Genomic DNA, 72,089 nt, shown 5'->3' on the forward strand with positions numbered 1-72,089 from the left:
ATCAGGGTCTTCATAAACAACAATGCTACACAACATATCAGACTACAACCACTATAATGGCGTCCAGCCGAAGGTTCAGCGCCATCAGTGGGTCTAGTTATTTTTTTACAAGGTCTTTGTGTGAAGCCGAGGGTAGCCATCTCTGATCTCAGTCCGACCAAAACATGGCTGCTGTAAGGTTGTGTGCATAGGCTTGTCGCTCGCTTTTGGAAGGATTTTGCGCTATTATGGTGACTTGGGTGGTGTTCGGATGTACGAATCGCTCTGATTGTGATGCGAAATCGAAGGGAATAACATTTCATGTGTAAGTTGTCTCGTTAAGTGTGATTTTACAACTTCATTGTGAAGGAACGTGTGCTACATCTGTACCTATACTATAGCGTATTTTTCGCCTGTATGATTTTAGATTTCCTAAAAATGAAAGTAGGAAAGCTCTGTGGGAGAAAGCCGTGAGGAGGAAGAATTGGTGTGCGTCTAAATGGAGCACTATATGTTCTGAGCTTTTTCGAGAAGAGGACATAGACCGAACTTCCCTTTCAACACTAATGCTGCGTGAAAATGCTGTACCATCAGTTTTCCCTACACACCTAAAACATTTGCAAAAGGTATGTTAATTCAAAGAATTAAATTCTTAGTTTTCAAGTTCACGTTTCAGTATAAGGGGGTCTAGTGCAGTAGGGGATACAACCCGTCGGCTTTGAACAATGACGTCATTCCTTAGTCATAGATCGTAATGTCTACACTTCGAGGCATAGATAATAAAGCAGTTCTGTGTTCTAATAAGCACTATCATTAAAATAATTGAACGTTAATCTAAAGGCGATTTCACGTTAACGATATCGCGTGTTGGAAATACAGAAGCGTCCGATCTTACCCGTCGGCTTTGACCCATGACGTCACAAATACCGCGGAAACGACTATAAACAATTCCAATATGGCGGATATAAAAACATCGCATACGTATTGTAAACACTGAAATACACAAGTTTCACAAAAAGCCTAATGACTGTAACGGGACAAGCGTGGGAAATTAGGGGTTTTTGGGTGCGGAGAAACTAAATATACAGAAATGTAGCCACCGACCGCCATTCAAAACCACGCAAAACAACGAAATAAATCAACATCACAAAACTGACCAAATACCAAAAAACACATTCCTATCCATAATCGGACACTTCCCTTAACCTATATAGCTCAACAGAACCTACCGATCACATCCCCCAATAGAAAACTAAGAAACGAAAGCTTCCCTTACACCTACATACATCGGCACTTATGCAGTTTAGCAGGTACGGAAAAAATTTTTCATTTTTTTTTCAAAATTTGATCATCATGTGTCGTTATGCGGTGGGGGGAGTCTGCAGTGCCCCCCCATCCCCCCACAGGCTTCATTAGTGTCAAATCAATATTTTCGAATCATAGGCGGCCGCTGCCGCGGCCGCATTCCAAAAAAAAACTCCCAACCTAACCTCAAGTGGGCTACGCTACAGATCAATATGTTCATCAAATTGCTTCATATTACGTATACATGTTCATTAGTGTCAAATCAATATTTTCGAATCATAGGCGGCCGCTGCCGCGGCCGCATTCCAACAAGAAACTCCCAACCTAACCTCGTATTCAGGGCTACGCTACAGATCAACCGAACCACAACCAAATACACTCAATAACAAACTCACCCGACGTACAGCAATGAGCATTAAATTAACCATTAACTCACTAATAGAAATTCCGCTTCAAATCCAACACCTGAGCAACAGAAAACTGACCCCACCACACGAAACAAACGAAACAAACGAAAACCATGAACACACCGCCAGAGAGCACGACAAACAAAAACAAGACATCTACAAACACGCCACAATCGCAAATCAAACTCCGCGCCGTAATGACGTCACACACCACAACACGCTTACGTCACGGGTCAAAGCCGACGGGTAAGATCGGACGCTTCTGTTGACCCCGCGTGTTTGTGTCTTAGTATTTCTCCGCAAAATACAATGGAAAGAAATGAATGAAATTACTAGCAAAGAATACATCACGTTACATGTACGTCACTTGTATCTCGTAAGTCTTTCCAACTGTATTGCTTAAGTGAAGTACGGGATACAAGTTCAGCGTAGTCGATTTCTTACTTTCAACTAGCATTGTTGTCCTGTTGTTCACTTGAACTATGTATCCCCTGCTTCACTAAACCGCAAATGAAACACCCGATACAAATTAAAAGCTCATTCGAAGAGTTTTGCTTAAGTACAGTCGGGAATACGAGTTTGTCGTAAGGCGATTTCTTCGTTTTCACTAGCATTACTGTCCCGTTCTTCACCTCAACGATGTATCCTCCGCTTCAGTAAACCCTACGTGGAACACGGGATACAAATTGTAGATGTGCTGTTTATTTCGTCTCCGCTATTACGAACATAAAGTGGGATCAGTTTATTCTATCTCGTGAGATTTTTTTTTTTAAAAGCCAAAAAACACTTATCAGCTACTGACGCATCTGTATCTTATAATGGGTGCGGGAGTTCCGACTCCTGGGGAGGTGGGTGGGTGTGAGTCGGAACTCCCGCACCTATTAGAAGATACAGATGCTTCAGTAGCTGATAAGTGTGTTTTGGCTTTTTAAAAAAAAATCTCACGAGATAGAATAAAGTGATCCTAAGATACAGATGCTTCAGTAGCTGATAAGAGTTTTTGGCTTTTAAAAAAAAAATCTCAAGAGATAAAATAAAGTGAGCCTACTTTATTAAGCAATCAGTAAAAAACTAAACTAAAACATAACAGCTTTTGCTGTTATGTTTCAGTTTCGTTTTTTTACTGATTGCTTAATAGCTGTTATGTTTTAGTTTAGTTTTTTACTGATTGCTTAATAAAGTAGGATCACTTTATTCTATCTCGTGAGATTTTTTTTCTAAAAAGCCAAAAAACACTTATCAGTTACTGAAGAGAGCTAAAACACTAAGAAGAATCGCTTCTCGGCTTTTGACAAGATCAATGTTTATCTCTCTCGCATTCCTTTGTTTCTCAACATTCTCCTCAGCTCTTTCATCTTTCTAATACATGGTCTCTGGCGACTTGTGACGTCATTGTTCAAAGCCGACGGGTTGTATCCCCTGCTGCCATAGACCCATACGTACGTATCGTCGATAATCGAAGTGTTGAGTAACTCACTTTGTCTTCATCATGTACCAAATTAAACGCTAACACTACATTAACTGGCGCAAAGTATAGGCCTAAACAGGACACTGTGTAGATTTGCCATTCTATGTACCGTATTTCAGTAAATATTGGTGGTAATGAACAGTGTTTCCCAGTAGTGTAACATAACTGAAATGTTCCAGAACGTATTACAAACAAGATGTATTTATGGGGCTTTGGAGGGAGGGTATAGCTAACTTACTTTTCAGTTGCTATTATTTAGCTCTAACTCCGAAAGTAATTGAATACACATGTGAAGTAAATATTATCAGTTATGTGAATATTTAAGGCAGTAGTTTTTGAACATCTCACTTTGTCTGGTCTACTGTGTTGTACAACATTTTTATTGCACTGTCTTTGCTAGTTAATGGCAGTTATGTTTTAGGAGTAATTGACACAGCTCTAGTTTTACTTATATATGTTGATTTTGGTAGGATTCCTTCAGGTCATTTGAATACATTAATTTCACTTTCCACCTCATTAGGTCCTTACACATAGCTTTTGCTTAGGAATGATTGCATGCTGTATACAGAATTTAAGAGGGGAGGTGCTGGAACACTGAAGTGTTTCTGCAGCTACACAGTTTGTTATAAAGAGATAATCTGGCTCTCTACATTGTCATGTAGAAACAAATTTATGAAACTCCTTTTTGATGAGCATCAGCCTCTGCACACAAGAGAATATTTGAGAAGGAAATTCAGGTTCACTGTTTAGATTATGAGACTACTGAAGCTATCAAGTTCGTCTGGTATAATTATTTAGTGAAGTCACAGAAATTAACACTTGGGCTGTGTTAAATAAAGCTCTGTATTTGGGTTAAGCACAGCAAATGAACATTTCTTTTGTTTGATGCACTATTCATTGACATTCTCCATTGAAAGATATCAACATTGATTAAAAAGCTTTGGCACTACCTTCTTGTTAATATTATCCACTATTGTGGAACATTGAATATGCACCAACCACTAATGCAAAATTAGATATAACACAAAATTTTATATCATTAACTGTTGGACCAGTTGTATTGAGAACTTGTTAACTGACAGCACCCATAGCGATACAGTGTGATAGTTAAACAAGACACCCCAGCAGAAATATTTTACATGTTCAGAGTTTATATTTTTTCAATAAGTTTGTATTAATTGTAGCTTCGCACATGGGAGGCATTTCAAGTTGTCTGCCGAACACAACAATGGTTTTTGTTAGGGTAATGAGTATTTTATGAACAAGATAAATAGTTGCTGGAAAAATAGAATTTATATTTCAGGAAAGGACTAAGAATAGGCGTAATTAGTGGGCTGTAACATGCTGTTCATGACAACGACTGTTAACACCTTCAACCATCTGTTAAAAACAGTTCTTAATGTTTTCCATCCGTTTATTTCATTTAGGGAGACTAGAAGAGAAAGCCACCATTGCAGGAGGAGAGCTCTTCCTTTCCATCTTCAGTTTTGGCTGCCGTCAGCAGAGTGCAGGATGAAGTAGTTGCTGCTCTTGTTCCTGAGTACACTGCAGGACCACCAGAACGTAGTCAGACATCCTCTGAAAGTGATGAACTGAAGACGAAGTGTGAACACCTCATAAGAAAAACTGATCAGTACAAAAAGCAAATTAAAACTCTTCAGCAGTCTAAGCGACGACTTAAGAAGAAAGTGGCTTCTTTGAGTGCTGTCATTAAGGTACTGAAAGACAAGCATCTTGTGGATGGAAGTTCAATAAATATACTAGAAAGCATACCTGGAATGCAGAGAGACTTGCTGCAGCGACAAACTGCGAAAGCTGGGGCACAGGCTGTACCTAGGTCATACAGCCTAGAACTGCGCTCCTTTGCCTTAACACTGCATTTTTATTCCCACAGGGCGTATAATTATGTTAGGCACTGTTTTAATACATGTTTGCCACATCCCAGAACATTAACAAAGTGGTACCAGTGTGTGGGTGGAACACCTGGCTTCACATCAGAGGCGTTTAAGGTAATTAGGGCAGAAGCTTGTCACCGTGAAACAAAGTTTCCAACTCTGTGTTGCTTGGTAGTTGATGAAATTGCCATCAGGCAACATGTAGAATTTGATGGTACATGCTATTACGGTTATGTTGACATGGGATCATCTGTAGACACAGATAATTTGTCCATTGCCAAAGAAGCATTTGTGCTCATGCTTGTGGCTATTAATGCTTCTTGGAAGCTCCCAGTTGGGTATTTCGTGACTGCTGGTATAGCTGGTGAACAAAAAGCCGAGATAGTGAAACAGTGCATTGATCTTGCCAATTCAAGTGGTGTGAAAGTTGTTTCACTCACATGTGATGGTTCAGCTAGCAATTTGTCAATGGCTAGATGTTTAGGCTGCAATCTCAATTGTGAAACTTTGAAAAGTACTTTTTCAGTTGAAGGGGAAATACGGAAGCGTCCGATCCCACCCGTCTGCTTTGACCCATGACGTCACAAGTATGGCGCGTGGGTTCGGACGCTTCTGTCGACCCGTGCTTTTTAGCAACTCTTCGACTGAAAGAGCACTATTGAGTTACCAGTCATTAGAAAGTTTAAATTAGATTAGATCAGATTAGTACTTGTTCTATAGATCATGAATACGACACACACCTTTAACCAACAATTCCATCATCAATACGAGAAGAATCCCACAACACACCGTCTTCTTTCTCAACATTGCAATGAAACAATAATAAAAATTATGTGATAATCCATCTTCAGAGACGAAGATGACTCTGGCGATTTCATTTCTGCTTTCAGCGACGCATCAAAACAAACCACTCATTGCCCAATGATAATCACAAGTAAGCGATGCCACTTCAACAATCCTCGCACCTCGGACAGCAATTACTAAGACTTAACCAAATTCAGTAAATCGTACATGACTTTAGTGAGAAAAATACAATTAGCATCTGATTAAAATTACGAAATTCATTATCAGAATTATTATTATATTAATTATGATCAATTATATGATTATTATTAATATTGCGTATAAATTGAGAAATGTGCTTAAGCAAAAAATATCTTTAATCGGAAGTGTCTGCCCTAAAGTTTAGTTTGTGTATTAATTGATCATACGTTTAATCGATCATATCTCAGATATACATGGAGGGGTAAAATTTAGTTACGTCGTTTGCAAAAACTCACATGGTGTTGATGGCATTTCCAGCAAAATACTAAAAGCTTGTTCTCAACAGATAGCGTTTCAGAGGAGCACTATTGAGTTACCACTCATTAGAAAGATTAAATTAGATTAGATCAGATTAGGTTTTGAGGTTTTTTGGCAAAAATAAACTTTCGCAAACATCTAACCTCAAATGAAGTGCAGTTTTATGCTCTGTCGATTGCTGCAAATATTTAATTCCATCATCCTTCACTGTACCACTTTCAGTTGTATCATTGTTGTCAATAGTTTGGACTTCCGTTACTTTATACTTATTGTATACAAAAGGTATGGCCAGCGGATTCAAATTACTGCTACCCGTTCTGCAAATGCCAGCCCCTTCATAGACGGGGTCTAGTTTCCCATGCGCTGTGATTCTGCTTCATTTCTACCTCGCCCCCCAACCTGATATCTCTCCTGGAAATCATTGGCATCATAAATTGGCGATCGCGATCTGTAAGTGTGCCCCTGATCATTATCATTAACATTCTGACCTCTCTCACCAGTATTCTGAGGCCAAAAATCACGATTTGTTTGCTCCTCTTCCTGCGTAAGCTTCTCCACCCTTTCCAAATAGTTAATAAACTTATCAACATTGTCCCTAGGTGCAGCAACTATTTTATTTCTCCAGTTTAGAGGCAACTTCCCTTCTAAACCCATAATTATCTGCTCAGGCTCGAATTTGTTCGTCAAATATGACAAATTAGTCACCCATCTTAGAGCAAATATTTTAATATTCTCTTTCCTGGGATTAAACTTTTCGCCTGCCCAGAAACTATTTTGAAGTTCTATCTGCTTTTCCTTGCCCCAATGTTCTTTGAAAAACGCTTCTTTAAACTGCTTTAACATCTCATATTGTTCAGTTACAGTCGTTCCCCATATCCTAGCCTCACCCAAAACCAATCTTCTGTCGGTCATTCCACTAACTAGGCAAAACATTTTCAAAATCGCTCCAGAACTCTTTTGGATGAACATTTCCTGCTGGATCAAAACGAAGAAACTGTCTGTTTGTAATGTAAGACACATCAGCAGTTTCTGTCATCATAATACTGTTCACACCGTTAGTGTGTGTGTGTGTGTGTGTGAGGAAAATGCAGTTGGATACTAAGACCATGTAATATAATATTAATAAACTTGATAGTTGCATAACGATTTAAAGGCTTTATTGCTTCTGTTCTGTGAATATTATACAAGAGATATAATACAATATACACACACAAATTTTACATAAGGTCAGAAAACAGGTAAAAATAATGCACAGTGATAGGCACATTAAAAATTCTACAAATTAAGTAAAAGCTTCATCCGTTAGACAGGACTGTATATGATCTATTGAAAAATTTTTATAACAGCCTGTGACAATTACATGGTGGTGAATTCAGGTAGAACTCTTACAATACATGATATTGCAAAGGTGTACCCAGTAGCATTTATTTCAAAGAATAATCCTAGCTTTTGGAACCTTGTTCCTTCGTCAGGGAAGAGAGAGGGGAGAAAGGGACGTAGCAAAAGAGGATGTGGTTTCTCACAACCTAGCTTATGAAGCAGCTGGAGAAAGGTATACAGAGAGGGTGGAAAGGACGAACGCAGGGGTGTGAAAAACGGACCACATTAGGATGACATAGACATTACAAAAGTACTGTGCTAGCTGCAAACCAAAAAGGATGCTTACGCAGGAAAGAGGTATATAGACATGAATAATAGAAAGATAAATGAGATGAATAATAGAAAGATAAACACCACTATGTGGGCCAAAAAGTAAACAAATAAACAAATGGATGAATGATAAAGGCAGACTGAAAAGTAAACGGAAGTGAGGTTGGTTAACACAGGTTCAGTCCAGGGGGATGGTGGGATGAAAAGATGTGTTGGAGCATAAGTTCCCGCAGCTCGTCTGTGCCGTTCACGTGCTCAGGCAGCAGATGTTGTCATTCCAATGCAATAGGCCATGCAGTGAGAACATGTCAGCTGATAAATGACATGTGTTGTTTCACATGTGGCCCTACTTTTAATTGTGTTATGTTTTCCCGGTAGTGGGTCTGGAATGGGTGATTGTGGGGGGATGCATGGGGCAGGTGTTGCAGTGGGGTCGGTCATCTGTGTAGGAACTTCTCGGTAGAGCAAGTGGTCTAGGTATATTGTAGTGGGGTTTGACAATGTAGACACAGAGGTTAACGGCTGACTAAAGGCAACTCTGAATGGTATGGGGAGAATATTGTGGAGGGATGATCTTATTTCAGAGCTTGACTTGAGAACGCCTGGTGCTACCAGCATTCCTTTGCTTTACACTTTTGTATGTAAGAACAGCTGCAGAGGTGGTATTGGCCGAAGGGCTCTTGCACTCGTGTTTACTCTGGAGGACGTCAGCGGAGAGATTCTAGGGCGTCGTGTGTTGGAAGTAAGGGTATGTAGCTGCCCTCACAGAGACAAGGAGAAGCAGGAGAAACAGTGCCCAGGTAATCGAAATATGTGTTGTGTGTCTTTGTTGTCGGATGGGAGTATGTGGCAGAGGGACTGCATCCACTTTCCTACACCTCAGCCTACAAAGCTGTTACTGTAACAGTTCTGTGGTATTAAATGTAGCACTTCTGCTACTAAATGTAACTGGGTTTTCTCTTTTGATGCTGTTAATTTCAGGATGAGCATTCTAAAGCATTCTGTCAGGGTGAAAATATTAAATAAATTAACTTTTCTCTCTGAACAACATGTGGGCAGGGTGGGTTCTTCCTTGGCTCGGGTATGAGGTAGAATGTAACAGCATTTTTACATAAGATAACTTTTATTGAAGTTTCGTACAACTGTATCTTACTGAATGCTCTGTTTCGGAAAGCGGCAGCTGTGTCGTTTGCGTATCCTTCTGCTGCGGCGGCGTCTGATTACGCGTAGCGGTGTGTATCTCGTGTCGCCGTCTCGCCCAGCTGACCGGAGACGCGCAGCGCGAAGTGGCCCGTTTAATTATTGTGAGCGACGTCGTGCATCGGATGGTGATACCTTGAATGAGGCGTCCCAGTGTTTCTCTTCTCTAAGCGGCCGCGTGTGTTGTGCGTCGGCCAGCGGCGCGGCGGGGTAAGGCCAGTGTCGCGGACTCGTACCACGGACTCCCGCAGCTCACAGGTGACTGCTAATGTGAGGCCGTCTCCTTCCCGTCCTCACGAGTCACCCGGGTACGTAAAAATCAGACTTCAAATACCTTTTAACTTCTGTCTTCTGGCGCCGAGGCTGCTGCTTGCTATTCCATTACAGCGGCGGACTCGGTGCATCTGTGCACGATGTAGTCTCTTCTTGCATGACGGTCTTCAGCACCGAAACTGACTTAAAACAACTGCTACGCTTCTTCACTTCTTCGTCGCTCGTCTCCGTCTCCCTCTCGTCTTCCTCTGTCGGGCCCACCGCGTCTCGCGTATTTATTCACTTCAGTTCACTGGAGGTGAACAACTTCACGGCCATTGCCTCTTCTGTCACGTTGACAAGCTTCCCGAAGAATCTTCTTAACGTCGGTCATTGGCTCTTGGAATGTAGGCGAGGGCCTTTGCTCACATGTGACAACTGAGAAACACGTGAGCCGGTCATTGCCTCTTCTGTCACGTTGGAAAGCTTCTCGAAGAATCTTCTTAACGTCGGTCATTGGCTCTTGGGATGTAGGCGAGGGCCTTTGCTCACATGCGACAACTGAGAAGCACGTGAGCCGGTCGGGCGATGCCCTGACGGCTGAATCGACAGCGCCCGCTTATGTGGGACTTGCTGACTTCATGGTCATTGTCTCTTCTGTTCTGCCCACTGAATGCCAGTATGTAACTCTCTAAACTAAACCAAGTTTTTCATTTATATTCTAATTTCTACTTCACTTTGATTTCACTAATTTATTTACTTAAGGACCACTCAACATTCCTCCACCCTTCGGAGAAATTCGCCCTCGAATTTACCACTCAACATTCCTCCACTCTTCACACGGTAAAAGCACTAACACAAGCAATGAAAACTCTCTACTTAGAAGATTATACACGCTTCACATTAAGTATGTTGAGAATACTTTATCACTTTACAAAAGCACTTACGCTCATGAATCACATAGTTCACACATAAATGGTTATAATAAGTGTAACAAATCTTGATGACAATGAATAAACAAAAATAGATTATTCACTTAGAAAGTTACATAGCAACACCTGTTTAATCTACCCTATATTAATGTAAGAATATCTGTTCTACAGTATTGTTTATTTTAACATGAGACTGTTTAGTAAAGACTGAAGTGCAATAAACAAAATTAATACACTAATGCTCAAAAGTAACCACTGAAGCACACCAGTTAAGAGTGTGGTATCCAGTTAATAGGGATTTGATAAAGTGGTATATTATTATTAGGCTTATTTTTTTGTCTTAAATAAAACAAAACTGTACAAAGGAGAAACACCAACACAAACGTTCCAGATATACCCGTTCTTAAATTTATACTTTTAGTTTTGTGTTCACTTTTTAACTTTAAGACATGTTGCATCATAACATTGGCATCAATTTTGCCTAGCTGTGAGTTTATGAACGTATCTAATGACTGCAGATGGGAACTGTCAAGGGAGTCATTGAGGTAGGACAGGCTTTGTGTAGGAAATGCTTGCATGGCGTTTTCTGAAAAGAGCAAACAACATGGTTATGAACCTACCAACCTAGTAAAAACAAAAGAAAAGAAGGAATACATTGTAACTACAAGATCTACCTGTTCCTACGTTCAACTTTTTTTTTTCTTAAAAAATAAACCATTATCATTTATTAATTATTTACATATGTATACTATCCACAGTCTACTGAGATTCCACAAGGACATTCGCACTCTTGGTTGAAGATTATATAGTACCATGTCTGTATGTTGTGCTGGTGTGGCCACTCTTTTTCCTTTTCAGGAACTTCCTCCACCCTTCGGAAAAGCAGACACTATTGTTGAAGGAATTATATCTGGAGCGCCCTTAAGGGGGGACGTACACGAAACTGCAGTAATTTTAAAAGTATTTTATAAAACTCTAATTTTTTAAGATAATCAATCCAAATTTGGTACAGTTATTAAGAAATGTTATGCGCATATGAACCTAAATTTTCATTTTTATTGACCTTTTACATCTTTAATTATTAACAATTAATTTTTTTTCAACAATGTAATTACAAATGTTCCTTTTTTGAGAAAACTGTGAGAGCAATGTTAATGAATTTTTGTACACACTTTCATACCAAATAATTACAAAACTCTGTGGAGCAGAATTTTTATATCTTCTTTTGTTCAGTTTTTACGGGTCTCCCAATTTCCCTGAAAAATAATATATCAAATTTAAGGAATATTTTCTACCATAAATACCTTACTATTTTATTAAATGAAAATTCCTTCCACAGAATTTTTCACTATAGTACTGACTAGTCATATACCAAATTTCACTTCTCTACCTTTTGTGGTTTTTGAGAAAAAGGTACATAAAGTTATAAAAATGTAAGTTACGGGAAAACTGAATCAATGATTTGATAGTGTTTGTATTAGGTCTTACCGTCTCTGTGTGAACTAGTGCAAGCCATATGCATACTCCTCTTCATCTGCAAGCAGTCTCTTCTTTGCTTGTCTTCTTTGGTTAACCTGCTGTTCAATTTTATTGGCTGTAATATCAGCCGCAGCAACTCTTTTGTCATCGATGTCCTTCAATATTGAATAGGTGAAAGCTCCTGGATGAAATCCTAGCCTCTGTAGAGTTTTTATTCTTCCAAGATTACCATTGTTAAAAACTAAACAAGCATCATATGCAGCAATTTCAACAATAATTGTTGAAACAAATGTTGTTTTTGGGCAACGTTTCCAAATCAGTGAGTTGTAACTTTCATTAGGGTTTTGTGTCTTTCCATGCACACACTTTCGTAGGAGGTCTGGCTCTGCTAAACACCTAAATGTTGGTTTTATAGCACTTAAAACAGCCACAGGTAAACTGTGCTTGTGTGAATAGTTCATGCCATCACGCTCAGCCTGCTTGAATTTGCACCACGATATGTCACACAAATTATGTACAGGTTTGTCATCTGTGGATAGTTTATGAAAATAAATAGACCACACAGCCTTCTGCATGTTATTCAAATTTCCACTGTTGTCCCTTATTGCCTTGCCATAGTACACTTGTAAAGAATGAATTTCTTTGTCTGTGAGTCTGTTGGGACCACCTAAAAGTTTTCCATCCTCAAGTTTCCTGCCCTTCAATTCACGTTTCAATTTTAAAAGTCTGCCTCCCATTCGTTTTTGCACATGTCCAACACATTCCAACTTTTCTATAGCACAATGGGGACCATAAGGTTCACTTTCCAAAACAGTTTTGAAGGAGCTGGAGTCACCATCACCAAGGTATTTTGTGTATCTAACACCGTACTTTTCCACACTTCGATGGAACATAAGTTTCATAGCTGCAGGTTCCATTCCACCACTAGAACCAGAATAATTTCTACAGCACACTTTCTTGTGTTCAACCTGCCACTTATTTTCTTCCACTTCACCAGCTCTCTTTCCGAGTACACAGCTATAGCAATATTTGCTCATTACCTGAACGTCAAGAATTTTTCCAGTATCAACACTAATGACAGATGATACTCCATACAGTGATGTATGTCCACGCTTCATCCACGTTCCATCACATGACACACACAAATCGGTGTCTGGCGTGTTATCTGCTTCTGTCTTTAGTTCACTATTCATCTTCACAGCTTCCTTTGCAGAGGACTTCAAGTTTTCTTCCACTTCCTCTTGAAGAGCACTTAGCAGTGTTTTATTTCCAGTGGTGTACCTAGCACTTGGTTGTGGCATGTTCATGATCCCACAAAACAGTCTGGTACCTTCCCTGCCTATGCCCAAACATCTCATGCCATATATTAAACGCATATTTGCTTCATATATCCGGTTACTTGATGCCGAAGTTCTAAAAGCAGTGTCTGAATGACAGCTTTCACAAGTAAGATGCAACATACACACTATTCCAATTCTGTTTTCTTCGTCATATAATCTCAAACTTTTTGCACCACAGTCAGCACATACACAAGCAGATGATATAATATCAGATAGTATTTTCAAATCAATAAGCCTAAAACCACTAGTAGCTTGAGTGTCTGAGCCACAATCATCAAGTGATTGACAGCTGTCAATTTTCCTTCTCGAAGCACTCGCTTTCTTGGTTGAAGTATCGTTTCCATTTGTTATTATGGGGCTGGTTTTCAAGTTGTCTTTACTACATCGAGAAGCTTGACACTTTCTAACCTTTTTAAACACCTTACTAGAACGCGGCATGCTGCAAAATATAATAACAAGTCTACTTACAACTTTCGTAAAAATGTATTCCAAACAAACACTCGTAAACAAACGCTATAAATCAAAGAATATAAAACCAGCGGCAGAGATATTATTCCACAGCCTTCTTGATGTAGTACACAAACGTTCCCTGCATTGTGACTGCACAAAACTGGAAAAAAACGCAGTATAAATAGATATACGAGAGGATGAAGACCAAGATGGGGGGGCGTCGCCCTGTGCAAGCTATTACAAATTATTATTTTTTTCCCCCTTAGAAGCGGAATTGGAACGTAATATTTGGTAATTGAAATTTCAATACCATGTAGTAAATGAAGAGCCAATAAAATTTTTTTCACAAATTTGGTCATTTTCATGTACGTCCCCCCTTAAAAGGTTTTAAACGACTTGCATGGACAATAGTAGCTCGGGTGGGCAGTAGCAGTTTAACGTTGACTGGTGACGTGATCTCAATAATTTGATAAGGACCTCTGTAGTTTGTTACAAATTTCTTCGTTTTTCCTTTCGCAACATAAGGAGTTGACAGCATCACCCACTGACCGATTTTGTAATTTGGATATTTAGCTTGGGTATTACCTAACCTTTCCTGTCGTTCCAAAGCCTTTGTATTAGATTTTTTGAACCTTTTTCCATACATCTTTCATCATTCGACTGAAATCTCTTACTGTTTCTCCGACTTTTCCGTTTTTCTGCCTGATTACATCAAAAGGGGACGGCATTTTTCTCCCATAGACCGCTTCATAAGGTGACATGCCAGTTGCTTCATGCGTTTTGGCGTTGTATACTGACACGATTATTGGTAAATACATATCCCAATTAGAATGTTGTTCGTTAATATAATAACTAAGCATCTTGCCAATTGGCCGATGAACTCTTTCTGTGCGTCCGTTGCACTGAGGGTTTAACGGAGTTGTGTGTAATTTGCGTATTTTTAGTAAGTGGCATAGCTGTTTCATTAGTTCCGACATAAAATTAGATCCCTGATCTGTGATAATAGCTTCAGGTACGCCAAATTTAAGTATCCAGTTGTTAACTAAAGCTTGGGCAACTGTATTTGCTTGCTGATCTGGGGGACTCACCATAGCTAGGTAGCGTGAAAAGTGACCTATAATTGTAAGAACATACTTATTACCGGCAGGTGTTTTATGAAATGGCCCGTAGAGATCCAGTCCACAGATTTGAAATGGACATGAAGCCTTGGGGAGCCTCTGTAAGGGTATTTTTGAACGAGAAAGTTCAGCTCGTTGTGTGCGCACGCAATGCAATTACGAACGTACTGCGCAACATCCTGCCTTCTGGTTTGCCACCAAAATCGCTCTGCTACACGTCTCTCGGTTGTCCGCTGTCCACCGTGTCCTGCAAGGATATGATCGGGTGCCTCTGCCATTATTTCTTGTCTAAGGTGTTGGGGAACAACAATTCGCGGTCCAAGTTTTGTTTTACGGCATAATACACCATCTTCAAAGCAAAATTGTTTTTGAGTTGCGTATTTTTTGCATTCTGTATCCTCATCTTGTGCCTTTCTCCAGTCCTCAGTATCTCGGCCTGTTGCTTCCAAAAGTGCTATTTTCCGACTTAGGCAATCTGCATTCGTGTGTTTTTTTGCCTGGTTTATGGATAACTTCGAAATCCATTTCGGAAAGACATAGGGCCCAACGCGTGAGACGACTAGATGGATCCTTTAACCCAAGCAACCATTTTAAAGCTGCGTGGTCTGCAATAACCTTGAATTTCCTACCATACAAGTAGCATTCAAAGTATTTGATGCCATAAATAACACTTAACAATTCTTTCTCCATTGTGGAATAATTTCTTTCTGCTGTTGTTAGTTGTCTCGAAGCGTAAGCTATGGGGTGTTCCGCGCCATTAATATTCTGACTCAAAACAACTCCTACTGAATGACCACTTGCGTCACAGGATAAAATAAATTCTTTATTATAATCTGGGTGGGCTAATGCTGGACTGTGTGTTAACTTATCTTTAAGGGTTTGAAATGCTGATTCACAATCTTCAGACCAATGAAATTCTGCACCCTTTTTCAATAATTGGGTTAAGGGTCGGGCAATTTCAGCAAAATTTTGAACATATTTTCGGTAATACGATGCGAGACCAATGAAACTTTGTACTTCCTTAACGCGTTGTGGTGTTGGGAAGTCCTTAACTGCTGAAATTAATCGAGGATCTGTTCTAATTTTTCACTAGTGACATGCCCTAGGTATGTAACCTCTGTCAACGCAAAACTACATTTTTCCATATTTAATGTTAATTTAGCTTTTCTAAGTCTCTGAAAAACATTACGCAGACGCACAGCATGTTCATTAATGTCTTTGGAGAATACAATAATATCGTCTAGATATACACAACATTGCTGAGTTTTTAGTCCTCGCAATACTCCATCGAGTAGTCTTTGAAAAGTTGCTGGTGCATTTTTCAAACCGAAAGGCATTCTTTTAAATTGCCAGTGGCCTCCAGGGGTAGAAAATGCTGTTTTATGCCTATCTTCAGGTGCAACTGCCAGTTGATGATATCCGCTACGTAAATAGATTGTTGAAAAGTATTTACTGTTACCCAAACTGTCAATGATATCTGTAATGTTTGGAAGAGGATAAACATCTGAGATAGTTTGTTTGTTAAGGTGTCTGTAGTCACAACAAAATCTATATCGTTTCGTACCGTCGGGAGACTTCTTTGGAATAATTACGATATTTGAATTATAAGGCGAATCAGAATATTCTATAATTCCATCTTTTAGATGCTGTTCTAAAAATTCATCCAGCACTGGCTGTAAGTGATGCGCAACTCTATAAGGCTTCCTATAAACTGGGGGGCTATTTCCTGTTGGGATCCTATGCTGTGTGATATCTGTTGCTGGCAGTGGACCTTCTGCATTAAATAAATCTTGGAACTCAACTAAAACTGCTTCTATCGTGTCTCTATCCTTTCCTTGCAAATGCTCAAACTTCTGGCGTAATGCAGTTTTATAGGCGTCTGGTTTCTGACCATCATTAATATCTGACCAAATGAAATCTTCTTCTTCAAAAGTACTGACTGTAGCTACTAATATTCCCTTATGCAACTCTTTGTCCTCCACTCCAAAATTGTCAATATGTACCGGTACTTTTCTTTCTCCCTCAACGTCTTGAACCCGTACAACACTTCTACGTACAAAACAATGTGATACATCTAATTCCTCATTTTCCTCTAGTGGCTCTATTAGACACACTGTATCTGTAGGTACCTCGGGTCAACGGTCATCCAGAGAAGTTTTCCTGAGCCAGATGGTATCTGATCCCGCGAATCAACCTTCAAGGACGTTGCACGCAGTGTAGTTGATTTCGCCTTCCGGTTAGGGAAATCTTGTGGCAGAGGGCCCTTTGCAGCGGTGTCACCTAGCTGAAATACTATTCCGCTAAGTTCTACAGTTTGCTGTCTGAGGTCAATTTTAGCGTGATGTTTTTTCAGGAAATCCAACTCTAGGATTGCGTCGTACCCGTCAGTTACCTTTGTTACCACTTCTACATCTTCTTGAAATTGTACACCGTGAATATAGAAAATCAATGATGTACATCCTAATGACTTCACTGTACCTCCTCCTACTCCACTCAATCTATACCTTGGAGGGTCATATTTCTTTTCTCCAATGCATTCATTACTCACTATTGATACGTTTGCGCCTGTATCCACCAGTATCCTTGCCTCTTTATCCTGTATGGTAGCAGAGAACCAGCATTCCGCCTTCACATTCACCTTAATGGCATGAAATTTTATTGGGAACGCCTGGCGACGGCTCAGACATTCTCGTTTGAGTTTAACTGATTTCTATTTCCAAAAACTTTCTTAGACCTGCATTCCTTGAATGTGTGACCTATTCTTTGACAATTAGTGCATTGAGGTTGTGTGCAATTTTTTGCTATATGTCCCTGTCAATCGCACCTAAAACATCGTACTCCTGCTGAAAATACATTTCGCTTCTCCTTGTATCTGGTGGCAATGTCTGTTTCTTCGAAAGCCGTCGCCACAGATACAGCTTCCGCTAAATTTTTAGGAAACTCTGCCCTGACACGATGGGACGTTTCAGGAGGCAACCCACGTAAAAATGTATCCAGAGCTCTATTTTCTGCCTCTTGTAAAATAAATTTATTTGCTTCATCACTAGTTGTCAACTGATAGGTGTTAATATTAACTTTTCTAATCCTATCTACAAAGCTTTCTAGCGACTCGTTCTGCCTCTGAGTGATAGTGTTTAACTGTTCCCTATAAAATCTACAGCTGTTCTGTTTTTGAAAACGTTTAAGCAATCCTTTCTTCAATTCCTCAAATGTTGTAGCATTCCGTAATTCTTCATGGTATAATATGTGTGCTTTAGCCTCTCCTAGCAATCTTAACTTTGTCATTTGTAAGAGCTGCTCATCTGACAATGATCCTAACTTTGCAGCTGCTACTAAATCATCAAAAAAGGCTGTTATGTCCTCGCCAGGTTTACCTGAAAAAGGAGTTACCAAGGCTGCTACTGAGGAATCTAGGGTGGTAGGGATTGAACTGGTTTGCCTAACCTCACACAACACTTCTGACACCAAATGTAACAGTTCTGTGGTACTAAATGTAGCACTTCTGCTACTAAATGTAACTGGGTTTTCTCTTTTGATGCTGTCAATTGTCAGGATGAGCATTCTAAAGCATTCTGTCAGGGTGAAAATATTAAATAAATTAACTTTTCTCTCTGAACAACATGTGGGCAGGGTGGGTTCTTCCTTGGCTCGGGTATGAGGTAGAATGAAACAGCATTTTTACATAAGATAACTTTTATTGAAGTTTCGTACAATTGTATCTTACTGAATGTTCTGTTTCGGAGAGCGGCAGCTGAGTCGTTTGCGTATCCTTCTGCTGCGGCAGCGGTGTCTGATTACGCGTAGCGGTGTGTATATCGTGTCGCCGTCTCGCCCAGCTGACCGGAGACGCGCAGCGCGAGGTGGCCCGTTTAATTATTGTGAGCGACGTCGTGCATCGGATGGTGATACCTTGAATGAGGCGTCTCAGTGTTTCTCTTCTCTAAGCGGCCACGTGTGTTGTGCGTCGGCCAGCGGAGCGGCGCGGCGGGGGAAGGCCAGTGTCGCGGACTCGAACCACGGACTCCCGCTTGCCAGTCTTCGGCTGTCAGGTCTTCATCCCAGCTCACAGGTGACTGCTGGTGTGAGGCCGTCTCCTTCCCGTCCTCACGAGTCACCTGGGTACGTAAAAATCAGACTTCAAATACCTTTTAACTTCTGTCTTCTGGCGCCGAGGCTGCTGCTTGCTATTCCATTACAGCGGCGGACTTGGTGCGTCTGTGCATGATGTAGTCTCTTCTTGCATGATGGTCTTCAGCACCGAAACTGACTTAAAACTCCGTCTCCCTCTCGTCTTTTTCTGTCGGGCCCACCGCGTCTCGCGTATTTATTCACTTCACTTCAGTTCACTGGAGGTGAACGACTTCACGGCCATTGCCTCTTCTGTCACGTTGAGAAGCTTCCCGAAGAATCTTCTTAACGTCGGTCATTGGCTCTTGGAATGTAGGCGAGGGCCTTTGCTCACATGCGACAACTGAGAAGCACGTGAGCCGGTCGGGCGATGCCCTGACGGCTGAATCGACAGCGCCCGCTTATGTGGAACTTGCTGACTTCACGGTCATTGTCTCTTCTGTTCTGCTGTTCTGCCCGCTGAATGTCAGTATGTAACTCTCTAAACTAAACCAAGTTTTTCATTTATATTCTAATTTCTACTTTACTTTGATTTCACTAATTTACCACTCAACAGTTACCCAGGACCATCACTTACCACTCAAAATCCACAAAGATATCCATTTTGGCCATGGCACTGTAGGCTTCAAAGCCGCAAAAGAAAGGTATTTCAACTCCAGTAACCAATATCACGATTGAATGGGCATATACCGCTACTAGCATTCCTTTGCTTTACACTTTTGTATTTAAGAACAGCTGCAGAGATGGTATTGGCCGAAGGGCTCTTGCACTCGTTTTCTCTGGAGGACGTCAGTGGAGAGATTCTAGGGCGTCGTGTGTTAGAAGTAAGGGTATGTAGCTACCCTCACAGAGACAAGGAGAAGCAGGAGAAACAGTACCCAGGTAATCGAAATATGTATCCTACAACAAAGACACAAACCACTTCCTAGAATTCCTCAACTCCGGCAGTTTTGTGCAAACTGGTCGCACGTAGGTGGCTGAGTCAGCGCAAAAAGCTGCCCGTCAATGTAAAGTGAATTTCATATTTGCTGTAAAGAACTGACCCTCTGGTCCGACGTATGAAGCTGATTGCCAAGCTTTAGGTACAGAACGTAGCAAATGCTTGTCGGTATGTCTTGTTTAAAATGATGAAAAAGTGTTTCCGTCCGGAATCGAACCAGGGACCTTCTGCGTGTGAAGCAGACGTGATAACCGCTACACTACGGAAACGACGGACACGCTCAGTCCATCCTTGTACACTCGAAGACGCCTCAGCCTTTGTCTCGTCCGCGCAATATTTGGGGTGCTCACAGAGTAAACACGAGTGCAAGAGCCCTTCGGCCAATACCACCTCTGCAGCTGTTCTTACATACAAAAGTGTAAAGCAAAGGAATGCTAGTAGCACCAGGCTTTCTCAAGTCAAGCTCTGAAATGAGATCATCCCTCCACAATATTCTCCCCGTACCATTCAGAGTTGCCTATAGTCACTACTTAACATGTGTCGACATTGTCAAACCCTTCTACAATATACCAAGACCACCTGCCGTACCGAGAAGTTCCTACACAGGATTAAACAGCCAAATACTATTACAATGGAAGCCAGAAACTATATTCTTTGAGGTAAATGCTAATGGATATGCCTTTGCAATATCATGAATTGTTATACTTCTTCCTGGATTCGAGTGGTGGTCGTCCGTCTTCCTGTGTTTGTTGATGAATCTCGATCAGAATTCGTGTACTCCTATGAGAGAGAGAGAGAGAGAGAGAGAATAAATTTAATTAAATTTTTTTTTTCATGGACAAATTACTCAATTACAGGACATAATTGTTTTAGTGATTGAAACAATTAATAATTATTGTGTAATACCCTTCTTTGACAATTTATGAGAAATTTTGCTACATATTTGAAATCTGCCTGCATTATTACTTAAAGATTATTATTTTGGTGGTCAATAAATATTAGCATAAAAATGTATTCAATAATTGAGACAGAATTTGTAATTAATATACAATGTCTAGTAGTTTCCCCTGCCAATTAGTTCCAGAATTATGACTTGTGAAAGAAGGTGGCGTGACCCAGAATTTGCAACCCGCATCTGGCAATCTGTCTTCAGACCCAACTTCAGGTCTTAAAAACTTTGGAACTATTCCACACAGTCCAGTGAAATTTTTACAACCCAGTAACATCCATTTAGAGAACACACTCCATGAATCAAAACACCAAGAACATATTCCTGAAGCAAAATAAAAAATTCCAAAATGTGATTAAAAATATGTAATATGTTAAAGGGTACATATTGTAGGTGCCCTCTATGCCAAATATAATTCACGGAACCCAGCACTAATTTAAAATATAACTCATTTCATGACACATTTGTAAATGTATTTGAAAGCTGTTTCACCAAGAAACTAGTTAAATATAGTTGTAAGAAACCATGGATTACTAAAGGAGTGAAAATATCTTGTAATCGGAAAAGGGAATTGTATCTAGCAACAAGAAAGAGTAATGATCCAGAAACAGTGTAATATTATACAAACTACTGTACTGTATTAAGAAACGTTATTAAGAAGTCTAGAAGTATGTGTATCACGTTTGAGATCAGCAACTCTCATAATACAATTATAACAGTTTGTCATAATATTAATAGGGAAACAGGGCAACCAAGAGTACAGAAAGATTGTATTACCATCAAACTGAATGAAAAGTATTCTAGAAAACAGTCAGAAGTTGAAGAGACGCCTCCCCGAAGAGAGGAGACGCCTCTCTGGAGGGAGGAGAAGCCTCAGCAAAGAGAACTAGCTTTGCATCTTCATGAATATAGAATGGCAAGTCATTAATATATATTAAAAACAACAAAGGACATTTTCTGTTGAAAAGCCTTTCTGAAAACCAAACTGACATTTTTACAGATATGTGAAGCTACTCTTAAATACATTACTTTCTCAAAAATTTTGGATAAAACTGTTGGAAGAGAGATTCGATGATAGTTGTTGACATCAGACTTATCCCCTTTTTTATGCAAAAATTTTACAATAGCATATTTCAGTCTATCAAGAAAAATGCCCTGTTTCAGAGAGCTATTACACAAGTGGCTGAGAATGCTACTTATCTGTTGGGAACAAGCTTTCAGTATTTTGCTGGAAATGCCATCAATTCCATGCGAGTTTTTGCTTTTAAGTGAATTTATTAGTTACCCCTGCCAATTTGTTCCAGAATTATGACTTGTGAAAGAGGGTGGCGTGACCCAGAAATTGCAACCCGCATCTCACAACAAATTACGTAAACTTGCAAATAACTATACCTTTGTGTGATTTCTTGATCATCAGAATCAGGTACAGCAAACCAAGGAGAATCAAAAGCACCATCACCAACACCTGCAACAACATCAGATGTGACAGTCACAAGTCAGTTGCCAAGAACCAGAAAGTTTTTTTCATACAAGTCTAATTATATGAATGTAACATTAACTCTTACATTAAGAATGTTATGCTTATTTGCTTATGTAGAAAATACAGTAAAATTTTTTTTGCATTAGGCCTATAATAATTTTTTATTTTCTTTATCCATAAAGTGCAAGAACTGACTAGTACTTACCCACAGTGCAGTTTCCAATACTTTACTATTCATCTGCACACTATTTACACTTCTCTGCACATCCATTACTGTGAAGTGAGAAGAGTTGTTCCACCTGTCAGACAGGGGGAAGCATATTATTATTGTGGGGGTTTGACTCGTTCCACATCATTATAAAATATAGTATTCCTGATCCATGCAACTAGTATTAGCCTAATCTAATCTAATCTACACAACAAGCAAGAGAACGTAGTGCCATTTGTTGGTGCAACACATCCATTTGTCATCATAAACAGCAATAACATAGCAACCTGGTTGTATGTTGCTGCTTTTGCTTCTGAATCTTGAGTCAGACACACTGTGAAGACATGTTGTGCATGAACCTATAGTTATAACCGGACAGTCTGCTCATCTGCACATTTTCAGAGTCCGCTGGAGAGAAGTAATGATGGCTCCTTGTGCCTGCAACAGTTTTAACGTGTTCTAGTGTGCTTTTGGAAATACGGAAGCGCCCGATCCCACCCGTCTGCTTTGACCCATGACGTCACAAATATGGCGCGTGGGATCGGACGCTTCTGTCGACCCGTTGAAGGGAATGATCATGAAATGTCATTTTTCCTAGACCCTCCACATATGTTGAAACTTGAGCACAACACTTTAGGGGAGAAAAAATTTCTTTGGGATGAGCAAGGTGGTGTCATTTCTTGGCATTTTTTGGAACTGTTACATAAATTGCAGGTCAAGGAAGGGCTCCACATAGGCAACAAGATCACTGCCCGTCACCTTAATTTTTTTAAAAATAAAATGAAGGTGACACTGGCTACTCAGCTGCTTAGCAATTCCGTGGCAGGTGCCATACAGTACTGTTGTGATATGAAACTTCCAGGTTTTGAACAGGCATCTGCAACAGTAAAATTTATACGCATTTTCAACTGTCTCTTTGATGTCTGCAATTCCAGGACACTTTTACAAAGTGGTTTCAAGCAGGCATTAAGTACAGCAAATTTTAGTGCTGTAGAGGGATTTCTTTTAAAGGCACAGAAGTACATCAAGGAACTCACTGTTGGTCCAAATCCTCAAGCAATGAGAGTTGTTGACTCAAATAGAAAGACAGGGTTTATTGGATTCCTGGTGTGTATACCCAGTGTTTTACACATGTATAAAAATGTAGGAGGGACACACTCTGCTTTTCTATTGAAGTTTCTACCTCTTTACAAATGTTCTCAGGACCACTTGGAAATGTTTTTTAGTGCCATCTGAAGTCGTGGTGGTTGGAATAACAACCCCACTGCTCGCCAGTTTGTTGCATCATACAAGAGGCTACTAATTCATAGTGAGATCCGTAGATCAGAAAGATATAACTTTGGAAGATATTCCCATTCTTACTTTCAGCAGTTCCAATGTTGAAGATCACATAAATAACACTTCGGAACGGTGGCAGTTACTAAGCACGGAAATGCTACTGTAACTTATCTCTCTGAACTGGCAGTCCATATTGTTGTATATATAGGCCTAGCTGGATTTGTGGTGAATCACTTAGAAAAAACCATGTTTATCCGTCTTGAGAGGGGATGGTAGCCATGTTGCTTATTCTCTCATTCATAGAAAGAGTAAGGGATGGTTGGTTTTACCATCGAATGATGTTGTTGACATCTGTGTGTGTGTGTGTGTGTGTGTGTGTGTGTGTGCGTGCGCGTGCGCGCGCGCGCGCAGGAAAAGTGTTTAGGTGCTATACTACAGGCAATTCAAAAGTTCCTTTGAAAAATCAGTTTTCCAAATGTCTGTCTGAGATGTTTAGTGAATTCATATTCAAGCCAGTGTTTAAGGAGTTAGCAGACCACATGAAAAATCAGCATCCCTTGGACAATCATATGATACTGCTGATTAAAGCAATTGCCACACGATACCTCCTGACACGGCAAAAACATGCAGCCAAGAGAATAACTGATGCATTGCATGATACTAAAATCAGGACAACCTATACAAAGCTGGTACTCTTTAAAGGTCAGTAGGTAACTGATATTTGTACACAGAGGTCTAGTGTGTGAGGCATCTTGTATAAAGCACTCATTATATTGAGGCAAACTGGGAATGTAACCTTATTGTAATTAATAAATGATACACATTCTTCCTTTTCTGTTATGTCTATGTTGTTATAACCAGCTACAAAATGTTTTTGATGTCTGTATCTTAAAACTAATAGTACTAGCATATTCAGTGAATCTATGAAAATTTGTTCCTGGTGTGTGATGGAGTCAGACAATTATAATTTTATGTGTGTGTCTAATACCTTCCAAATATATCTTCCTCAAACATACATTTGGAACTACATTATATGTAGTGTTTCCAAGTGATTGCTACTCCACCATACCAGTATGCAGTACTAGTTCTGCAATAGCTTGTGATATGTGTGCTTCCAAATGGGACATACATTTCTTTTTGAAATATTTAGCCATTGTTTGGCAGAGTATGCTGTAGTATGTTCTAGCCAGTGTTGTTAATTAAGTTTCCATGAGTGACAACATATTAATGAGAAATAGAATTGCCTCATTATTGGCACATTGAAATACATTCCCATCATTGTATGGTATGTTATGGTTTTTGCTTGTGTGTCATTAGAAATTATATTTTTTTTGTGATCTAGTCTGACAGTGGTTTACCCTTAAAAATGAGAGATAGTAGTGTTCGCAGGTGAGCGTTATTGGTTTTTCACTACTTCATTGGGCACTAAATTTTCTAGCAGTCTCTCCCCTAATCCATTGAAATGTAACCCATGTGCTGTACAGAAACTACAGCCCACAACATTTATATCTGTAGTAAGACATTTTATAAATGATTGCATATTTTCTTATGTTTGTTTGCTTGACTACTTTCCTGGTTTATGCAAGACCACTGTGATAAATCATATGTATGTGGAATGGTAAATAGTATTACATTTGTATCAGTCAGGAGATTGAGACATTTCTTTCATTCTCAACGAGCAATTATGTGGGGTTTGTTACAATTTCATATATTTTTTGTTTACATAGAACTGTGTTATTTTTAAATTCCACAATCTTGTGAAAGTCGGTTAAGTGAAAACGTAATAATTTTTCTGTATACCTGTAACAACCAATTCAACAAAGTGCATAACAACAGACCAAGAAAAGCTTTTTTGCTGGAATAAAATTCTGAATATAATACCTAATATTTATGCATTCCACACTCCTCAAACTATGATGTAAAGTTTTGCTCCACGATCTGTCTCAATCCCTCATCATTTCGTTTTGTGCCACTGTAAATACCTGTCTGCTTGACAAGAAAGGCTTGCATTTAAAAGAATGAAAATTGTAAAATAGGGAATGACATAAACAAAGCTCAATGTAGAATGGTTTATACCCTGTTAAGAAATCTCTTCCATACCAAAATAAGAAATTGGAACCTAAGGTAAATAAGCAATAAGTAGAACTCTTTACTAATATTAAAATGACTACCGTAACAGATGGAACTTGGAACACTTATACTGCCTTGGCTAACAGACATATGTAAGTGCTGCTGCCGCAGTTGATTTGTTAGTTACTAAAAAAAGTGCCCTAGTCTCATACTAGAGCTGCTGCATACCACTTAAGAGAAGAAATGTGGGTATGTATTGAAGTGTGTGTGAACTGTATGGCGAAGAGTTTTTTCTTCCTCAGGGTCAATGTTATCCAAACTAAAAGTAACTTTTTTGTGTATAACAAACACCTAATTTATATTTATTGGGATTCTCCGCAGTTCTATTCCATTTGACAACAGAATGAAGTTTTGCACATTAACTCACATTGAGTTATTTTATCAGACTTATTTATCTGCTGCATCATTGTTTAAATAATTAACAACAAAGACATCATTTGGTTACCTTTTCAGATATATGTGGTGGTCAGAACCACAATCAGTCTGTTACACATTAGTAAATAGCTGCTACAATACATCATTCTGAACTCAAGCAACTGAAGTTTTGGTTCGTATGTCACGAAAATCGGAGGACGTCGTCACTTTGTAAATCTGGCATTGCTTCGTCCAATCAGATGGTTGTATCAGATGATCGCAAGAATAAGTAAAGAAAGAACCCTAGTTTGTGATACATGTTTATTACTGAATTAACAAAATTGTATCGTTTACATTGAAGACTAGCTATTCGTAATATTACATTAAAAATTATTTTTAATCAGAAGAAACGCGGAATTTCGCCATTACGAGATTTTATTTTAAAGAAAAACCTTGAAACAACAAATTTGATGTTACATGCGTATATGGTTCAATTAGCGACTTTAATACACACAGCGCTATAGCACACTGGCAATGTTTTGGTCAGAATGTCATGGCAGCGAGCCACGCCCCCATGGCTTCAAAATGTAGTACGGCTGGGATACGTAGCGCCATCTCCCCTTATTCTTATCTCCATGGTTGCAACACTCACTGCTGTAAAAGTTGTTGCCGTTCGACAGCTGGATGGAGCAACAGTAGCGCTCCAAGCGGCGAGAAAAGAGAACGCCAGGTGCATAGTAAGTTTTTTTTGACCGCTTGGCACGCTGCTGGCACATAAACAGCAAAATTGAGGCGAAGTGTCGCTACTGTTATGTTAGATCAGCGGTGGGCACATGGTTGCCCACGAGCAGTTGCTTGGTGACAGTGGTACTGTGCGGACCACGTGCAGAGCTGCGGGAGTACATACGAAACTGCATCAAGACATAGGGATCTGCTTCCAGATTACGTCTCGAGGGTGTGCAAAGCTCTGAAACTTTGGCATACTGAGGACGCAGGAGCGACCAACTGCATTTTTATTAAAATACAGTTTGGCACTCAGGAAGACCATCTGAGGGCGATGAAGCCTTGAGAGCGGAACTGTTGTATCTTTTTGCCACTTTGGAATGTCATGCACTAGTGGTGCCTTGGGGTTGCAAAGCTCTACCACTGTCAACAAAAGGCGCATCTTGTTGTTACCAAGGGGCACATCGCTGGCCGTTTTGAGCATCCCAGCTGCCACAGAATCAGGCTCTGCTCCTCCCCCCCCCCCCCCCCCCATGTTAGGGAAATTGTGGGCCAACACCTGGAAGCCGGCCACGAGAACGTTTCTGTCGCCGCCAGCCAGACCTCTGTGTCTACCAGCGCAATAGACACAGCAATGCAGCCACAGCCAGGTAACCTAACGGTGTCAACGACGGTTGTAACTAGCTCTTCACTGGCAGCAGCCCCCTTTTTTGCTCTGGACATTGCTACAAACACATCTAATGCTGTAGTCCACAAAACACCAACATCATCACACATAGTCAGTACTTGCAATCCCACCCCTCTTCCCTTTGTCCTAAAGTCTGCTCCTGCTTGCCAATGTCACAAACAATCTCCCAAATTACATAGCATCCCAGAGTAAAGGCAAGCAGATGACTCATCAGCCAATCGAAATCCTCCTCAAACCCACCGCCTCGACCCAAACCTCCACTCAATTCAAATACCTAAAATCCCCCCCCACACACACACCCAAGTCCACTTCATCCAAACAGTGGCGTGCAAAGAAGCAGCACAAGGATGGACACACAAAGAGCAAGAAGAGGTCCACCAACCCTACCTCAACGACTCTCTCAACCTCCAAGGAGCCCATGACCCCAACAGCAACCATTTTCGCCCTCGGAGGGAACCAGGAAACCATTGCCCTGGAAGGGAACAGCATAACCGGGCAGGATTCGGATGGTTTCATGTTAGCGAGGAAAAGCTTCTGGCAGCCTGGGGAGTAGAATCCACCCTGAACAGGTTTCAGGCGGTGTCTGATAACCCAGAGGAAACATAAACCAACATAATAGCAACACAAACATAGAAAGACGTCACCTACCATCTACCTGTGATTGTCGCGGAATTTCCTCGAAATTACGAGGAACTCTTTGAGTTGTTAAAAACGGAAATCGGGGGAGACAATTTAAAAGAAAAACCTGCTGGTGGTGACAAGATAAAAATAACTCTACACACACTGGAAGACTACAATACAGTCAAGACCCTTTTTACCAGCAAAAACATACCCCACTACACGTTCCCTACAACAAAACACGAGAGAAAAACATTGTTATCAGAAACCTCCCAAGACGACTGTCCCACCAGGACATTAAAACAGACCTGACTGCCCAGGGATTTGTCGTCAAGGCTGATCAGCAGATGGGTAAAATTGAAAGCAAGTGGCCTTTATTCCAAGTCACACTGCTGGATATCCCCCAGAACAAAATGAGATAAAAATGTTCCTGGCTGCGCCACTCATCACCAAGCCACTGCGCTGCAAAAGCAAGATGGTACAGTGCTTAAGGTGTCAGGGATTACACTATATCGCGCACACTGCACCATGGCAGTAAGATGCAGGAAGTGCGCCAAGGCCCACGACACGAGGTCCTGTACACTCAAACCCACGGACCCACAAATAAGCTGCGTGCTGTGTGGCAAAAAGAATGCTGTGGGTTATCAAGATTGTGAGGTCCATAAAAGACAAACATAGCAGGCAAATGGCGCAAGCCCTCCCCCCCCCCCCCCCACACACACACACACACACACACACACAAAAACAAAACACTACCACCACCTCTAGACACACAAAGAAATCAAACACTCACAGACAAGACTTGGGTTAAACCAAAGACCCGACATTCCGAGTACACTGAAGTGATTTCTCCACAAAGAAGCCACAAAAGTATAGCCCTATCACCACAAACACAAGAACAACACTGGCTAAGACAAAACAATAATGACCAGGTCCCCAACAGAGAAAGCTCTAGGGAACCCATAACATAAACTGCAACAGAGAGTGTAAACCTCTCCCCAGCAGTTCCCCAACCCTGCTCCCCCTCAGATCAGCCATTAGGCATGATGGTCCAGACCATTAACCTTGCCATGGAGATTATGAAGGAATTCGGGGAGGCAGATAGGCAAAATATGCAGACCCTCGTTGCCCTTCAGGCAACAGCCCAGCAGTCGCTCCCCTCTGTGACTTCACCAGTAGCAGCAAAATCCTGTCATGGATAGATGACCAAATATCCAAGGCCTGGCAATGTGCGCCTTTAACACAGTTGGCATTGTCAATGAAGTAGTCAAATTCAGAAAATTCGTGAATGAATTCTCAATCGACATACGCATGATGGAGGAAACCCACCTCAAGCTGGGAATCAAAGTGACAGTTCCCAATTACAATAGTTACCATGTAGACAGTTCAACCCAATGTGGAAGATTGGCCATATACATAAAAATGGGGTTCCCTCACCACCAGGTATACATACCAGCAACAAATAAAATGGAAGCAGTGGCAGTAGAAGTGACCACTGCCACTGGACCCCTAAAAGTAGTTGCAGTCTATTGACCCCACAAATTGATGAGATCGACAAGGGAGATATAGTGTCAAATTGCAACAACTAGCGCACAACCACCACTCTGAAAGATGGGGTCTAGTCAAGTCCACTCACTTTTCTAAAAATGGAGGTAGGCCCGATGTATTAGACATACCTCTCGCTAGGAGGATCACGGTGTTTGTGGCTGCGAGGACAGTCAATAGAATGTCCTCCGACCACAATGCTCTCATCTTCAAGGTCAATGTGGAAGAATGGGTAGCACTCCCACAGTACCAGTCATCACACAAACGCACAGACTGGGACTGATACCATTCGCGCTCCGCCATCTACTGCCGAAACAGTAGAACAAGTGCTACAAGACATAACAGGCACTATCCCGCAGGTAGCAGAAGAGACCATTCCCCCACAAAGGGACAGGCGCCCCCACAAATACAGCTCCTGGAACATTTGCTAGCTCAAATTCGACACAAAAATAGAGCAGCAAAGCAGTGGAAGGCCCCAAGACATCAGGCCACCAGGAGGCTGCTCAATCGTCTACAGAGAGAGCTGAAGGCAGCACTCAATGAGCACAGAAACCAGCAATGGCAAAATCGCCTTTCAGCCCTCAAAACAGACGATCACACACACTGACAATCTACCAGATAATTCACTAAAAAACACCTTAGAATGCCGCCCCTGCACAGCGAGCGGGAGATGGTCTACAGCCATGCTGATAATGCCAATGCCCTGCCAATACCTTCCAGAAGCAATTCCAGACGGAAGAACCCAAAGACGATGAGCATGAATAGGTGATTCACCATCAACTGGCTGTCTTCCTCAATGCTGAGAAAGACCCAGAAGACGAACTCCCACTTTTCACCCCCCAAGACATGGCAAAACTAATTAGATCCATTCCAACAAAAAAGGCGCCAGGAGATGACAGTGTCACCAATCAGTTAGTTAAAAACCTCCCATCCTCGGCGATACCACGCCTTGCGAACGTCTTCAATGATATTATTCGTTTCCTCAAGTTCCCAGCTGGCTGGAAACATGCAGAAGTGGTCAAGATACACAGACAAGGGAAAGACCCTCTATTCCCACAGCACTACAGGCTGATTAGCCTCTTGCCAACTCTCATCAGGTTCTATGAGCGCCTCCTGCTAATACCCAACAGGAACACCTTACCAGAGAGAAACTTCTAACAGATTTCCAGTTCGGATTCTGGCAGAACCACTCTGCCCCACAATGGATCATGAGAGACATTGTAGCAGCCACAGAGCGCTTCAACCACAGAGGCTACTGCAAAATAGTGCTACTAGGCGTAACAAAAGCCTTCGACTCAGTATGGCATAGAGGGCCATTCTACAAGTTATACACACAAGGGTTCCCCGGCAGCATAGTTAAGCAGATTAAAAATTATCTCACGGATCGAACTTTCTCTGTTGAAGTAGAAACAGCCACCTCCACCAAAAGACATATTCGTGCTGGGGTACTGCACAGATAAGTTCTGTGGCCCATATTGTACAGCTTGTCCACTGCGGACGCACCAACGGCCCCCCTGGTACACACCGCACAATACGCAGATGAAACAGCCTTCTACACACGTAATGCGAACAAGGGCCTCACCACCTGTAGGCTACAAAGGGCTGTAGATGACACAGTAACTTGGGCTCTCCATTGGCACATCACCATCAACTCTGAGAAGACACAGGCTGTGCTGATTACCTGGAGACTCAGAAAGCACAGACCACCTCAACGCCCCCTCTCCCTCCACCTACACCTATATGGAACCCAACTCCCCTGATGCAGAACAGCCAAGTATCTTGGTGTAACCTTGGATTCTCATCTTACATGGAAACCCCACATAGACGAGGTCGACAGGAAGGTCTGTGCCAGAGTGTCCATCCTATACCCAGTCCTCAACACAAGCAGCTCCCTTCCCTGCTCTGCAGGAGTAAATGTATATCAGGCCCTTGACAGCCAGTAATGGAGTATGCACGCCCTCTCTTGGGAAACAGCATCTGGACAAATTCCAGAGGCTGGAGAACCGCGCCCTCAGGAGGGCACTGCATCTACTGCCGGGATTCCCCACTGACGATCTGCACACCACAGCCGAAATCCCACTCTTGAAAGAGCGTTTCCAAGAACTGGCAAGGGCCTTATATGAGAGCTCTTCCAGATCAGGAAATGACCTCATCTGCTCCCTAGGTCAGTATGACACGTCCCGTGACAAGCACAAACGCCAAATGACGATCTTCAATGAATAAGTCGAAGAGAAAATCCATATATCCAGTCCCTAATCCTGTTCCCTCCCCATAATAGCTATCATCTCGCCAACCTCAGGCAAGTACCAGACACACACAGAACATTCATCACATTACGCAGACACCCAAAAATCAGAGAAATAATCACACACACAAGTAAACACGTGGAGTAAAAGCCAAAATGCTACAAAATCCCCAACACACTACCACAAAGAGGGGAAAGTAAGAGATCAGAGTGAGTGAGAGTGCCCACAGGCACCGTGAGCCACCAGAGCAATGCTGAGCAGCTGTGAGGGTACGTAGTGTGGGTAGCAGAGCTGTGCAATGTGGCTCGGCGCTTGGGTATGCAAACTGCACGGGTAGACAACCGTGCCGCTGTGAGAGTCTTCGTGCACACAGCTGAGTATGGACAACCTAATGTACGTAGTGCAGGTGAAACACACATACGTCTGAGGTCGTTTCATGTGTATGCAGTGTCTGTGAACACGGCACCGGTACACCGTTGTCAGGAGGCCAATCATATGTGGCTCAACATGCGTATGTGGGACATAAGTGTAAAATGAGATTACCCAAAGTTTGTGTATCCTGTGCCATGCAATGGTTGGCCATGTACTGATGAAACACAGTTTCGAAACATTGTAACAAGTTCTACTTTCATGGCCATAAATAAGATACAGACATAAAGGATTAAGAAACACACACATTTGTATTGAAAAAGTTACATTACATTTACACAGAAGTGTGTAGTTCAGAGGAGGGGTACTACATACGAATAGGACATAGGCATTAATTTACCTAATCATGGATGTTTTTACAATGATTATGAACTAGCATCTTGATATTTGGTGTGAAATTACTGGTCAAAAAAAAATGGCTCTGAGCACTATGGGACTTAACATCTATGGTCATCAGTCCCCTAGAACTTAGAACTACTTAAACCTAACTAACCTAAGGACATCACACAACACCCAGTCATCACGAGGCAGAGAAAATCCCTGACTCCGCCGGGAATCGAACCCGGGCGCGGGAAGCAAGAACGCTACCGCACGACCACGAGCTGCAGACAATTACTGGTCATTAGGCACATTAAGTTAAAGCCGAAGTCCAGACAAATGACAATCGAGATAAATAGAATAAAAGAAACTTCATGTACAGTAAATAGGGACAGTATCAACTTACTTTACCAAAATATCAGGGGAATAAAAAATAAAGTAGATGAGCTATTAGTGCGTGTAGATGATCTCAAAAATAAGAATGAGATTGATATACTCTGTCTGCCTGAACACCATGTGACTGTGGACATGGATAGTGTCAGTATAAGTGGGTATAATTTAGCATCTTACACTTGTAGATCTAGGATGGATAAAGGAGGAGCTGCCATTTTCATAAAACATGGGTATAAATGCAAGACTGTAGAAGTAAACAAATTTTGTGTTGATCAGCACTTTGAGGGTTGTGCATGTGAACTTCAGCTAGATAATGTAGTATTGATATTAGTAACAGTGTACAGGTCCCCATTAGGAGTCTGGGAGCTATTCATAAAAATGTTTGACTCCCTGTCAGACAAAAAGAAGAAGTTATTAATCTGTGGTGATTTAATGTAAACTTTCTAAATAATTCTGAGAGGAAAAGTGAACTAGAAGTGTTATTAACAACATATAACTTGGTATCAGTGATGAATCTCCCCACACATATAGATCAAGACAGTAACATGCTAACATAATATATTTATACAGACAGAGGGTGTAAAACAAACACATGCTTTCCCTCTGGCAAATGGATTGCCACACCATGATGCACAACTGATTAACTTACAAAACCTAGGGGGGGTATACAGTTCAGAAACAATTAGGTAAAAGTGTGAGGTCGCTCAATCCAGTATCTACAGAGCACGTCAAAGAAAGCTTAAGAAATGTTAATTGGCGAGATGTATATAATGAGGTAAATGCTAATGATAAATGCAACGTATCTCTTGATAAATTTATATCCCTTTTTGAACATTATTTGCCAAAGAAAATTACTAAATGTAACACCACACCCTTTTCAAAGAAACCTTGGATTACTACAGGTATTAATGTGTCTTCAGAAAGAAAAAGAAAACTTTATGAGACAGCAAGAACTAGTAAAGATCCAGAAGTATTTTTACACTATAAAAATTATTATAACATACTGAGAAAAGTTGTAAGAAAATCAAGAAATATTTGTGTTAGAGAAGAAATTAACAGCTCTGGCAATAAAATCAAATCACTATGGAATGTCGTTAGAAGGGAGGCAGGAAAAGTAACCACTGGGAAAGATAGTATTACTATTAAGGAGAACGAGACCATCCTAACCAACAGTACACAAGTAGCTAATGTATTTAACAACCATTTCTTAAGTGTGGGAGAAAAAATTGGTGAGAACAGTAAAAAAAAGCTAGGCAGTACATGGACGAATCTGTTTTGAAAAAAAAATTAATCAGATTAAGTTTCACCTAACAACCTCTTGTGAAATAAGTAAAACTTTTAAATCTTTGAAAAATAAATGTTCTGCTGGAGTGGATGACATCTCTAATAAGATATTAAAACAATGTGCAGCAATTACAGCTGATGTTCAGAGTCACATATGTAATGCATCACTGTTGTTGTTGTGGTCTTCAGTCCTGAGACTGGTTTAATGCAGCTCCCCACGCTGTTCTATCCTGTGCAAGCTTCTTCAGCTCCCAGTACCTACTGCAACCTACACCCTTCTGAATCTGCTTAGTGTATCCATCTCTTGATCTCCCTCTACTATTTTTACCCTCCACGCTTCCCTCCAGTACTAAATTGGTGATCCTTGATGCCTCAGAACATGTCCTACCAACCGATCCCTTCTTCTAGTCAAGTTTTGCCAGAAACTCCTCTTCTCCCCAATTCTATTCAATACCTACTCATTAGTTACGTGATCTACCCATCTATTCACTAAATCAAGGTATTTTCCCAGACAGATTAAAATATGTCATTGTCAGACCACTCTATAAAAAGGGGGACACCACAGATGTCAATAATTATCGTCCAGTATCCTTGCTTAAGCATTTTCAAAAATCTTCGAGAAAGTAATGTACTCAAGAGTGGTTAGCCATCTCAACAGTAATGGGATACTTAGTAAATCACAGTTCGGATTTCAAAACTGCTGTTCCACTGAGACAGCAATATACAATTTCACTGTCCACATAATTGTGTCTTTAAATAACAAAATGTCACCAATAGGAATTTTCTGTGACTTGTCCAAAGAATTTGATTGTGTGAACCATGATATTATCTTTTCAGAAATTACAGTTCTATGGTATAAATGGAATAGCGTTCGAGTGGTTTAAGCCGTACCTACAGAACAGGAAGCAAAAAGTTTCCTTATATGGGTCAAGTGATTTAAATAAGTTTGCCACTTCATCTAACTTGGGTAAAATTACATTAGGTGTTCCACAGGGTTCAATCATGGGTCCTGTTTTGTTCTTGATATATGTGAACGACCTCCTCTCCTATCTGAAACAGGAAGCTGAACTGACACTATTTGCTGATGATACAAGCATCATTATTAATACAATAAAAGAAACTCCAATTGAAAATGATACAAATATGGTCTTTGGAAAAGTCATTAATTGGTTTTCTGCAAATGGGCTTGCTCTAAACTTTGAAAAAACATGGTACATCCAATTTTCTGCTGCAAAAAGTACAGTTCCTTCAATAAATATAACACATCAACAGAAGTCAGTAGACAGGGTAGAGCATACTAAGTTTTTGGGTGTACACATAGATGAGAATCTTCATTGGGAAATACATATTTTGGTTCTTCTAAAGCGACTGGGTTCAGAAACTTCTGCAATCAGAATAACTGCCAATTTTGAGGATATAGAAATTAGTAAGCTAACATACTTTGCATACTTTCATTTTCTGATGTTATAAAGAATAATATTTTGGGGTAACTCAACGTTTAGACAAAAAGTATTCACTGTTCAAAAGAAAGTGGTTAGAATAATGTGTGGGGTTCATAGTTGCACATCTTTTAGGCATCTTTTTAAGAGATTGGAAATTCTTACAACAGCCTCACTGTACATTTACTCGCTAAAGAAATTTGTTCTCAACAACATGGACTAGTTAGAAACAACAGTGACACTGAAACTTCCTGGCAGATTAAAACTGTGTGCCCGACCAAGACTCGAACTCGGGACCTTTGCCTTTCGCGGGCAAGTGCTCTACCATCTGAGCTAGTGAAGCACGACTCACGCCCGGTACTCACAGCTTTACTTCTGCCAGTACCTCGTCTCCTACCTTCCAAACTTTACAGAAGCTCTCCTGCGAACCTTGCAGAACTAGCACTCCTGAAAGAAAGGATATTGCGGAGACATGGCTTAGCCACAGCCTGGGGGATGTTTACAGAATGAGATTTTCACTCTGCAGCGGAGTGTGCACTGATATGAAACTTCCTGGCAGATTAAAACTGTGTGCCCGACCGAGACTCGAACTTGGGACCTTTGCCTTTCGCAAGGTTCGCAGGAGAGCTTCTGTAAAGTTTGGAAGGTAGGAGACGAGGTACTGGCAGAAGTAAAGCTGTGAGTACCGGGCGTCAGTCGTGCTTCGGTAGCTCAGATGGTAGAGCACTTGCCCGCGAAAGGCAAAGGTCCCGAGTTCGAGTCTCGGTCGGGCACACAGTTTTAATCTGCCAGGAAGTTTCATATCAGCGCACACTCCGCTGCAGAGTGAAAATCTCATTCTGGAAACAGTGACACTCATGATTAAAATACCAGAAAAAGAAGTACCTACACTTCCCTGTACTCAACCTATCTTTGGCACAGAAAGGTGTAAAATATGCTGCTATAAAATTTTTTGACAAATTGCCAGGTGAAATAAAGTGTCTGACAGACAGCAGTAATAGCTTCAAATCACATCTCCTTGACAACTCCTTCTATACAGTAGATGAATTCTTGAATAGAAATAAATAAATCTATAAATATAGTATATGCATTTTGGGCCATTTAAGGGAATGGAGTAAATAACAGAAATATTAATCTTTAACTCTATTTTGGTTCATATGTGCATTTCTTGTGCACTTGGCACATTCCACATCATAATGGCTACCATACCGTGCGACTGATCAATGGAACACGCAACTAACTAACTAACTGCAGCAGTCAGATGAACATCAGTAAGACTACTCATATGCTTCGATTTTGTCAATTTGGCACAGGTATGTTGTTTCAAAAAAACTATTCACACGAGCAGCTATTTTAAATAACAATGGAAACTGTTCACGTGTACAGGTTTTCCAAGGTTTCTGCAGTGTGAAACTTCTCCTTCAACACACGACTGCATTGAGAGTCAATGAGTTCTAAATAAATTTCAGAAGGCACATCTTCAATGTTAACTGCAAAAGGAGTCGCAAAAAGGTTGATATAGCATTCCAGTCCATTTAAGTCGTCAAATCTACTATCAATAATGCCTCTGAGAGACTGTAGCACCGTTACAAATCCATCAAAATATTCTTTGAGCCTCTCCTGTTCCAAATTGTTTTCACTAGCAACGAGTGCAACGCTCAGGAAGTGTACACACGACATTTCTGACAGTTGCTTTGCCCACAAGAGCAGATTTCTCTTGAACGCCAAAATAGTGTCAAGCACTTCGATAATTATCTTATTTCTACCTTGCAAAGCTACATTCAAGCTATTCAGATGCTTGGTTACGTCAGTTAAAAACGCAAGGTCTAAAATCCACGGTGGTTGTCCAATCCTTTTACCAGTTTTCCTTTCGTATCCATGAATAACGCTATATCTTTACGCAAATTAAAAAATCATTCTAAAGCAACACCTAGACTCGACTAGCATACTTCACAAAAATATGGAACATCGCTGTATTCACACTCGAGATCTGCTTGGAACGATTTGAATTGTTTGTGCCACAAACCATGCGATCTGAGAATGTTAACTGTTTTTATAGCCTCATCCATGAAGGCAACTAGTTTGGCACATTTTGCTAGAAAATTGATACGGTGAAGACTGCAATGTATTGCTGGTAGTTCCTGTTTGACACTGACGGCTTTCAACTTTTTTCGTATCACAGCAACGACACCAGACTTATGACCAATCATTGCAGGAGCCCCATCTGTTGTAATCGATGAAAGTTTTTCCCAACATAGCTCGTATTCATCTATTATGTGTTCTATGCACGAAAATATATCGTCGGCTGTTGTTGTGTAATGCATTGACACCAAATTGAGGAGTTCTGTAATCACATTGCACTGAGCATCAAACTCCTTGCAAAGAGACTGCAAGTTGAGCAACATCATGTACATCAGTGCTTTCGTCCAATGCTAATGAAAAGAAAACCAAATCTTTGATCCTGTTTCTCAATTGAGCTTACACATCGTGTGCTATTTCTTCAATATGCCTGAAAACCGTTCTCTGTGAAAGAGGGGTGGTCATTCACAAATTCTCCATTGCTGAAGGGCTGTGCTGTTTTAGCTATTTTAAGAGTCACATGATAGCTTACTGGCATCGCTGCATCATTGTGGATGATGAGGTATTGATCCTGTAAATACGTACAGGAGAAATGACAGAAAATGCACATAACGTATTATTAATAACAATAATAATGTGAATCAATGTCATAATTATCTACATGTATACATACGTCTTTCTCCGTTTTCTGCTTCAGTTCGATAAGTTTGGCTTTTCGTTCTTTATTATTCAAACCGATTATATCATTCTCATGAAGCAGTTGATAATGTCACTTCATATTGTACTACTTCCATGAAGACAATGTTGCATTGCAAATCAAACACTGAGGTCTGCTTTGCGTTCCAACAAAAAAGTGTTCTCCTTCCCACTGCGGATTGACGAGTATGGGTTCAAAGGACTTTCGCTTCAAGGATTTCAACTCCTCCTCAGCCATTTTCTACCCACTAGTTCTGTTTTATCACAAACGCCGAATGGGGTATCTTCACAGACAATAGAAATGACGGGAAGTAAGCGGACCGAGTGGCTCCGCATGATGCAATGACGTGCTTGGCTAGCTGAGTAGATGGTGGGGGTACTGCTGGCTGGTAGAGTGGGGGAGAGATGTGGGCAGGCCTTGCGCTCATCTGTGAGCACCCGCGCTGGCGAAAAGGTATTTGCCCAGCCCTGTGTTAGACTGTGGGGTTACAGTCAAATAACGAAGTAAGTAGACTCCATGAGTTTAGTTATCAGCATAATTATAACTTTTATTAGTGCAAAGTGGACGGAATTTCGTATGAATCATGCCATAACCTTAGCTAATTCATTGTCCGGTCAGTTGATGTTTGGACAGTTATTGGTGTTTCAAATTATATGTACATAGGTTATCGGTCGCTAATATTATCCTTGCAGCTGCAACATGAAATACGTGGAACTTCACCACAGCACTGTTTAAGTGAAATTTTAAAAACTTGCTTTTGAAGTATGAACTACTACATAAGCTTAAAAAATACTATATGTAAAATTCGAAGCTTAATTTCTTGTGCTGTTCACTTCATAGAATAAGTGTATGGCCTTGTAATACAACACAAAAATATACTTAATGTCATAGGTTTGTTTACTCTTGTACGAGGTAGTCCATTTGAGGAAAGTGTGAGTATGCTTACCGAAGTTTTATGTGAGATTTGGAAAACTACCAGATTTCTTCAGCTTCCACAAGGGTCTTAATTTTTTGGTACGATAAAGACTAAAGTACATTTCTCCATTTTGTTGCGTATCTCTTAGGTTCGGCATTATTGTCTGGAGAATTCCAGTGGACGATTGACTGTGTTGATGTCGTAAGGGTAACAGATTTAAACGCCACAGACGTCATTAAATACCTCTTTTACGCTGTTGTTGTAAAGCGGATATTACATGACGACCTGCCATGAATGGTACTATCTAGCGTGACAACCATCTAGCTGTAGAGCGGGCGAAACTACGAAATTAGTAGACACATTATCCATGCGCCAGAATAAACAGCAGTTCTAAACTCCCATCAATCTTTGCCTGCGCACAAGGTAGCAGTAACTAGTGCATGCGCTGAAGGGGGTACCTCAGTGCTTTCTGCTTGTTATTTGCTTATTGTTCGGTGGCTAGTAGCTAATTTCAATTTTCGTATTGGGGATTTTCCGCGTTTTTTTTAGTAAGCAGGTTTTCATAAACGCAGAAAAAACTTTATTTTTGCCAGTAGACTCTCTTTTATACTAGCTGTTTATAAAAGCATTTGTTCTTTTAATTACTTTTACAGGAAATGGGAATACGGATAACTATATATGCAACAAACTGTTCTCCTAAATGTCTATACATACATATATTTCAGCACAAAGAAAGATACACGTGTACACTGTACAAGGTACAAAGGCTCACTGTGACATTAACATGGCGGCTCATCAGACCAGTTAGACTTCAAAGATCATGCTTTACATGGTCGATGTGACCTATTGACGCCACACAGTCCCCACACACCCTCCGCCACCTCCTCCCCCACCCCCTCTCCCGCAGTATGGAATATGGCCTGCGAGGCCTGAAGGGAGGTCATGTGGGCATTGGCGTTGGAGTGAGTAATGCGAGTGGGCAGGCGCACAACTGGAAGCTCCATCTTAGTCAGGGCGGCGTGCGAAGCCACAGTGATGGGCTGCAGGTCCACATTGTAATCAGACAGCCAGCAGGTGCGGACGATGCATCAGCCGGCCTGGGAGTAGAGGTGCCCTGCCCCTAATGTAGATCGAGCCATCTGAGGGAGGTGAACACACTATCTCTTGATAGATCGCACTCTGGGGAGAGGGACAGGCTATGCACTATCTTGACATCTAGTTCCTCATTGAGTGTCGAGTCTGCAGTGTCTGTAAGGAGCACTAGCAAACGGTCGTCGAAGGCGGCAATCAATACGTCGTCGACGCGGTTAGGTGGTACATTGCAGCTCAAGTTGAAAGTCGGATAGCAAGTCCCTCCAGTAGATGAAACATCGTCAAACCCTGCGCATGGGATTGATGATGACATGCTTGGGAAACCCGTGAACTGCGGTGACGAATTATCAGAAGGTGAAGACTCTACCATGGGATGAGCTAACTCATTATCAGGCTTGGCAATGGAAAATTCGTGCAGATGGTCTGACTGGGACGGCAGAGAGGCGTCGGAGTCCACGAAAGCAGGCTTGAGCCTGTGTAGCAAAACAGTCTGCGGGTGATCTTTAACCTTAACGTTGAACGTTGTCTCGGCCCTCCGGAGTACATCAAAGGGGCCCAGGTATGGGGGTTGCAGGGGTTATCTAACGGAATCTCCCTTGAGCATAACTTGGTAGCATGGGTTGAGTGCTGTTGACAGGTGTAGCCATGCATGTATAAGTGGGTGCTCATTCTACTAATAAAGTCTGGGGAGTTGGGGAAATCCTTGGGTGCTTCAGGCAGGATAAGTTCCCCAGGTAGAACCAGGTTCTCGCTGAAAACGAATTCGAAGATGGTTCCCTGTATGTCAGGTTCAAAGGTCGACCGGAGACCAAGTAACACCTAAGGAAACGCCTCAGACCAGAGGCAGTCATGGTACCTGAGTGCTGTTTTAAGGGTGTGGTGCCATCGTTCCACTAAACCGTTGCTTTGTGGTTGGTAGGCTGTTGTATGAATTTTTTTAATACCGCAAAACTTACATAGAATCGGGAAAAGTGCAGACTCGAACTATCAACCCTGGTCAGTGGTGATGATGGACGGGCAACCGAACCTAGTGATCCATGATGAGACAAATCCCGTGGCCACGGTTTCTGCTGTGACGTTTGGTAAAGGAACAGCTTCCACCCAACGAGACATGCGGTCGATTGTGGAGAGGATATATCTGTGGCCCTCTGATGGTGGCAGAGGGCCGATAAGGCCGATTTGTACATGACGAAAACATCCTTGTGGAATGACAAACTTGCCAAGTGGTGGAGAGGTATAGTGTCCAAGTTTGTTGCGTTGGCAGGAAATGCAGCTGCATGCCCGGGTTTGACGGTCCTGCTTAACTTTTTTCCAAACAAAACGCTCAGTGACAAGGTGTGTGTTGGCACGGACGCCAGGGTGGTCGAGGTTATGCAAGGTGTCGAAGGCTTGTCAGCGCAACGTGGGAGGGGGCAATGGCCATATAGTGCCAGTAGAAGAGCCACACCACACTTCATCTGAAACGCCGGGGAACTTGGCTTTGGTAACACAAGCAATGTCTGAGGATCCGTGAGGAGAGCTTGAGATTCCCAATCAGAGGCTTGGACAGCGGCGAGATCGGATAAATCGACGATGTGTGAGACAGTATTGATCTGTGAAAAGAAATCAGTAGGTATGTTTTCCGTGCCTTTGATGTAGCGTACGTCCGTAGTAAATTGAGAGACCAGGACAAAGTGGCAGAAACGCCGATGGGGTGGGTTGTTGGGAGTGTTGCAGAAGGCGCCCGTCAATGGTTTGTGGTCAGTAAGGATGAAGAAAGAATGGCCCTCAATGGTAGTAGGGCAACCTTCGCACCAAGACACGCTGCATTGTTGCCAAATTTATTCAAGATGGCGGTGATGACGTCATACAAGATGGCGGCATGTAGACTTAGCAACAGCGCATGACGTCATCCAAGATGGCGGATTTTGGCGGGAGAATAGGCCAATTGTGCTACGTCCACCAACCTAACCTCAAGAAAAAATGGCGGGAATTTTGAATTTTGGCTGGGAAAATAGCCCAATTGTGCTATGTCCACTATAGCCCAATTGTGCTATGTCCACTAACCTAAGCATACAGAAGAAAAAATGGCGGGAAGTTTGAATTCCAACAGGATAATACATGCAAAAAACCATACTTCTCTTTGTAATTATTGATTATCATTTATTAACATTCATTATCATTTATTATTATTTATTATTAATTATATCATGCACATGTGTATGCAATCCAACTGTGTTAGTTCATAACCTGCCACCAGAGAGCGCCTCTGTGACATCATTAAAGATGGTTGATTTTGGCGGAAAGAAAGCCAATTGTGCTACCTCCACTGAATTACTATTACCGTTCTCCTGCACATTCAGTCTTTGCTGAGCTCTCGTTGCCATGTGTTCGATCATAGAGATGGATGTGGGTGATAGAGCAGCCTTCAATAACTGCATTTCATGTAGACATTCGAGGGAGGACTGTAGCCACATTTCACTACATGAGGTGTGGAAGCATATGATAATGGAGGAGTGTCGAAGCAATAAGTTTTCTGTTCAGCAGATTTCGGCAATGCAGAGCGATGGAGCCAGGATGCACCCCGTAACCAGCATATGCTCATGCGCATGCGCAAACTGTAGGCTTATTTACCATCAAACATTCACTCTTCCAAAACGCAAGAGATATTCAGATAACACCAATTCGCTTCGGCATAAGCATATTCGTATACAACGTATATACCATTGAAGACCATCCTGCAGAATGTTCAATCGATGAGTTATTGGTGTTCACTGCGATGAGTTTAACAGCAGTGTAGTTTGCAAGCATACAGCTGAGGACTGCCCCCATAACCTCCTACATGCTGAATGGAAACGTGCCTTAATCCTGGAACATATGAATAAGAACACAGTCCTCCAAATAAATTCCCTCCAACGAAATGCTTTAAAAATACATACCCATCTCATGCAAACATCTGCTACTGTTGGAACTGTCTACCTTTTCTAAAGCCCACATGTAAGCTCCCAGCCCACAAGAGACGACTGCCTCCGATACAGCAGAGTGACGAACTGATCTAGTTCACGAGTTCTCCACTAGAGGCACTTCGATAGGTCACGTATTCACCTTATTCAACCATTAGCAGCACAGCATCATGATGACATAGTTGGCTTCTATATAAGGAGGACTCAGCAGCTCCTCCTTCTCTGTTCCAGACAGTCAAGATGAAGCGTCAGTCACCACCACAGCAGAACAGGAGGAGGAGCAAGCAGCACCAGAAAAGTAAGTCCTCAAATTGTTATTATTATTTCTTTACTTTCTCAGACGTTAAGTCTGGTTAAAAATGGAAAGTGACGCGGACCTTGATCAAGCCTCACTTCCTTTTAACTGTTTGGCATATGTTATATTGCATTTAGGAACTTTCGTGTTATTGAACACGTATCAATAATTACGGATTTCTGTAATTGTATATATCAGTTTGGATGTAGCTGTATTGCATTGATGTACTGGTGGATATTGTGTGGTATGACTCCTGTAGTTGATAGTATAATTGGTATAATGTCAACTTTATCCTGATGCCACATGTCCTTGACTTCCTCAGCCAGTTGGATGTATTTTTCAATTTTTTCTCCTGTTTTCTTTTGTATATTTGTTGTATTGGGTATGGATATTTCGATTAGTTGTGTTACTTTCTTCTTTGTATTGTTGAGTACGATGTCAGGTTTGTTACGTGGTGTTGTTTTATCTGTTATAATGGTTCTGTTCCAGTATAATTTGTATTCATCATTCTCCAGTACATTTTGTGGTGCATACTTGTATGTGGGAACGTGTTGTTTTATAAGTTTATGTTGTAAGGCAAGCTGTTGATGTATTATTTTTGCTACATTGTCATGTCTTCTGGGGTATTCTGTATTTGCTAGTATTGTACATCCACTTGTGATGTGATCTACTGTTTCTATTTGTTGTTTGCAAAGTCTGCATTTATCTGTTGTGGTGTTGGGATCTTTAATAATATGCTTGCTGTAATATCTGGTGTTTATTGTTTGATCCTGTATTGCAATCATGAATCCTTCCGTCTCACTGTATATATTGCCCTTTCTTAGCCATGTGTTGGATGTGTCTTGCTTGATGTGTGGCTGTGTTAGATGATACGGGTGCTTACCATGTAGTGTTTTCTTTTTCCAATTTACTTTCTTCATATCTGTTGATGTTATGTGATCTAAAGGGTTGTAGAAGTGGTTATGAAATTGCAGTGGTGTAGCCGATATATTTATATGAGTGATTGCTTTGTGTATTTTGCTAGTTTCTGCTTGTTCTAGAAAGAATTTTCTTAAATTGTCTACCTGTCCATAATGTAGGTTTTTATGTCGATGAATCCCCTTCCTCCTTCCTTTTTGCTTAATGTGAATCTTTCTGTTGCTGAATGTAAGTGATGTATTCTATATTTGTGGCATTGTGAACGTGTAAGTGTATTGAGTGCTTCTAGGTCTGCGTTACTCCATTTCACTACTCCAAATGAGTAGGTCAATATTGGTATAGCATAAGTATTTATAGGTTTTGTCTTGTTTCTTGCTGTCAATTCTGTTTTCAGTATTTTTGTTAGTCTTTGTCTATATTTTTCTTTTAGTTCTTCTTTAATATTTGTATTATCTATTCCTATTTTTTGTCTGTATCCTAGATATTTATAGGCATCTGTTTTTTCCATCGCTTCTATGGAGTCACTGTGGTTATTCAATATGTAATCTTCTTGTTTAGTGTGTTTTCCCTTGATTATGCTATTTTTCTTACATTTATCTGTTCCAAAAGCCATATTTATATCATTGCTGAATACTTCTGTTATCTTTAGTAATTGGTTGAGTTGTTAATTGGTTGCTGCTAGTAGTTTTAGATCATCCATGTATAGCAAATGTGTGATTTTGTGTGGGTATGTTCCAGTAATATTATATCCGTAATTTGTATTATTTAGCATGTTGGATAGTGGGTTCAGAGCAAGACAGAACCAGAAAGGACTTAATGAGTCTCCTTGGTATATTCCACGCTTAATCTATATTGGTTGTGATGTGATATTATTAGAGTTTGTTTGGATATTAAGTGTGGTTTTCCAGTTTTTCACAACTATGTTTAGGAACTGTATCAACTTAGGATCTACTTTGTATATTTCCAATATCTGTAGTAACCATGAGTGGAGTACACTATCAAAAGCTTTTTGGTAAGCAATGTATGCGTAGTGTAGTGACCTTTGTTTAGTTTTAGCTTGATATGTCACCTCTGTATCTATTATCAGTTGCTCTTTACATCCTCGTGCTCCTTTGCAGCAGCCTTTTTGTTCTTCATTTATAATTTTGTTCTGTGTAGTATGTGTCATTAATTTCTGTGTAATGACTGAAGTTAATATTTTGTATATTGTTGGTAGGCATGTTATGGGGAGATATTTAGCTGGATTTGCTGTGTCTGCTTGATCTTTAGGTTTCAGATAAGTTATTCCATGAGTAAGTGTATCAGGGAATGTGTATGGGTCTGCAATGTAACTGTTAAATAATTTAGTTAGATGTGAATGTGTTGAGGTGAACTTCTTTAGCCAGAAATTTGGTATTTTATTATTTCCAGGGGCTTTCCAATTGTGCGTAGAATTAATTGCTCGGGTGACTTCATGTTGCAAAATTATCACTTCAGGCATTTGTGGTATCATGTTGTATGAGTCTGTTTCTGCTTGTATCCACCGTGCATGCCTGTTATGTTGTACTGGGTTTGACCATATGTTGCTCCAGAAGTGTTCCATGTCTGTTATGTTTGATGGATTGTCTATTTTAATGTGTGTGTTATCTATTGTTTGGTAAAATCTCTTTTGGTTTGTGTTGAATGTTTGGTTTTGTTTCCTTCTATTTTCACTTTTTTGTATCTTCTAAGTCGTTTGGCCAATGCTTGTAATTTCTGCTTCTTTTCATCTAATTGCTCTATTGCTTCTTGTTGTGAGATTTTACTAACCTTTTTCGTTTTTTGTCTGATATTTCATTTCTTATAAATTGTGTTAGCTGTCCGATGTCTTTTCTCAGTTTTTCTATTCTGATCTGTAGCCTGTGTTGCCATGCTGGTTTTGTGGGTTTCTTCTGTGTGTTGGTTGGTTCTGATCTCTGCCTAGTGTGTATATTTAGTGTAGTGAGTGCTCCTACATAAACCAGTTGTTGTAACTCTTCCATAGTTGTGTTTTCATTTATTTTGTTGTGTATGATTGTGTTGATAGTTGTCATTGTTATTTCGACTTGTGGGTTATTTGGTGGTCTATGCAAGAATGGTCTAATGTCTGTATTTGTGTCTTTGTATTCTATATATGTCAGCTGAAATTTTTCTTCTATATCTAACATGTGTGTCACTTCGTGTTCTATTTGTGCTTGTTCTGGTGGCTGTCTTAAGATTTCGTTTTCCTCTGATTGTTTAATTGACGCGTTTTGTTCTTTGTTTGTTTTCTCTGGGATGTTTGAGTCCGTTACTGTGTTTTCTTCTTCTTCTGATTGCACATTATTTTGTTCTAGTATTTGTTGTACTTGTTGTTTGATGTTTTCTAATTCTGACTGGGGTATCCTGTTATTTTTGATTATTACACGGATCTGATCAGCTAGTCGTTGTTCTGTTAAAAATTTTAATTCTGGGTATCTGGTAATAAATGTTGTGTATACTTCTGATCTGTATCCAGTTGTGTTGGTTCCTAGGTTTGTTGCTTGGTAGTAACAGAACATGAGGTGTCGATTAACTTCATCTGACCATCTCATCCTCTGTCTTTGTTTTCCTTCTAGTGTGGTTGCAGGAAGCATATCCTGCAAAGCACCTCTATTTGGATTAAATCATTTTCCAGTTGGCTAGCAGTGTCGTTACCATTGTGGGCGGGCATAGGGTTCAAGCGTCGTCCCCGACCATGACGGCGCTTGTCCGAGGCTTCTTTAGTTCTGTCCTGAAACAAGTAATCACACTAAAAGCCCTATTAGTGGTTTGTTCTTTTCGTCGCTTTTTACGACTGGCAGAACATACCGGAGGCCTATTCTTTTCCCGGGCCTCCACGGGAATTATTATTATTATTATTATTATTATTACTATTATTATTATTTCTCTACCAACATCACATCATTTCTTATGGATATTCGTCTTGGTCCTCCAGCAGCTCCACCCATGACACCAGCATCAGCAGGTCCCAGCATGTCCCAGTCCACGCACGTGAAGGCGTCGGACTCGTCCACGCAGGATCCTGTAGCTCAGCTTCTCAGCATGCTGGGGCAGGATAGCCAGGTGTTAATGTCGGTGCCAGAGGCTGCGCTTGACAGGGCTTCACAGTACTGGGCTCCTTCATACGCACCATCCACTGATCACAATCTCACAAGGGACATCCCGCCATCAGTGCAAGAACAGCAGGCTAACAGCGCTGGTGTGGATGTCGTGGATGAGAAGATACCGACCGCCGCTTCGCCTCATCCTATACTATTCGCCTCAAGCTATGTGTTAACAGTTAGTGGTTCAAAACGTATCCATGTAGGACTTGAAGTTTCACAATATGGTAGCCTCTCAACTGTGTTAGTGCTGGAAAATGTGCTCAAAAATATTAAAGTGAAATTTTCTGACTATGAGTGGGATGAACTGTGTCGTTTAAAAACACAAATCAAGAATCATATGACTACCGAATATCATCCATCCCAGTCCTACCAGGACATGTACTGTGGCAGTCTAACTGTGAGTATTCTATCAATGTATGATGATGCTACACTAAAAGTTAAAAGTGCTGATGGTTATAGTATTTTCATGCATCACCCCACTGCTGATAGCTTGTTCAATTTAGACATGGCTCTAACTAGTACGATAAAGAGACTAAATAGATGGTGCCCATATGTTCAGGCAGTGTACACCGACATCTTTAACTGGCTTCACACATGTAACATCCACATAGATGATATAGAACATTGTTTTAGTATGTGTATAACACCAGTGCCCAAGTCTTCTGCTATTCCTCGAATAAGTGTTGAAAATGTCGAACTCAAATTTCTGATGGAGTACCGGTACTATTGTAATTCACCCATAACATTATGAGATATACAGTGGCGGTCGAAATAATAGAGCCACCTCTATTGACGAGAGTAAGAACTAGGATATCTATTAGTTCGCGAAATCGCCACGAGTGCCGTGTTGTCAGTCCCTTGTAGACAACATCAGGGAAGACGTTGCTGCTATCTTTAGTCGTCCGAAAGGAAGCGTTTGAGCTAGACGTGTGACAAGAGGCATAAAGGTAAGAATCTTATGGGTCAAAATAATAGAGCCGCTTTACACATGTGCCTTTAAATTGATTTTTATGCAGTTGTTTTGTATGTAAATTGACGTGTGGTTTTGTTTACATTCGTCTAGATAGGCAGAGCAAAGCATACCAGTAAAGATGAGCGTATAGTAATGTTCCGGATGTTCAAAAGTGGGATGTCCATGAATAAAATAGCCAATGTCTTGCACGTTTCGCGAAAACGAGTCCAGAACGCCATGAGACGGTCAAAACAAACAAAGCCGCAGGTGGAGAACAGGGGGCGACCTCGTGTAACTACTCCTCGCGTAGACAGACTCATCACTAGGGAAGTGAAGAAAGACCCATTTTTGTCAACACCACGACTGAAAGCCATTTTGTTTAGCGACGAACATGATGTTCAACCATCAACCTCAACGATTCAAAGACGACTGAGATCTGCAAAATTGAATGGGCGCATTGCCAGAAAGAAGCCACATGTTTCACAAGCTAATGTTCGGAAAAGGTTAGCCTTTGCCCGGAGAAATGAACAAAAACCTAATACTTGGTGGAGGAACATCCTTTGGTCCGATGAATCCAAGTTTAATAGGTTTGCCTCAGACGGAAAAGTCTATGTGCGCCGCCCACCAAACCAGGAATTTAATCCCAAGTACACTTTAAAAACTGTGAAATACGGTGGCGGAAGTGTTATGGTATGGGGATGTTTTTCGTGGTACGGCATTGGTCCAATACACCGTATCAACGGCATAATGAACGCAGAAATGTACAAAGACATCTTGGCAAATGTGATGCTGCCTTATGCTGAAGAGGAAATGCCGCTGAAATGGAAATTTCAGCACGATAACGATCCAAAGCATACTGCAAGGATCATAAGGCAGTTTGTTCAAGAGCACAATATCGAAGTATTAGAGTGGCCACCTCAGTCCCCTGACGCATCACCCATTGAGAACTTATGGGAGATCTTAGACAAGAGAATTGACCGCTCAAAAGCTACATCTTCAGAAAAACTGTGGGAAGAAATCCAGAGAGCCTGGTATGCGATCAGTAGTGACGAATGCAGGCGTTTAGTAGACTCTATGGGTAAGAGGTGAAGGGCAATCCTCAAAAATAAGGGTTACCCCACGAAGTACTAATGCAGTCCTATGCAAAAAAGACTGTTCCTGTACGTTTCATAAGACTGAGATCAAGTACAATATATTTGTTTCAATTGGCTCTATTTTTTTGACCCTGTGGTCTGGTATTCTTTTGAATATTATTGATTATTACTGATTATTTTGTGTTGTGTTATCGATATAACTGACTATAGTACAATGTGACTCGGTTGTAATGGTTTCCATCATAGTTCAAACATGTCTAGTAATAAATGTGCACTTTATTCCAAACCTTTGCCAGGTGGCTCTATTATTTTGACCGCCACTGTACGTGCTGAATTTCAAGCATACAAGAAGCAGCTATTTTCCAATACTGTACTTCTGCTGCACCGCTTAAAAAAGAATGTACTGATTTTTCTCATGCTGATCATATTTGTAAATTTAATTTATAAATATATTATTTTATAATATTAAATCTGTCATTGTGTGTTTTTTATTTGTCAAGACAAAATGTCACCTACGTTAATCTATATGACTGCCTTCCCTTTAAATATACCACCTTGAGTTCATTCTATTGTGTAGCCGCTGTAGCTCAGTTGGTAAAGTGACTACGCTATAGTGACTACACACAAACACATTCTTTTAATCATATAAAAGCGTATTCCACACCTTGACCTACCACAGTAGGTATCATGGCGGGCTGGGTGAAACACCCTCGCCTCAAGTGCTTTGTTGTAGGTGACTGGTCCTGTGATGATGACCAAGACCAGAAGACCAACAAGAATGGACCACTCCTTCCTGACAACATACGAGCTATAATTGTAGGTCCATACAGCTGTGGTAAGACAAACGTCCTCATGGCTCTGTTAACACACATAGACGGAGTCCGCTTCGAGCACCCTTTCGTCTTCTCCAAAACACTCTTTCAGCCCAAGTACCAGTTACTGAAGAAAATACTAGATGGAGTAGACGGTGTAACGTACAGAGCCTTCAGTGAAAGCGACGACGTCCCCCCACCTGAAGAGGTAAAGCCTAACACTGTCTTCATATTTGACGATGTCGCTGTTGAAAAGCAAGATCAAATCCGTAAATATTTCTGCTTTGGCTGTCATATGGGTGTTGATGTATTTTATCTGAGTCAAACGTATTCCAGGATCCCAAAACAGCTGGTGAGGGACAACGCAAATCTCATTATAGCATTCAAACAAGACAACCTCAATTTAAAGCACATTTACCATGCTCACGTAAGGACTGACATGTCGTACAATGAATTTGTAAAGATATGTGCTGATTGCTGGAACCACTCACAATACGGCTTTCTCGTTATTGATAAAACCCGTAAACTAAACGACGGTAGGTATAGCCGGAACTTCCATGACTTTCTCCATATATAAACGTACGAAAATACCTTATCCCATCAGTTAACATTTCACCATGGACAAATTCGCACGCATGGTGGACGCTCAGTCTGAGAGATTGGGTGTGCAAAGACAGAGTGCCCGAATGTACACCGATATCAAATTTAAAAATCTTGAGTCCAGACTAGTTAAAGTTGCAAGGGAATTAAAGGACACCCAGAAACTTCTTGCCATTAACCAAAACCGGATAGAGAACAGAATTAGCGCAATTGAGGGCGTGATAGAAGCCGAGGCCGTTGTTATTGAAGAAGGTGGCGTAGGAAAAAAGGAGAAGAAGAAGCACATATAAAACCACGTGATATTCAGAGCTCTGATTAGTATCCTCCGAGATGTCGACAAAGCATAAAGTCATTTAGGCGCGCAAAGCAGTTCGAGAGAAATTACGTTTGCTGAAGTTGGGGCATATAGATCGCGAGCAAACACTAAATGAAACTCTTAAACCTGTTACCGAATCTATCACCAAGATAGCTTTGCATAATAATGACCCAATCGCAGAATTCACCAACCAGTATCCGACCGTTAAGATAGATAGAACATTTGGTGTCAGCAGGGCGAGACCGTACACTCTGGGCTCTCAAACTATAACTTTATCCGATGGCACAATACGGATCGGGGATACAGAGTTTAAAAGAACACCTGGCTTAATGAACCTAATCTTCCTAAGGCCATCAAAAAACTTAAAATACTCAGCCGATGATCGCAAAGTCTATCGCGAAATAATTAACTTGACTGATCTGTACAAAAATCCCGACGGAACACTGAAAAAGCCTGAAAACTCTAAATACACCACCATTATACAACCTTTACTCAAAGAGCAAACTAAAAGTGTCGGTGAGGGTTTAGACTTTCAGCATAAAGGAGTGAGCAATCAAGTCCCACAGTATATATATTACGATGACCCAGATGAACTAATAGACAGACTTCGACTGTTGATGCCTTAGGCTGCTGTGGGCAATACAGCTCATTCGAATGAGGTTGTATCCATAATCTCAGAGCTTCGAGAGAGAGGTATCATCGAATAAGTATGGAAGCCGTTGTTCGAGAACTGCATAAGCCAGCACGCAAAACATACCCTCTTAGACATGTCACGATTAAAGGGATGGATGACCTCTGGCAAGCTGATCTTGTAGATATGAATAAATATTCACCTCATAATAATGGACTGAAATACATTTTAATGGTTATTGATACATACTCTAAATTCGCATGGGTATTACCTGTGAAAACGAAAACCGGTAGAGATATTGCTGTGGTGTTTGAGCATCTGTTGCAGACAGGAACGAATCGGTGCCCGACCAATCTTCAAACCGATCACGGTGGGGAGTTAGGCTAGGCGCAAATTGAGACGAGTATAGCGCGTGTGGCGCGACGCAGCGCAGCGCGCGTTTTTGTAACATCGCAGTTCCAAATGAGACCGCGCAAATTGCGACGCGACGCGACTGGGACGTGACACGCGCCTGCGCCAGGTCGCTCGGCGTTGTGGTTGAGGCACAGTTTCTCGCGCCGCACGTGCCTCGCTAGCACCGTGGGAAATTTGAGGCGGGGAGCGAGAAAGTAGCCCGACCATATGCTCACTTCGGCACGGCGCATATGAGCAGTGAAAACACTGCCCATACGATAAATATTGCCTTATACTCTGTACTGAATTTTAATGCCATTGGGTAGTGTTTCGTTTTTCGCCATTTAAACGCTCCAGCTTTCGTCGTTACTGCATTATATTTTCCTGTTATGTATATCTGTATAGTTTTGTTCTGTTTTGATTTTCTTCTCTCAAGTATCTTCTCTCACAGTATCAGCATTAATAAGCTAATTATGTAACAGGATACACAAATGAATTAGTGGTCGGTATTATTCCGAAAGTATGAGTATCTTTGAAAATGTGCGGCGATTTGATATATTTAATTTATTGAAAAGTATTTCAGACAACGACAGGCAACAATCATGACAATGTTTTTCGAACGACGTGAACTCTACCACAAGGCACACCTGGCTAGCTTCTGCATTCTTGTCGCGTTTATTATTCACGGCTACTGACAGTACACAGGCTATTCTGCTGTGCAGCGGGCGTTGTGCAGTGGACGTTGTGCAGTGGATGAATAGTTTACTTCTCACCATGGCAGAAGAAAAATTAATAGAGGCAGTGAGGGAACACAGAGAGCTGTATGACACAAAACACGCAGACTACATGAAGGTCAAACTCAAGAACCGGATTTGGAGTGATATAGCAAAGGATCTGAATTTGAAAGACGGTAGGTACTGCAATATTTATTTCACAATTTTTTAGTTAATACATATCACAGTGTACTTCGCTTGAGCACATAACCTGTGGAGCACAATAATGGTACAATAATTGGAAGTTGCTATATTGTCAATAATTACCAAGCAGAATTGACTGATGTTGCCATGGAACTGCTCCGCAAGTGTTGAAATATACAGTGAAATTTTTCCTCACTTTGAAGGCAGTTGATGAAGTCCTCCTCCTGTTCCCTTGCACACAAAGTAACTGAGTTGCTGGCAACGGTTCGATGTCATTTAAATCATCTGCAACTACTACTGAAGATCGTAAATAGTTGTGCAGAACGCAGGCTGTTTTCACAACATCTTTCACTGTATCGACTTTGGTTTCAAATGGTTTCCTGAACACACGGAAACGTGATGATAGTATACCGAAAGCACATTCCACAGTTTGTCGTGCTCGAGAAAGTCTGGCATTGAAGACCTGATGTTCGTAATTGTCGGTAACCTGTCTCTTAGGATATGGTCTCATAATGTTTTCCGACATTGGGAAAGCTTCATCTCCCACAAACACATACGGCATTGGATCAGAAATTGTAGGTATTAGTTCAGGAATGGGAAGTAATAACGTGTTTTTTCTCATTTTCTTGGCCAACACACTGCTAGCAAATACATGTCCATCGCTGAATCGTCCCATTGCGCCAACATCAACGGTGATAAATTTGTAATCTGCGTCAACCGTCGCCATCAAAACGATGGAGCATGTATGTTTATAATTAAAGTACAATGATCCGCTTTTGCCAGGTTTTTTTTAAATAAGAACATGTTTTCCATCGACTGCACCAACGCAGTGTGGGAATTGCCATCTATGTTCAAACCGTGAAGCGACTGATTTCCATGTCTGTGTTGTAGGTTCTGCTAAATACTTTGATTGCATTTCTTTCCATACAGCGGTAGCTACTTCTTTTACAATATTAGATACAGTTCGATCTCCCAAGAGATAGTTATACGCAATACTTTTGTAGCTGTCACCGGAGGCTAAATATCTGAAACAAAACGAAAGTATATTGTTAATGTGGAACGATAAAAGTAGACTGCAAATATGTCTTTATCCAAACACTATAAGTTAATATTGCTTATCTTTAGTTTGTCTATCTATATGGGACAACATTAATCCCTTATTAGTTATACGTTGTTAATTATTGCAGGGGAAGAGACAAAAAATTCGTGGCTGAAGCTGAGAGGCAGCTATCGAGATGCACGACGACGACAGGTGAAATATATGAAAAGCGGAGCTGCTGCTGAGAATATCAAGCCGTGGAGATATCAAAACGAGATGTCATTTCTTGAACCTTTTATAACAGCTGGTCCACGTGATAGTAATCTAGGTGATGACAGTGATCACAGCTCACAAGCTACAGCTAAAACATCAGCAAGAAGTGATACACTGGAAACCGAGGAATTAGAAGATAACAACTCACTCGACAATGAGGCGAATGAGCAAAGTCAAGGTATTAATAACTACGACAGCAACGAAGTATCTAGTAGGAGCATAGGAACGGAGTGCATAGCACATCACACCGCTACTTCAACTCCAGTTATTCAAAGAAATCCATCAAGGAAAAGAAAACAGGCAGACGTTGTAATTCTGCTAAAACAATCAATGCAACAGCGTGAGGACAGAGCAAGACAAAGAGCAGAAGAAAGAAGAGCGTTGGAGTCACACTGTATCAAAGATGACCCTCTTTACAATTTTTTTATCTCTATATATCAGCTGACTAAAAACATGCCTCAAAGTTACCAACACAGAATCAGAGGTCAACTTTTCCAGGCTGTGTCGCTTGCAGAAGAAGAAATAATGAACGTAAGGAGCCAGACACCTTCGATGTCATCTTCTACAAATAATTCAGCGCCATACAGTACAGCACCTTTTTCTCACTCTTCATCGCCACTGATTCAGACCAACAGACAGCGTCTCACTATTCAGAACAGCAGCAGATGGAAGATTTGAAGGTCGACACAACTGAATCCGGTTTGTCTAATATCACCGATTTTGTTCACCGTTTTCAAGAAATCTGAAGGGACCATCACAATTATGTTTGCTTAAGAGTTTAATTTTTTATTGTATCAGCATTTTGTGTATTTTTCGTTTTCTTTTCTGAGTAGTTTTCGCTGCACCGATCCACATTTTCATTAATTATAAATTAACATTCTTTGTTTGTGAACATGTACTATTGCAATAAAACACTAACAGGAGAAATTTGGTAAAAAAATTTTAAAAACCCACTCCAGTTAGCAGAACGGTTTTTTGGTCAAGGTGAAATTCGCTTAAGACCTAGCTTGTATTGCACTAAGTTGCGTGAAAAGTGTACAGGGTGTTGCAATTCGTTGACAAAATTAAGTTATTTCCTGGTGCCCTCGACGAATCTGCTTTGGCAGAATTGCAAAGAAAAACAAAAGGATTTTTAATGCTTCAATATTTAAGAACCACTTATTAGGTTTACATTTTTCTTATTCCGATCCGTAGATATATTCTGTGGCTAAGTTCTAGTACATAGTTTGTTAATTTAGATATCACAGTGAGTAAGCAGTTGCGAGGAAAGTGCAAGTCCGAAAAAATTCTCCCATCAATGCGCTCTTTTGCAGTACGCCGACTAAACCATAAGAGCAACAGAACTTGATTCATTACTGATTTGTAGACCTCAAAGAGACTACTAAATAGTATACAAAAGCATATGTTTACCTTTTACAACAGTCACACTCGACATTTTTGTGTTATATAATATTGTGCGAGGCACCTTCGTAATACAAAAATGGCCATTGCATTTCAACCGTGAAAGATAAACGTATGCTCTCGACGACTTTTATTTAGACTGTTTGAGTTCTGGTACTATATACCTTGATGTAGATCATATGCTTTAGGCATAGTATAACTAGAGAGCCTACTGATAGCAAACATTTTTAGTTTATGTGGCCGGTTAAAAGACGGCTGAGCGTAAGCATAGCTAAGGTAACTTCCGATTAAACCAGATTTCAAACAAAAAACACCATTAAAATCAATCCGTTAGTTTCGGCGCTACGATGCCCTCCCTCCTCCCCGCTCACACACACACACACACGTAGGAGTCAAACTTATATAACACCCATCGATTCTGTGTAAGGGAGCTGAAAATAAAATGCCTAGACACAAGGGTGCAACATTTTATAATTCCTTAGATAAAAAATTAATGTCAGCGTTCATCACTTACCTCAAAAATACTGCCAGTTTTTGTTCAGTAGCAATCGGCTCCTGTGCATTACACCCATTTGAATCAATAGCGTGCTTTACTATTCCATGTACTTCAGAAAACTGCTTTCTGGTCATTCTGAAGTAATTCGTGAAATCAGTGTCACTCATCTTGGTCGTAGTTTGAAATTGTCCACATGTTTTTCTTTCATACAAAATATATTTATTTGTTGATTTGAATTTTTTATTTATTAATGAATAAAGCAACACTTCCTCTTCAGCGTTAGTATCCGAATCTGATTCGGAACTCAAGTCTAACAATAACATCTCTCTTACTCGCGAAACTCACATCGTCAGTCTGACAAGCAGCAGGCCGGTATTCGGAGTGTGGCACGCGCGTGTCACACCGACTAGGGCACACTCGTCACATACGCGTCTCAATAAGCGCAGGACCACGCGACACGTGTCGAACGCGCGCGCCGCGCGGCAAAATCGTGTCACGTCACACGTGCTATACTCGTCTCAATTTGCGCCTAGCCTTACAATGACCTGTGATGGCGCGGTATGGCATACGCCTCTACTCCAAGTTTACTCACCTTAGCTAGCTAGCACCGTCGAGCGGTTGAACAGAACAATCAAAGCTCAAATGTGGATGCAGTTTAATCTTTGTGGTTCGTACAAGTGGTTAGATATCCTCCCACAGATAATTACAAAGTATAATCGAACCAAACATAGTACAATAAAAATGAGACCTATCGATGTTCGCGATAATTAACTCATGGACACAGTATATTTCCGGATTAAAATGCTCGACCCTCGCAAGCAGAGGTTCAATATAGGCGACTTAGTACGTATTTTAAAACACAAGACAGCGTTCGAGAAATCGTACTTACCAAATTGGTCGGCTGAGATATTCACACTATCCAAAGTGCAGCGAACAAACCCTAGGACATATATCTTAAAGGACGGCAAGGGCGAAGAAATTGCAGGATGCTTTTACACGGAGGAATTGCAGAAGAGTTCTGAACCAGATGTATTTCTCATCGAGCGCGTGATAAGACGTCGTGGAAATAGAGCACTGGTTAAATGGCTAGGATTTCCATCATCAGAAAACAGTTGGATCGAAGCTGACATGTTAGTATATAACGGGGAGAGTAGACCTCTATCTCCTCAGTAGCGTACCATGCACGATAGGAAGCACATCATAATAAGAGGTGGAGGTGGTGTTCTCGATAAGTTGGCTGTTGAATTGCACATTCCCGGATATAACTTCTGTGGGCCTGGAACAAAGCTTCAGAAGCGCCTGGCACGAGGCAATAAAGGTATTAACCTACTAGACGAAGCCTGCCTTGAGCACGATCTCGCATACGCGGCAAATAAGGATCTCCCAGCACGCCACGTCGCCGACCGGATATTAGCAGATAAAGCCAAGCAAATAAGGCGAAGAAAAGCTCTCGGAATAGCTCAACGCGTTGCTGCATTCGTGGTTGATAAAAACATGCGTGGGAAAATTAAGTTGGGCTTGGGTGTGATGAATTTCAAACGAATTATGAAAGCAGCGCGGACAGCTTAGCGAGCGAAGAAGAACAGGAAGAACAACAAACCCGGTTGTTTGAAAAACTGTATTCTCACCTCGATGTCTGCAGCTAAACGTGTGTTCAGTGGTGGGAACAAGAAGAAAAACACGACTTCAGTTACACCACCTAGGGTTCCACCGCTACCAAAGACTTCGGACGGAATTATCCCGTTCGCCGGCCGCGGTGGTCTAGCGGTTCGAGGCGCTCAGTCCAGAACCGCGCGACTGCTACGGTCGCAGGTTCGAATCCTGCCTCGGGCATGGATGTGTGTGATGTCCTTAGGTTAGTTAGGTTTAAGTAGTTCTAAGTTCTAGGGGACTGATGACCACAGATGTTAAGTCCCATAGTGCTCAGAGCCATTTGAACCATTTGAACCAATTATCCCGTTCCTCGTTCCAGCCCTTGCAGCACTGTCCGCTATAGGTTCACTCACAGGCGGTGCCGCAGCTGTAGCCAAAACGGTCAAAAACGCACAGAATGCACAAGCCCAACTAGAGGAAGCCAGAAGACATAATCGCGCTATGGAGGCAGCAGCTATCGGAAAAGGTCTCTGCTTGAAACCATACAGGAAAGGACTAGGTCTCTTCATAAATAAATAAAAAAAGTCCGTTAGTTATCCTACCCGACCGAGCGCTCACGCGGCATCTTTATGCGGAATACATTACAGAAGACCGTGTGGCGGACTAATGAGTGCAGAATTGTAAATTTAGATGTTGCTGGGGGTCCAGGGACCCATTGGGTTGCGTATGTTAAGAAAAGTCCAAATACAGTTCAGTATTTCGATTCATTCGGTGATTTACAGCCGCCTGAAGAATTACAACGCTACTTCACCAGCAAAAGACGCGTCTTCTACAATGTCCGGCGATATCAGGACTTTAACACATATCTCTGTGGTCATCTCTGCGCTATGTTCCTCATCACAGCGACGGCAAACCCCCTCTAGAATGCGTCATTCTCAGATCATGTGCGCGATATATAAAAGAGCTGTCATTGAACACATGACCATCATTTGATGTTTAGATGCAATGTCGTACACTCTGACTTTAAAGAAGCGAGGATCAGTATTACGCGCAATTTACTTTCCGCCGATTGATTTAAGTGCAGGGAGCTGGAGTATTGCACTGATTGGTCTAGAGACGTATAACAGAATTCCAAATATTACACAGAACAACAATAAACTACATCTTGAAATTGACGACCGGAAGGAGATTCTACAAATACAACCTACGATATTGATGATTTAAACGAACTCTTAAAACAGTCAGAAAAAGGTATTGAACTACGCGCAAACATTAATACCCTTAAATCTGAAATACGGACAGAGAGTGCTACGATCGACTTTACACAGAGACATTCAATTGGTCCACTGCTAGGTTTTGCGTAGGATCTTGTTTTGGTGAAGGACGGAAGTAAATTTTACTCATCAGATCATGCTGTAGATATACTCCCAGTGAGTACAATCCACGTTGAGTGTAATATTGCCACAAACTCATACCTGAACGATAAATTGATTCACTCAATTTACGGATTCTTTCCTACAGTCGGCACAGGGTATAAAATAGTTCAAGCCCCCACAAACGCTATATATCTCCCGGTGACTGTTCAGACACTGGACTACCTTGAACTGCGTATTGTGGATCAGAATAATCAGCTCGTTAACTTTAGAGGAGATCATTGTACGCCTGCATCTAAGGCGAGATGGGAGTAAGGTATAAAGCTGGCACACCAGGCTCACAACCCGTTAGTGCAACGCGGAAGGGCAAGGTGATAACACGCCTTAATTACGAATCCCTCATTTCAGCAGGTTTAAAGCCGCAGAATGACGTCGCTCAACGTAACTCAGTCAGTAGAGTATGATGACCGAATTATTCGTCATGAATACCACTCACACAAACCCTACGCTTCAAGCAGATTTAACAAAAATGATGAAATTAGGACTGTTATCCAGCATCAGGACGCGGTAACACTGCCTAGCAAGAGCTTCCTCTATCTGGACTACACATTTAAGAAAGCTGACGGGGCTGCCGTAGCGCTCTCGAAGCTCACTTGAAATGCCTTAGCATTCCTGTTTCAAGAGATACGCTATGAACTCAACGGAATTGAAACAGACCGAACTAGAAATGTTGGCATTACATCAGCCCTTAAGACGTACATTTCAGCCTCACCCTCTGATTCAAACAGTTTGGAAAATGCTGGGTGGTTCATAGATGCAGCGGATGGGGAGGGTGGACAAAGCCGATTTACCGCGTGCGTGCCACTAAAAATGCTTATGGGTTATTTTGAGGATATGCAGCGAATAATTATCAACGCTAAACAGGAACTTATTTTGGTGAGAAGTGCAAGTGACGTGAATTCATTCTCTCAAACAGCTGCAGAGAATGTTCAAATCGAGATTAATAGCATATCATGGAAAATGCCTCACATCACTGTTGCCGACGAGGAGCGCTTGAAGCTCTTAAAAGTTCTGAATGCTGGCACCTACCTACCACTAACTTTCCGATCATGGGAGCTTTTTGAATACCCAGTCCTACCTACAGCGTCCACACATACTTGGGCTATTAAAACATCAGTGCAGTTGGAAGCACCTCGATTCATCATACTAGCATTTCAAACTCAAAGGCGTGCTAATGTATCAAAGGACTCAACTGAATTTGACCACTGCAAGTTAACTAACGCCAGAGTCTACTTGAATTCAGAATACTACCCATATGAGAATCTACATCTACAGTGGGACAGCAATGCATACAGTCTGGCATTTGACATGTATGCGAGATTCCGAGCATCTTACTACGAAGGTGTTGAAAATGAAGGATGCCTACTCAGCCCACAGAGTTTCAAGAAGCTAGCGCCAATAATCGTGATTGACTGTTCAAAACAGAATGAGATAATTAAATCAGGACATATAGATGTACGTATTGAATTTGAATCTTCAGCAAACTTCCCTGATCAGACTTCGGCATATGCTCTCGTTTTGCATGATCGTCTCGTTAACTACTGTCCGCTCACTGGTGTAGTGTAATGAGTTGTATAAATTAATACGCACTCTGCTAGCTCTAGCGTAGATCACGATGTTACCTGAAGGTGTGAGGATCGTAGCTGACGTTCAAGGATTTTACTGTGATGAGTGCAGGCGTTTCATAATTAAAGACTGTGCATTAATAGCATTCACGCAAAGTGACGGAGTAATAGGAACATTTGTATCAAGAGTTGAATCGCCAAAACCATTTAAAGACGTCAAGTGCAAAAAGACAGTCAGAAGCGCGATGTGGCTAACAAAGTTCTATCACGGTATTATGTGGGACGCCCATGGCATCTCTTATAAACATTTACTGCAATTGCTGAGAGTATTTGATCACAAGGAGACAGTAATCTACGTTAAAGGCGATGAGAAGAGTAGCTGGCTGCGTCGAATCTTCAAATATGCGGCTATCCAGAACCTGGAATACTATGATTGTCCACCTATCCATCAACTTAGACAGCGAACGTGTGAAGAATAAAAAAATAGTTTTGTGTCAGCATCTGAAAATGTAAAATTAGTTTTAAAATGGCTCGCAAATAAATAAATAATTTTTTTTCTCCATAAGAATTCTTGTTGTTTTCTTTCTGTGACACCTACTACTATAGAAGTAAGTTTATTGGTGATAGTGTTCGTGAAACGCATTCGACTGGAGCTGTCTGAGCCAGTTTACCTGCTTCCACCTCGCCGGCGCGGCGATGAGTCAACCGTTGAAAGTGACACGACCTGAAAGAGAGAGTGCTAGGGTCGGCTTCGCCAGATGCCCGCCGTTTAGTGACAGGACCACAAAGAGAGTGGCGGGGTCTGTTTGTGACCGGCGGACGAAGTCCAGCACGCGTCATTCAGATTTCATCTCTGTGTTTAAATCAGTAAAAACCTTATAGGTCTCTCTCTCTGTGCCAGTGCAACGTATATGGATCATGATTGAGGGTCAAATAACAACAAATTCGGGCATTTTTTTTTACAATAAAATAATTGAATTTATTATTCAATTCAGATTTTGTTTGCGACATATCAGTTTACAGTAAAATGATTCACTTTTTTTTCACATTATATGAGTTTACAGATACACTATTTTTCTTCAAGTAAAAATATGAAAGTTCTGATCTTTGCAGATACGTGGTTTTACATTATTCATAAATATATAAGCACTGTATATAAAACTAAAGCAGATGTACTAGAACGTAATTATATTATCTTACAAGGTAAATAATATCTCTAGTGAAATTCCATCGGAAGCACTTTTTTAACTGATGGCAAACGTATTTTTAGTTCAAGATAGTGGCTCTAAAACATTTTCCACTAGCAATTTAAATTATATTTCATTGAAGTAAGTCGCTCTAGACATTTTCCACTACAACAAGCAGGTGAACACATATTTCTCGGTATAAAGATTTTTTTCCACAGTCAAGTATATAAAAGAATTTAATTGGTGGAACTCACATTCTTAAAAAACTAGTTCTGACTGGATGGCTAGTGGCAGGTGAAACTTACAACTACTACTAAGATCAAAGCAGATACGAACTGCGAAAATTGTATTTTCGTCTTCTTATATTTGATTATAAGAGGTGTAAAATTTTTATCTGCTTTCAGTCATATAGCCGTTGACTAGTAATAGTGGCGAAAAAATATACAAATATATATAAAGACTTTTTTATAAATGGGATTATTTTAGTTTTTCTGTTTTTATGATTTTTTTTGTTTTTTTTTCATAGAATGAATAATATTTCCACACATGCACACTTAACACAGGATAGCACACATTCACACACACTCAGACATATACGGAAGTACGCATGCTGATACACACTACAAAACACTCTTATTCAATATTTACACCATGATAAAAGTGTCATACTACTAATCTGCAGACACCCTCGCCGTCTCTCTCTCTCAATCAGAGTCCCCAACCCCTTCTCACGCTGCAAGTGAGTAATGTGAGTACGGGCGAGTTTCAATGCCGTCATCACAGATGACCCTTTTATCGTCATGAGGCGACAGACCGATTTTAAACCGCAGCACAGTGTACACCTCGTGCGCTATCGATCGAATGCTAGTTTGCCGGACAATATGCGGCGGCTGCAGCTCAGCACCGCGAACACCACCACGTAGGCACTGCAAATAGTCTTCGATAGACAGAGCTCGTGATGCCATCCCTCGAACCCTTTAGCCCGTCTCTGAGTGGGACCTTCCAATGTGTGATATGCATACATCTTGAGCCAAAGACCTACAAACTCCACAATTGGCAATCCATTCGTCTCGTCTTTCATGAGACCGATAACCTTCTTGTTTTGCGGACCAATACCATAAGGATTATCGACCGCATAAGAAGACGTGTCGAATTCATTGGCGTGGTACCTAATTACTTCATATGGATCGCAGTTCTTCACCCATTAGATGAAACTATCTGTATCCATATAAAGTAATTTAGGATATGCGAAATGAGTTTTCGCTAACTCATAATGAAAGCGGTACATGTGGAGTTTGGATAGGTCTAGTATGCACATGCCCACATAGATAGGTTTAGTAAACTCTACTGCAGTTTTAGCCATCTCCACAGCAAAAAAATTCTTATTGAAAATAGTGACCAGTTTAAAATTTGGTCTGGCAATGCATTTTCGTACGCCATAACGCCCATCCCATTGCGTTCTAATAAAAATTTCACGTCGTTCCCTCAAATTCTCCATAGTTTTTCCGAACATTGAATTATTCATTAATTTATAAAAATCTTTCTTAAAGTCACACGACGCGGAAGTTCTCTGTCTCGTATTCAAATCAATATACTCCTTCAACCAGGGGGACTGCTTGAAGGAGATGGCCCGGGTGATTTTAACCAGCTCCATACCCAAGCTGAGGCGTTGCTGGAGGTTAAGATAGTGAATGATGTACCTCTGCTTGCCCCCCAGCGTTGTCATTAGTTTCGGTGTGGAACCTCCTCACGGAACTAGTTGCTCTGGACACAGCGGCAAATCGGCATGCGCGTCATGCAAACTAATAGGGTATTTGAGTTCTGCCTCCACAACATACCCTACATCAGAATCGGCGGCCATACCCCCCCCCCCCCTGATTTCTCCACCTAATCCCTTGCATTCATCTTCGGACAGCCAGCGAAACTCCCCAATCGGCAGTAATTGCTGCATGGCATGCCCGTATAAATTATTCACATCTAGATACATTATATAACTTGAATCAAGGAATGCGTTAAACCTGTCACCCATCCGTGGGTTATGTGCTTTCGCGTGTCTATGAATACATTGGAAGAGCCCCCCACGGATACCCCGCTCAAAGAAAAGAAGCATGTCAGGATCGGTCAATAATTCGATACTGCACTTCGTTTTCTTGAGCATCGCGTCCCAAGACAACCCAGGTGCCGAGTAATAAAAGGCAGGGTCCAGAGAATATGTGGTCATACATAGACTCCGGAACTTCTCGAAAACGTCCGCAAGCAAGCGCACGTCTGTATCCATGTAAAGACGTGCGTACTCTCGTAAATTAGAAATTTCGAATTCCCGCCAGACATTCACGGCATGTTCATACTCTGCATTCGTTATAGTGTCGCCTGTGAGATTGCTAGAGAATGCAGTTATGTCGGGTAGCCTGGTTTCGTCGAGTTTGGCCATACTATTCACATAGTCGTATGGAAAAACCCCTTTCCTAGTCACAAGTTGAAACTTTTCCTCGTCGGGAAATGCAGCTCGAGTGATATGCATATCCGCCGGAGGTAGAGTTTCAACAAGTTTCTGTAGTGGTGCCTGCATAAAACGTAGTGTATCGAGGAAGCGCAGCGTAATTCTTGGCGTCATTCGTTTAGAGAATGATATATACTTCTCGACGCTCTCAGGTAGGACACTGACCTGATTTTTCTCCCAACCGAAATCTGCCAAGTGCTCAACTAGAAAATGAGCATCATACCCACTTAAATTATGAAAGAAAACTGGTATGTGTCTAGGTAATAGGTACTTCAAATTGCACGCATTGTGAGCAGCGCCACGGAATTTCCCTGTAAGATGACAGTGGTCCCTACGAGGAGTTTCCGCTTTTCTGTCCAACGGCAGCCCACAAATATGACAATCGGTGACTTAATTATACAAATCTTCATTCTCCTTCGATTTGGCCATTGGAACGTTGCCGCTGTACAGCTTATCAACATCCAGTGAAAATTTTTCAAACTCAGAGAGCAACCAAATCGATGGATTATCGCCGACGTAAGATTTGTATCGGTTAAGGTTGGTGTCATATGACGATACAATTTGGTACGTTGCGGCATAAGGTACGTGTTTTTCTGTAAAGGTGGTGTGTGAGGTCGTAGGATCGCCTTCACAGCGGGTCACAGGAGCGAGGAGGCACTCAAAGTCGGCGTACACAACAACGGACACCGCTTCTGGTGGTGAGCATTCCTAAACTTTATGAATTTGTTTTCCTGGGTAGGCATAATAACACGTACCACATCTTCGGAAGTAGAGTCTACTAGATGCGTAGCTAATAACTGTTCAGAGGAGAAGTAATTGAGACACCTTAAACAAATTGTTTTACATTATGATCAGCTGATAGTTGGGCGGAAAGGAGTCGGGACATGTCCTTGATCCAGACATAGTGATAACTGTCACCTTCAGAAAAGAGAAGCATATTTACATGCAGCTCACGCTCACCGGCAAATTTTGAGAAATGGATGGGGCCGACTACGACATGCTTGTCTTGCTCGTCTGAATTGCTTTTCTTCTTCTCCAGGCCATAAACGTATATCGATATTCCGGTATTTTCTGCCTCGAATTTAGGTATGTCCTGGATCTTGACGTGGAACTCAATACCATCAAAGTTATAATATGTGTTAATATCACTGACTTTGTATGTACCTGGACGACAAGGGCAATCTCTATAATTATACTTTCTTTCGCAAGCCAGGATTGACCATGCAAAACAAGACTGATCTTTTCTATTTTGGACATTAATGCATGCTTGTTTATAAGCTATATCTTTAGGGAGCTTGATATAGCTAGACCCTCCATTTAACGGATCGTGGACATGTATATGGATGTCCAGGTGTAGAATTCTGCTGAGTGCCTTAGGCGAGCCGTTGACTTCCCTCGGAAAACCGACACAATATGAACTCAAGGTGGATTTACGAATCCACTCGGCGATCGATGTGCTCCGCGTTATCACGCCATTATCCCCCCAAAGATAATGAATGCTGGTCTCTCCATCACCAGACTGATCTTTGGGGGAGGGGGGGGGGGGGGGTGCGATAACTCAATGCATAGCACTGCACTGCACTTAACGGCGGGGTAACGCGGATTATCGACTACCTTGAGGAGCTCGGTTTCCAGGACAGGGAGGCACGCGTTTAAAAATCCAACAGGATCGCGGTACCCCCCTGCCGGGTTTTCGATCCTAGTGACCGAGACTCGCTCCTCAAAGGCGTTGGCAATCGCCGAGTATTGTAACTGTGGTATGGTGTCACCGACCTGATCTACTTGACTAAAAGGGCGGGTTAGAGAACTGCCACTAGCCACAGGATGATCACTAATACTATTACTGCTAATGATACTGGGGGTCCAGCCGGTGGATGGAGGTGTTGGCGATGATGCGTCATCATCATTTAATGGGAGGTGTATGCGTGTTGGTACACGAACCTTGCGCTGGCGGTGACGTGGACGGTCAGCTTGCGGAGGCGGAGAAGGCGGCGAGGGACCCTTGGCAGTGCTGCTACCCGCTTGATGGGACGCCCATGGACGCCAGATAGTTTGGGCCGCCGCCGCCGCGGTCTGTCGAGCTGCGGTGATCGGTGCGATGCAAGGTGGGGCGTGTCCTCGCCCACCCTCGAGCCCCACGCCTGCAATCGCCGCTCGCGGAACACGGGAAAATGCCGTGTGATATACCTGTAACATAAATATAAGTTTAATGATCTGGATTTAAAAGAGCGATAAATAATAATAATTATTATTATTATAACAGTAAATAATGGTAATTATTTTGGACTAATGATGAAAACTATTCACCTTTTCCGATCTCATTCCACGGCTTCAGCAGTTCATTGCCGCATTCGACAAGCCCCTCAAGCCAGTCAGGCATGTCCAGTTCGTCCTCATCTAAAAAGTTATTACTGTGTTCGGCTCCCTCGCTCTGCGTGGAATTAGGATGATCTAGAAACAAAATATATGTTAAGGCTAGATCAATACACTAGGAAGAAGGGTATATATTAAAAGAACAACAAGAAAAAATTATTTAATTTTTTAGCGAGTATGATTTTTATTATTATTAGAGATGTACAGGGTTATTACAAATGATTGAAGCGATTTCACAGCTCTACAATAACTTTATTATTTGAGATATTTTCACAATGCTTTGCACACACATACAAAAACTCAAAAAGTTTTTTTAGGCATTCTCAAATGTTCGATATGTGCCCCTTTAGTGATTCGGCAGACATCAAGCCGATAATCAAGTTCCTCCCACACTCGGCGCAGCATGTCCCCATCAATGAGTTCGAAAGCATCGTTGATGCGAGCTCGCAGTTCTGGCACGTTTCTTGGTACAGGAGGTTTAAACACTGAATCTTTCACATAACCCCACAGAAAGAAGTCGCATGGGGTTAAGTCGGAAGAGCATGGAGGCCATGACATGAATTGCTGATCATGATCTCCACCACGATCGATCCATCGGTTTTCCAATCTCCTGTTTAAGAAATGCCGATCATCATGACGGAAGTGCGGTGGAGCACCATCCTGTTGAAAGATGAAGTCGGCGCTGTCGGTCTCCAGTTGTGGCATGAGTCAATTTTCCAGCATGTCCAGATACATGTGTCCTGTAGCGTTTTTTTTCGCAGACGAAAAAGGGTCTGTAAACTTTAAACCGTGAGATTGCATAAAACACGTTAACTTTTGGTGAATTACGAATTTGCTGCACGAATGCGTGAGGATTCTCTACCGCCCAGATTCGCACATTGTGTCTGTTCGCTTCACCATTAAGAAAAAATGTTGCTTCATCACTGAAAACAAGTTTCGCACTGAACGCATCCTCTTCCATGAGCTGTTGCAACCGCGCCGAAAATTCAAAGCGTTTGACTTTGTCATCGGGTGTCAGGGCTTGTAGCAATTGTAAACGGTAAGGCTTCTGCTTTAGCCTTTTCCGTAAGATTTTCCAAACCGTCGGCTGTGGTACGTTTAGCTCCCTGCTTGCTTTATTCGTCGACTTCCGCGGGCTACGCGTGAAACTTGCCCGCACGCGTTCAACCGTTTCTTCGCTCCTGCAAGCCGACCCGTTGATTTCCCCTTACAGAGGCATCCAGAAGCTTTAAACTGCGCATACCATCGCCGAATGGAGTTAGCAGTTGGTGGATCTTTGTTGAACTTCGTCCTGAAGTGTCGTTGCACTGTTATGACTGACTGATGTGAGTGCATTTCAAGCACGACATACGCTTTCTCGGCTCCTGTCGCCATTTTTCTCACTGCGCTCTCGAGCGCTCTGGCGGCAGAAACCTGAAGTGCGGCTTCAGCCGAACAAAACTTTATGAGTTTTTCTACGTATCTGTAGTGTGTCGTGATCATATGTCAATGAATGGAGCTACAGTGAATTTATGAAATCGCTTCAATCATTTGTAATAGCCCTGTACTTACATTCACGACGAGCTCTCTCCGTTTCGAGTTGGCGATCAAGCTCTTCTAGTGCTGGGCCGATGTAATCTAGAAAGATGGAATATAATGAGTATAATATAAAGTAAAAAATGTTTGTAGAAGAAGTTTGGTGATATAGAAATGAGAGGACGAAGGCAGATATATATAAAAAAAGTGAAATCTTTATAGAGAGCGAGTATAACAGACTCCACACACACACACACACACACACACACACACGCACACACAAACACATACACACACACACACACACAAAGTGAAAAGCGGATCTTTATATAGAGCTATCCAAAACAGATGTAGCGCTCGTACACGGAGTTAAAGGGTAGAGATATCAAAACTTTAAAAAAATGTACTTAGCATGTAATGGAACTTGTTCAGGACAAGGCTGATTGACGCCACCTGCTCGCGCCTCAGACTCGATGATAAAGTCCGCGAGTTCAGCTATAACAATGAGATATATAATTAATAAGGTGAATATGTAAGATATAAAGGAAAAATGATAATTAAAAATAAAAATTATTTACTTACTCGATAATGGCGAATCGTGGAGTCTAAGTCTCTTCGCAGCAGACTCCTGGGTGTTCTTAATTCGCTTCATCTTAATAAAACAGATACAGCACACACATACACGAGAACAAACGTACGATGCGGCGGACAACTGAAGAGTGAGAAAGATGACCAGGGGGTGGCTCCTTATATAAATGGGATGACGTAGTGTCACATGATCTTAGGATGAACGAATGGCTGTTGAGAATTCTGTGGGGGTGGTGAATGAGTAGCTGAAAGCTGAACTAGTCGGATGGTTACTGGACATGGTGGAGGGCTGAGCATTTTATAATTTATAAAATTATACACAAATAATTCATAGTATCAGTGAAGATATTATTTAGATTAGAGAGAGGATGATAGTGAGATCATTATGTGTGTGTTAGAATGAACGATTATTATTATTATTATTTAAAAGTATGTTATATAAGAGTAATTGGAGGTTGATGGCATTAAGAATGGCGTTGAAGGTAATGTTTTTGGAGATGAATATTGTTAGCTATTTTTTTATTGGCGAGGAGTTAATGGTAGGGAGCGAATATGTTTTGAATGAATAAAGGGGAGGTTAAGTATTTTGGGACCATATAGAATTTGAGTGAGTTGATAGGTATGTGAGTTGTGAAGTTTGCTAGGAGCGTGCAATGGCTCCCGCATGTGCGCGTGATATTGACTTGTTAATTTTTTTTTTATTTGAGTTGAGAGCTTCGTGTTAAATTGACTTGCGGAGGTACGTATCTTGACGGGAGCGATAGTTCACGCGTATGTGTGTGTTTTCGCGAAGATCCTGGATTAGGTAATTGGGGTATGTGGGGTGCATAATGAGAATCGGGTGATCAGTTAACTTAGTGAGAGTGTTCTTTGTCCCACAGAGCCACGTGGTCGATCGCCCGTTGTGACGTGAAGGAAGTTTCCAACTCGGTAGCAAACATTCCAGTTCGAGTGTGTCGGTTCCTGTCTATCGGTGAGAGAATTGCAGAGTTTATGGGGCGAGAGCATAGTTTGTGCTCAATCATCACATGTGCTGGTGGCGCCGTGGAGTCAAGAGCATGTGGCGTGAGGGTGGTTTGGACAAAGCAAGCGTGTCGGTTCCTGTCCGTCGGTGCTGCGAATTTGCGAACTTTAGGACCGATATAGCTTTTGATGTGTCACATGATAGAACTTTCCAAACATCTCGGGCGGTTGTGTGAGGTAGGTATCGGCGGTTTGGAACCTGTTCAGAAAAAAAAAAAGAAATTGGGGTGGAACGTGTCCTTTGTCCAGCACATGGTCGACAGGTTCCATCCTGTCCAGCGTTAAGTGCTTGCGGGCGGGTGAGGATGTTTACGTAGCCGGACCGTTAGTGGCAGAACAGTTGGACGCCGGTCGGCGCCTACCTACCTGGCGTACCGGCCTGGGACTCTGCGGGCCCGCCGACAGGCGGGGCACTGAGCGGGCTCATCCATGCGCGTATACGTCAGCTGCGCTCTGGAGTTCGATGGGTAATACATTTTTAAAGCATTTCGTTGGAGGGAATTTTTTTGGGTCAAACACCAATAACTCATCGATTGAACACATTCTGCAGGATGGTCTTCAATGGTATATACGTTGTATACGAATGTCTCTTGCGTTTTGGAAGAGTGAATGTTTGATGGTAAATAAGCCTACAGTTCGCGCATGCGCATGAGCACATGCTGGTTACGGGGTGCATCCTGGCTCCATCGCTCTGCATTGCCGAAATCTGCTGAACAGAAAACTTATTGCTCCGACACTCCTCCATTATCATATGCTTCCACACCTCATGTAGTGAACTGTGGCTACAGTCCTCCCTCGAATGCCTACATGAAATGCAGTTATTGAAGGCTGCTCTATCACCCACATCCATCTCTATGATCGAACACATGGCAACGAGAGCTCAGAAAAGACTGAATGTGCAGGAGAACGGTAATGGTAATTCAGTGGAGGTAGCACAATTGGCTTTCTTCCTGCCAAAAACACTGGACTCACATTCGGGAGGATGACGGTTCAATCCCACGTCCGGCCATCCTGATTTAGGTTTTCTGTGATTTCCCTAGATCATTTCACGCAAATGCCGGGATGGTTCCTTTCAAAGGGCATGGCCGATTTCCTTCCCCATCCTTCCCTAATCCGAGCTTGTGTTCTGTCTCTAATGACCTCGTTGTCGACGGGACGTTAAACACTAATCTCCTCCTCCTCCTTCCCGCCAAAATCAACCATCTTTAATGACGTCACAGTGGCGCTCTCTGGTGGAAAGGGTATGAACTAACACAGTTGGATTGCATACACATGTGCATGATATAATTAATAATAATAAATGATAATGAATGTTAATAAATGATAATCAATAATAATAAAGAGAAGTACGGTTTTTTGCATGCATTATCCTGCTGGCATTCAAACTTCCCGCCATTTTT

At 41.4% G+C, this 72,089-nt stretch overlaps 1 protein-coding gene and 1 non-coding gene across 2 annotated transcripts; one reads left to right on the plus strand and one right to left on the minus strand.

Moving 5' to 3' along the window:
- Positions 1 to 4,781: 4,781 nt before the first annotated feature.
- On the plus strand, positions 4,782 to 48,746 carry LOC126162457 (uncharacterized). Its single transcript, XM_049918983.1, has 3 exons — positions 4,782 to 4,874; positions 43,885 to 43,951; positions 47,820 to 48,746. Exons 2-3 carry the CDS (start codon positions 43,894 to 43,896, stop codon positions 48,737 to 48,739), a joined length of 978 nt encoding a protein of 325 aa, XP_049774940.1. The 5' UTR covers positions 4,782 to 4,874; positions 43,885 to 43,893; the 3' UTR covers positions 48,740 to 48,746.
- Positions 20,042 to 20,114, minus strand: Trnav-cac (transfer RNA valine (anticodon CAC)). The gene has a single exon. It is a non-coding gene; the product is annotated as a tRNA-Val (tRNA).
- Positions 48,747 to 72,089: the final 23,343 nt, after the last annotated feature.

This window comes from Schistocerca cancellata, chromosome 2, assembly GCF_023864275.1.
Source record: "Schistocerca cancellata isolate TAMUIC-IGC-003103 chromosome 2, iqSchCanc2.1, whole genome shotgun sequence".
Classification (NCBI taxonomy): Eukaryota; Metazoa; Arthropoda; class Insecta; order Orthoptera; family Acrididae; genus Schistocerca; species Schistocerca cancellata.

What these genes read in the sequence shown, in the direction of transcription:
- LOC126162457 (XM_049918983.1), top strand. Translation starts at nt 43,894, where the DNA reads ATGAAGCGTCAGTCACCACCACAGCAGAACAGGAGGAGGAGCAAGCAG. An exon ending in GAGCAAGCAGCACCAGAAAA is followed by an intron (nt 43,952 to 47,819) that starts GTAAGTCCTCAA and finishes TTGGTCCTCCAG; the next exon opens with CAGCTCCACCCATGACACCA.